Consider the following 72,089-nt stretch of genomic DNA (forward strand, 5'->3'; position numbering starts at 1 on the left):
AAAGGACATTCTTAAAACCAACAGTATCAAAAAGCATCCACTAGACCGTTACGTTTTTTTTCTGATCAAAGTAAAAGTCTAGTTCAGGTAATTAATATTTACCCAGTTAACATTAGTGAAAAACCAAACATTCAAGCATATTAAATAATTAAGAACAAAGCAACAGAGAACAGTTGGCTTTAAAAACACAAAACAATGAAGTTCATATTGGTTTGGTGGGAAGAACACAGGCTTTAACTCCAAAGAGAACTGGTATAACTTCTGACTATACTACATACTAGCTATGAAAGCTGAACCAAGTTCATCAGCCTTTTCAGCTTCACCTTCTCAGTTATAAATTGTAGATGGTCAATTTCAGGTTTTGTGTATATGTGAGAATCAAATGAGTGATGTAGTTCCTGTTACATTGCTTGGTAGATGAGAGTCTCCCAGATACTATACAAATAAAAATATATAAATTGTATAATATTTCAAGTAAAACATGAAAAGAATACTCTTAGTACTTCATTGATTTCTCATGCACTCCCCAAATCCATTTTAGTACTCAAAATCTTAGTTTTGAACTATAGCATTTCGATTCTGTCATCCCAGCATCCCACATCCAAGATACTGCTGCAGTCAGGATACAGAACAAAGAATCTGACCCTCTGCCCCTTGGATAGATTTAACAAAGGTTTGTTTTTACTCAGGTGGTTAAATTCAGTATTTGACTTTTTTTGGCCAGAAATATGACTGACTCCTGCATTTCTTGCATATGTGGAATCTAACTCTGTATTCAGGCCTGAGGGAGGTGTACTATATCACTTTACAGGTTGAAGAAGATGAGAAGAGTGTCTGGTACTCTCCAGTGAGCCTACTGGCAACAGACCAGTTACCTACTAGGGCCATCTGCAGGCACAGGTGGCACAGGTCCTACTAATTAGCAGGTTTACACAGTCTTTTGGAGAAGGAAATGGCAACCCACTCCAGTACTATTGCCTGGAAAATCCCATGGACAGAGGAGCCTGGTAGGCTATAGTCCACGGGGTTGCAAAGAGTTGGACGTGACTGAGCGACTTCACTTTCACTTTCACTTTTCACATAGTCTTTTAAATTTGTAAATACTAATATAAATAATTTGTGAATTTTTTTTTCTTTCACCTCTTCCTTCTTGTGCATTCCTGTTTCACAGTTAAGGAACAACCTCTTAAATATATTTTAATATTTGTTTATGGAATATGGTAAATAATACGGTTACCTTATATAAATAACTTAGTTTTTTTAACTTTATTTCTTAATTTTTTAACATTTAACAATGCTAACTGTTTTAACATGAAGGTTGCATTTGTATTTCATGGGTGGTAACCAATTTACATAGGCATTTTACCTCAGAAATCTAAAGAACTGTAAATACCAGAAATTGTTCCTGTAAACTGGGCATATATGCTCTAGGTTCTTGAATTTATGAGAAATCTTCTGTTGCTAGTGAAGTTATTTGAATATCCCACCATCGGGTGAGCTTCCCTGATGGCTCAGGTGGCAAAGAATCTTCCTGCAATACAGGAGACATGGGTTCAATCCCTGGGTCAGGAGGATCCCGTGGAGAAGGAAATGGCAATCCACTCCAGTATTCTTCCCTGGAAAATTCATGGACAGAGGAGCCTGGTGGGCCACAGTCCATGGAGTCCCAAAGAACTGACATGATTGAGTGACTCACACTTCCATGGGGTGAAGAAGACGACTCACATTTCTTTATGGAAAAGTCAGTGCCTTGATCAGCTGAAGAGATTACTTAAGACATACATTTGTGTTTTTTTAAGCTGAAAACTTCATACTCAATGTTTTTAAGAAGTCTTCAAGATCATGCTTCTCTTTCTTTGTCAAATGCCAGGTGGAAAATATTTGAGAGAGGTGAGTAATCATGAGTTGACTCAATAGAGTCTGCTTTGAAACAACACAAAGGAAATTTTACATAAAAAAAAAAGTGTGTGTGTAAGCTTTGATTTTTTGGAAGCACACAACACTGACAATATTTTAAAGTTCTAAAAGTTGTCCAATTTAATACAAAATATCATGGGATTCTATAGGCAAGAATACTGGAGAGGGTTGCCATTTCCTTCACCAGGGGATTTTCCTGACCCAGGGATCGAACCCAGGTCTCCTGCATTGCAGGCAGATGCTTTAACCTCTGAGCCACCAGGGAAGCCACTACAAAATATCTAGTCTCCTGAATATTTCTAAGCAACTTCCGAAAGCAACTTTATTTGATGTTTACTGAATTTGATTATCTGTCTTCCAGTCTTCAAAGGCTGGAAGCCATTTGTCATACAGGCTGAGCCCATTCTTAGGAAATCACAAACCTGCCAGATATTCCAAAACTTTGCATTCCCTCTCCCAAGACTCTGATATGAAGCTGTGTGTTCTCAGCCTTTCTCTTGCTACTTCTGAAGAATTCAGGGAATTCAGCCACCAAAGGGAGCAGCAAACAGACCCACAAACTAATTATAGGTGTAAGTCAATGGAGCTTGCATCATTAATAAAAGCACCATGATCCCCCTCAGGATTTTTCTCAAATCTTCCTTAATTACTGCAGGATGACATATACATAAGAAAAAAGGGCCTCTTTTCAAGTAGAGACAACTTGGATTTTCCACTTTCTTGGGCAACTGCTGTCTCCTCCCTTATTTTCAGTTCAGTTGCTCAGTCATGTCTGACTCTTTGCGACCCCATGGACTGCAGCACGCCAGGCCTCCTTGTCCATCACCCACTCCTGGAGTTTACTCAAGCTCCTGTCCATTGAGTCGGTGATGCCATCCAACCGTCTCATCCTCTGTCATCCCCTTCTCCTCCTGCCTTCAATCTTTCCCAGCATCAGGGTCTTTTCAAATGGGTCGGCTCTTTGCACCAGGTGGCCAAAGTATTGGAGTCTCAGCTTCAGCATCAGTCTTTCCAATGAACACCCAGGACTGATCTCCTTTAGGATGGACTGGTTGGAACTCCTTGCAGTCCAAGGGACTCTCAAGAGTCTTCTCCAACACCACAGTTCAAAAGCATCAATTCTCCGGTGCTCAGCTTTCTTCACAGTCCAACTCTCACATCCGTACATGACCACTGGAAAAACCACAGCCTTGACTAGACAGCCCTTTGTTGGCAAAGTAATGTCTCTGCTTTTTAGTATGCTGTCTAGGTTGGTCATAACTTTTCTTCCAAGGAGTAAGTGTCTTTTAATTTCATGGCTGCAGTCACCATCCACACTGATTTTGGAGCCTAAAAAAATAAAGTCAGCCACTGTTTCCACTGTTTCCTCATCTATTTCCCATGAAGTGATGGGACCAGATACCATGATCTTAGTTTTCTGAATGTTGAGCTTTAAGCCAACTTTTTCACTCTCGTTTTTCACTTTCATCAAGAGGCTCTTTAGTTCCTCTTCACTTTCTGCCATAAGGGTGGTGTCATCTGCATATCTGAGGTTACAAATATTTTTCCCAACAATCTTCATTCCAGCTTGTGGATCTTGATTCCACCCTTATTTTGGTGAGTTTTATTTATTCAAAATTTCAAGGAGTTGACTCTATTTTGTATTATAGAATCATCAGGCCTAGATTAGCAGTATTTAGAAGAGTGTTCAATATGCTTCTACTCTCCATGTCAAATTGGTTTGAAAACTGTAATTTGACATCTCAAATTTTTTATTGATGCTGCTGCTGCTGCTAAGTTGCTTCAGTCGTGTCCGACTCTGTGCGATCCCATAGATGGCAGCCCACCAGGCTCCCCCATCCCTGGGATTCTCCAGGCAAGAACACTGGAGTGGGTTGCCATTTCCTTCTCCAATGCATGAAAGTGAAAAGTGAAAGTGAAGTCGCTCAGTCATGCCCAACTCTTAGCGACCCCATGGACTGTGGCCCACCAGGCTCCTCCATCCATGGAATTTTCCAGGCAAGAGTGCTGGAGTGGGGTGCCATTTTTCCTATTTTATGCAATACAACTGATGGTATTTACTCATATATATCACCTGGAAAAAAATGCTCAGAAAAAAAAAATTAAATGTACTGTCTAAATCAGTTCTTCACAAAAAAAAAAAAAAAAAAAAGCAATAACACATTGAGAATATATTTTAGAAAACTGTGTCTCCTCTAAATTTCCATGTGTAGAAGTAGAAATTCTAGACTTTCCAAATGTTTAATAATCCATTTTATTGTAATAGTTTTTGATTTTACATGGTACTAAAAAGTTTATTTTTTCTGGAGCATTCCTCAGAAATAAGAATTATATATATTGCTAAAGAATATTTCCTTAGAAATATCTTAGGAATAATTCCTTAGCAATAGTGATTCTTTGATAAAAACCCTCTGATAAGCTCTTGCTGCTGCTGCTGCTGCTGCTAATTCGCTTCAGTCGTGTCCGACTCTGTGCGACCCCATAGATGGCAGCCCACTAGGCTCCTCTGTCCCTGGGATTCTCCAGGCAAGAATACTGGAGTGGGATTGCCATTTCCTTCTCCAATGCATGAAAGTGAAAAGTGAAAGTGAAGTCGCTCAGTCATGCCCGACTCTTAGTGACCCCATGGACTGCAGCCTACCAGGCTCCTCCATCCATGGAATTTTCCAGGCAAGAGTACTGGAGTGGGGTGCCATTGCCTTCTCAGCTGATAAGCTCTTGATATCTCATAAATGTTAATATTCTTTATTTATACAATTTTATATTGAAATTAATCAGTTGTAATAGGTTTTACATCTACAGGTTAATTCAGGGTCTCCAATATGTTTGGATTTTAGAATTTACAATGCATTCAAATTTAGTTAACCCATTAGATACTGTTCAAAACTCAGTCCTCAAATCCAGTCACAAAAACAAGATTATTTTACAGAAAGCCTTTGTTAAAAAGAAACCCAGAGAAGAACAGAGATTGGCTTTTGGCTCATGCTACTTTAAGGGAGAGGCTTCTCTGTCAGTTTCTAGCCCACATGGGGTAGAAATTAAGGATCTGGCAGGTGATGGTTCACCTGTTCCTCCTTGCTGGTTCAGTAGATTGATAACAGGTAAATATCCAAGTGTTGCAACTTCCACTGGGATGCTTCCTTGCTATCCATTCTAATTCATATTTGTTATAGTAAAAGATACAGTTTACTAGCACAAAACAGTACTTTTTTCAAAGGCAGAGTCACCACATTGATTTCCCAACTCAAAGAAAAAAAAAAAAAAATTTCATCAGGAGAAAGAAGAGACACACAACCGACTGACTGCGAAAAGGAAAAGGTCAAGGAATTTTCTAGCTCATAGATCTTTTCAAGATTCCTTTCCTTATTAAAGTTTTATAATATTTTCCTTGTGCATTTGTTTCAAAAAAGAGAATTAAAAAATTTTTTTTTCAGTTTGAATGTGTGTGTCTTTGTGTTTCTCTGTGTTTAAAGTTTTCTTCATACAAACCAATGACTTTTCTTCTCGGATAGAAATTAGAAGATTTTTTTAAACCTATTTTGTAGAGTCATTTTTATTCCCATAAGTGCTTTATACAGGAAAGATGCTTTTAAATAAATTTCATTTACGAACCTCCCAAGGGCGAATATACAAGCTTACCTTCTGTATTTGCTATAGAACTGTAGCTGAAGCTAGAATTCTTCTCTCTCTTGCCCTCTAGTGCAGCTTGTCAATATAACATTGCTTATCCCTCATGCCTCCTTCAGAGTTTACCTATTTGATGCAACTGCTGTGTCTTTCGGTGGTGCTTTTCTATTCCGCCCACAGCATCCAAGGGCCCGAGAGATAATGAGATGAGATTGTGAGGCAGGGAGATGGCACTGTGTAAAGGCACTGAGGGTTCAGGCGAGTAGACAATGCTGCTTAAAGACAGTTTGTGCCACTCTCTGTTTCTAATACTAATGCCTAGGGGAACATAAGAAAAGCACACAAAGTAAGAAATGTCTGTCTGGGTCCACTTTAGGGATGAAGCGAGTGAAAGAGCATATGCTCACAGAGAAACAGGACCTTCCACATGTCCCATTCACGCCCACGACAGACACATTTTAACTGCCAAATGCTATTTTTTTTTCTTGTGAGTTTAAAAAGCCATGTTGTTATAAATATGAATATCTTGGAAAGTGTTGAATTTGAATAAAGGTAAGTAAATACATGATTTTCACAGAATTATCTTTCTTTGATTTTCATGTCTATTATCTCTGTCCTCTTATATTTAATATCTGTCATCTCTGGGGCATTGCTGAACCATGTGCACATTCAGTGACAACATGAAGATACTTTTTATCTTCCTTAAAAGGAAGAAAAAAAAAACCCTACCATCAATTTAGATGGCATTAGGTCCTTGTCTCATCTGTGTCCCAACCTAATCAATCATTTATAATGCCCTTGACTACATCCCAAATTGAACTGATATGAATAAAATACATGAGATTATATAACGAATAATATAAACTCAGAACTAATGCTAGCAAAGAAAGTTGTGCTACGCTAAAGTAATTATGCTTTTAGTCATCCACTGCAGCATTGATTCTCCATAATCCCTCTCATTTCCTGAAAATAGCTAAGTCAAAAGGTGGTACGGCACACAGACCACAGAATAACTAATTCAGGTCAATGGGAGCTTCAGTTCTTAACTACTTGGCCAATTTGATCAGGAGGCAATTATCATCCACTAGACGCTTATCTGTCTTAAAACCTGGAAAATCTTGAGATATTTCTACTATGTTACATTAAGGGCAGAGGTAATTTCTTTCAGTATAAGACCAAGGTAAATAAAATGGAAAGGAAACTGAGGCCATTTGGTATAGTTATATCATAACTTAAATTCTTGGAGTCTGAAGCAGTTAACTTAAATTACAACTTGCATATCTTCCAGAGAGTGGTTTGACTTAAATCATCTAAGCCAAGGTTTCTCAATCTAAGCATTATTGAAAATTTGAGCCAAATACTTCCTTGTTATGGAAGACTATTGTTTTGTCCTGTGAGATGTTCAGCAAAATCTCTGAGAAGGGGGTGACAGAGGATGAGATGGTTGAATGGCATCACTGACTCAATGGACATGAGTTTGAGCAAACTCCAGGAAATAGTGAAGGACAGGGAAGCCTGGCTTGCTGCAGTCCATGGGGTCACAAAGAGTCAGACGTGACTGAGCGACCCTACATAGTAAATTCCAATAGCACCGTCACTCATCTTGTGACAACCACAAATGTCTCCAGATATTGACAAATGTCTCTGAGGGGTGGTGGGCATAGCAAACCTCACCCCATTCTCATTTGAGAACCACTATCTAGGCCAGTCGGAGAAGGCAATGGCACCCCACTCCAGTACTCTTGCCTGGAAAATCCCATGGATGGAGAAGCCTGGTAGGCTCCAGTCCATGGGGTCGCTAAAAGTCGGGCACGACTGAGCGACTTCACTTTCACTTTTCACTTTCATGCATTGGAGAAGGAAATGGCAACCCACTCCAGTGTTCTTGCCTGGAGAATCCCAGGGACGGGGGAGCCTGGTGGGCTGCCGTCTATGGGGTCGCACAGAGTTGGACATGACTGAAGCAACTTAGCAGCAGCAGCAGCATCTAGGCCATCTAGGCCAGTATTTTCATTTATATTAATTACAAGAAATATTCTAACAGTAATAAGGGAGGCAGCATCTTGAATAAACACAGTAGTGAATAATAATAGCTCTTATTATCTCTAATCCTTTATGCAATCTAATGTGGAGTTTCATGCCATTTTATAGATAAGCAATCAAGTGTATGAGACAGCATTCCAATATCATATGACAACTGGAAAAGACAAGACTTGAATCCAGGTCAGATAGATTGCAAAGCCAGTATTTTTCCACTGCTACTTTTTAATACTTGATGTTTGTCAATCCCCTAGTACCAAACATTATGATTATCTCCAACTCTAAATGTACCTGGTATTCTCACTTTATTTTTGGGGAAAATGCACACAAGCATATAAGCAATTCCAAATGACTTATACAAAGTCATATATAATACGTAACACTTTATCCTGATTATATCCAAATATATCACCAATTACCCAAAGATATGAGGTATAACATTAGTCTGGAGGGATACAGTGGGTCTGGAAGATCCCCTGGAAAAGAAAATGGCAATCCACTCCAGTATTTCTGCTTGGGAAATCCCGTGGACAGAGGAGTCTGGCAGGCTACAGTCCATAAGTTCGCAAGGGTTGGAATGACTCAGTGACTAAACAATACCAGTGGTGTCTATTTAACTGATCCCATTACTGCACTAATATCCAAACTCTCAGAAGCTAATGTAGGACATACTTACTCTGCAAATAAAATGACCAGTGTAAGAGGCTTAAAATAAAACATGATCCCAACAGTTTTATGTAAAAATATTCCATCACCTCAGCTTCATGACCCAGAATTGGTGATGTAAATAATTTACAATAATATAAGTGAGATATCACCTGGTGTGTGTAGACTACAGATAAATTTAGGTTCAAAAATGAGTGTCAAAACCTATAATGAGTTGCAGAGGAAAAAGGTTATTGTAACTAGGGAAAAGCATATTCGATTTCTGACTCCTCTTTCCTATGACTCTTCACTAGTCCCAATAAATAAAAATATTTGAAGTATTTGATTGATACTAACAAACAGAAAAAAGCAAGCTTTTTAAGAGTCAGCTTTTTTTTTTTTTAGTTGTTGGAATTACATACAATAATATATAGGTAAGCAGTATATGGGCTTACCTGGTAGGTCAGCTGGTAAAGAATCTGCCTATAATGCAGGAGACCTGATTCAATTCCTGGGTCAGAAAGTTCCCCTGGAGAAGGGATATGCTACCCACTCCAGTATTCTTGGGCTTCACTAGTGGCTCAGATGGTAAAGAATCTGCCTGCAATACGGGAGACCTGGGTTCGATCCTTGGGTTGGGAAGATCCCCTGAAGGAAGGCATGTCCATCCACTCCAGTATTCTTGCCTGGAGAATCCCCATGGACAAAGAGGCTTGGTGGGCTACAGTCCATGGGGTTGCAAAGAGTCAGACGTGACTGGATGACTAAGCACAGCACAGGACAGAACAGAAGAAGCAGTACAGGCACATTTGTTCATTGTTTTTTATTATGTTTGTTATAAAGAATTCAAAGTATAGAATATCACCTCTATGTACCACTCACCTTATGTGTCAGTCCAAACACACAATTATATATATTATTCTTTCATTAATTTATGTATTCAAACATTTACTGGGCATCAGCTATGAGTTATGAAACATATTAAGTGATCAGACTGCAAAGAAAACTAAGACAATTTATCACTTACAAGGAGACTACAGTATTCATTCAAGACTTTGTATTTTTCAAAAGCTTTCATCGTATAATTGCTCTAGTCCTTAGAGCAAAAGTGAGAAAGGGATGGGATGAGTTACTGTTCAGAGATATACGGTAATGAGCATTCTTCCTATCACATTAGCCTCTATTTCCACTGTATAAAGGAAACAGTTTTATTTGCCTACTGAACCAGAAATAAAGATCTGCTTCTAGAGACTACCTGATATCAACAGGGACACAAATGAGACAAGGACCAAATGTCACTATCATTAATACTATGAGTTTATTCTTTTTTTCTAAGTGTGATAAAACTATCTTCACATTTCCAATGAGCAACTATCCATCTGCATTGACCTGAAGATTTCAAACTATAAATATACAGGGATGAAGATAGCAAACATGAAATCAAAGAAAAACATAAGACCCATTACTCACCTGAGCTTTAGAGATTCTGCCTGCTATATAAATGATTCTACTTTTTCAAAATGTAGAGGCATAAAGTGGCATGCACTTTAAAACCACACACACACACACACGCCCCTTTAATGCAAAGGAATTTGTTGATGCTCATTCCTATACTGTATATTATTCAAATCAATGGCAGAACAAGTGGAGAAAAGGCAGAGTAATTGTTTCTAAACGCCATGTTTTATATATTCAGAACTAGCTCATGTGAAATTAGAAGCATACTTATATATATATACACACATATAGATTTCTCACTGAAAGAAACCTTAGCAAGTATTTAGTCTTATTGTTCTGAATAATTTTATCCATGTGGACATGTATTCAAAAGAACTGCTCAAAGGAAATCCTCCATGAAACACAAATAAAAAAACAATATCAAAATTGCTCTGAGAATAGTGTCCCGCTGTTCTATATTCTCCTTCCTTCATCCTTACCCTATCTATAGTAGGGGTTCTGCAGAACCCCTAATCTTCAAGGGAACACAGTTTGAGTATCACTGATTCTAGTTCTGATCTCTCAGTTTAAAAGGGAAAACACAATGATGCTCAGAAAAGTGGTGAAACGCCCAAGATCATTCATTAGCTACACTCAGACCACATACCAAAGTGTGTTGACCATCATCATTGAAGGACCAGCATCAGCATAATGCTGACATTATTTACTTTGTTGCAAACCTAACTCTGGGCTTCCCTCATGGCTCAGCTGGTAAAGAATCAGCCTGCAATGCGGGAGACCTGGGTTTGATCCCTGCGTTGGGAAGATCTCCTGAAGAAGGTAAAGGCTCCCCACTTCAGTATTCTGGCCTGAGGAATTCTATGGGGTGTATAGTCCATGGGGTCGCAAAGAGTCAGACACGACTGAGCGACTTTCACTTTCAAACCTACTCTTGGGGATTATGTGCCTATCAGATCACTCACCAGAATGTTTTATATCTCACCAGGGACCAAATGAGAATGGTCAAAATCATGAGAATCTTCTATTCTCCTTTATATCCAATTCCAAGTGTCTCCCGGGTCTAGAACTGGTTTCACAATTGTTTCTTAAAAGTGTAAGTACTCAGTAATGGAACCAGAGATAGTATTGATATCAGAAAGGTCTCAGAACATGGTTGCTTTCCCTTGCATTATATCATCTCTTGTGTGGACTACTATTTGTCTTATTATTTTAGGATTGGTTCATATAACTGACACAAATATTAAAGTTACTCTCTCACCAGTGAGGATAAATCACTCCAGAGGAATAAACATCTATATATAGCTAGGGAAAAGAATACAAAATACAAAAAGACACACAAAGTACACAAAGCTAGCCAGCTAAGATACAACAACACCTATTCCATGATTTTGATATATTTGTTTTAACCTTTTCCAAACATAATGTAACTTGCTTATTGTTTAGGTTGTTCTGTTTGGTTCTAAGCAAACCTCCAAAACTAGAATTGATGTGTAGGAAATGAATATGAAGTTCAAGCTACTCCCTAAAGCATTTTCTTAGGGCAAGAGAAAAAATGCTAGGAGTTCACATCCTTGCATAGCATAAAATGTTCACTTTACAAATTGTCAATAACATCAAACCAAGTTATAAAGTGAGTAAAAACTCAATCCTTTTTACTACTACAGGATATTCTGAGTTGCTGCCATTGTGCAAAAAAGAAGAAAGCTCCGTGACTCTGTGTGTGTGTCCCATCTGAAGCTTACATATTTTTCCTTTTAATTAAAACTGTCTTCTGAAGGTTTATTAAATTGCATCAGCAGTTAGACATACATTTTCTTTCCCAACGTTAATGTTAAGCAAAGTGCTTTAAAGCCCTCTAAAAGAATAATTTCCCATTACAGCCAGCACATCAAACTCTGACCAAATTCCAAATAAGCCAGGAAATACAGCCATTTTAGACAAAACAGTAAAGTAAGGAGAAAAACAATTGTTCCTTTGCACCCAAGAGGGAAGACAAAATGAGAGAGTATGAGAGAGTGAGAGGAGAAGAGAGAAAGGAAAGGAGGATTGAAGGGGGAGGGAGGGGGGAAAAAAAGGCAATTAAGCTAATGCAAGTTGGGTGTCACAAGGTTATAGATATTTCAAGAGCTGAGCAATTTACCGTCTGGAAAAGGAGAAGAGCTCTTGCATAAAACGTCCCCCAGTTCAGATTTATTATGCTTTTAGTTGTGTTATATGTGATACAATTAGCAGGAGGTGCCAATAAGGCGTTCTCTCAAGGACGTGGTCATCCCGTGCCATCTGTTATTAATTGCATTGTCCTTTCTACATCCAGCTAGAGGGGAAAAAGTTCTCTGAGAAACACCTGCAAATTCTCTCTGCAAACGACTAGAATTTAAAAATAGTTAAAGAAAAAAGGATAGGTCAGATCTCCTAAATCTGCCCACCTTGAAATGAAAAAGAAAAATATATAATGAATCCTGATGCAACCGAATTCTGTTACTGGGACTGTTCCTCTGTTCATTGTATTCTGCTACACTGATAGCTTTGTAGGCAACATAACACACTACACAAATGAAAATGAATAATTAGAACGTTCTCCTAGAAATATAGCAATCCTTTGCACAGCTTAGTGAAGATTCAGTTTGTATATACAAAATCAGAAAACAAAGCTAATGAAAATTGACTGGAAGGTTTCTTTTAGATTTTGGCATTTGGGGTGATTCATATCAATCTTAAGAATCCAGTTCTGAAAATTAATACTCTTATAAATACACAAATACTTTCTCAATTTGGCATCTATTTTCATAGATATAATTTCAAAATGTGAATAATTAAAGAATGCTGTTAAAACACAAATATCTATTAAAACAATTTAAACTAATTTCAGAAACACTAACTTACTTTTAACCATCTGTGCTGCCTGTTCTGTTCTCTGATTTCCACTCGACTTGAATCTCTGAAGCAGGCAACTGCTACAGCCAGTCTTGTTCGAACAGGAATGGATACTCCCGATGCTACAGGGGAGAAGCTCTAATGCACTTCACAGGAATGTTTTAAAACTCCTTTATGACCAATAATTCAAAATACTTTTAACAACAGCATTGAAATTCTTTTGAAGAGCTGAGCTAAGGAAGTACTTTGAAAGAAATTAATGTTATTTGACTGATACCTTCCTGGTTAAAGAACAAAAATGTTATGTAGCCTAACTACCTACAGTTTGCTTGACAGTTAAATTACCTACTTCATCTTATGCATCTAGCTGTATCAAATTCAACTAAATTCAATTTACTATAACTTGGCAAGGGAAAATAAAATCTTCCTCAATAGAGTATCATAAGTTATGGCTAATTCAAGAATATATATATATAAAGGAAAGCATTTTCTTCACACAAGGTTTCAAATACTAAATTAGGAAAGTGTTCTATGCCTGTAACATATTGTTATTGTTTTAATATTGTTATATTAAAAACTTGCAGAAGAATTAATTTCATGTATCAAAAAAATCAACTAGTATAAGATTATTTTGAAATGTGGTTACGATTGATTCATTTTATTGAAAGAGGTAATTCTCTTGCACCAGCATCCTTAGAAACTGCTCACTTTGTGTCCTAAGCATACTTTTCTGTTTGAGCCTATTGATTGTTGGTTGAGCCTCTAATTTGTTGGTTCCTTTGAGATATGCTTTGCTTTGTCCTCACTTAAAAAAAAAATCCACTTTCTGCTGTAATTCCCATCATGTATTTCATTTTTTAAATTTAAAGCATGTAATTTTATGGTTATATTACTAAATTAATTCAAAGATCTAGAATAACCATCTTCCAATGAATATGAGAGATGTAAAATTTCCCATTCTCTTAACCTGCACCCTAGATATATTTAATTGAACTGCATATGACCAACCTTCTTTATATTGTTATTGTCTTTCTTTCAAAAAAAAAAAAAAGAGTGTATCCATTCCTTACCATTATTCTTTTAAAAGATATCAAAATAAAATATTGCATGCATGAATAAATTGCTTGAGTCAGTAACTACATTAATACTGTCTAAACAGCGATTTTTATTGACAAGAATCCTGCAGCTATCAATCAAAATATCAAACCACTGAAAATCCTTTCCTTTTCTTCACTTTCAAGCTTATATTCTGTTGCTATTTCATGCTACTTTTAATTGACAACAGAGCCAAGCAAGTAACTTTAGGGTCCCAGAAGTGAATTAGTATAGACTGAGCATGATTCTTTCCTAGGGGGAAGATTCACATTAGAGCAATGATCTGATAAATTCTTCCCTTAAGAATCTAGCCTTTGGGTTCTTAGTCACCAAGGTATCAGATCTTAGAATGTCCACTGAATAGATCATCTGAAAAAGATGTGTTTTAGTCAGCAAAGCTTAACATGAGATAATAGCATGCCATGTCAAAAATACTAATGCAATCTTAAATGGGACATACTCAGAAAGGTGGAAAAAACCTTTGACAGAATGCAAATTCAATATCCTTGCACTAGCAATTCATGTGTGAACCAGAGAAGTATATGATATGTATTAATTTACATGGCCATAACAACACTCTCATCGTAATTGAGACTTAAATGAAATAATATATTTAAAGCCCCAACTCTGGATTGATATCCTGTTTAGTATATAGGAGTCTAATCAACTACTGAAATTCTAATACTTAGGGGATTTCTTTTCAACTGCCAGTAAATCCCTAAGGTTTTAACCATATCTTTCAGGAATACAAAGATTTTTAGCATGGTGAACAAAAAAGAAAAAAAGGCAGAAAATAGAGCAACAAAGTAGAGAGGTGAAAGCTCAATTTTTTTTCTGTCAGAGAAGTCCAAGGTTTGAGATCTCTCTCTCAGTGACTATAGTAATACAGAAGTAAAAATCACTCAATCATATCCGACTCTTTGTGACTCCATGGACTATACAGTCCATGGAATTCTCCAGGCTGGAATACTGGAGTGGGTAGCCTTTACCTTCTCCTGGGGATCTTCCCAACCCAGGGATCAAAGCCAGGTCTCCTGCATTGCAGGCAGATTCTTTACCAGCTGAGCCACAAGGGAAGCCCTTGGTGACTATATCCAAACCTTAACACTGGTTATATGATTGGCTGAACCCCAGTTTCTAAGTAGATGATGGTAATGAAATCTGTCTTCTGAGTGTTCTTGACAAAAAGAGAATCATTGACAGCCTTACTATAGCATATAACAAATGATAAATCCTTGTTAGCTGAGGTGATAATAATGTGTGTGTGTGTGTGTGTGTTAGTCACTCAGTCATGTCCAACTCTTTGTGATCCCAAGGACTGGAGTCTACCTGGCTCCTCTGTCCACAGAATTCTCCAGGAAAGAATATTGGAGTGGGTTGCCATTTCCTACTCCAATAATGTAAGATAATAATGTAAGAGCAGTCATTAATAATTCTATTCGGCACAACTCAAACCTTTCTGGAATTTCTATTTTGTCCTGCCCAAAATACATACAGGGATACATCATATTGAAATGGCTGAATAATGAGTTCTTGAGAAAATCAAGTCAATTGAGAACAAATGAATGTTTTACCCAGAAAGTAGTCTGTTTAAGACTCTTAATATACCTGAAAGCTAATGTTTAGTGTTACTGTACAACAGAGACTGTAGACCAGTTCTGTGAAGCATCAGCGCTTAATACTAAAAAGCAAAAGCTAAACCTAGTCACATTTTTTATTTTAAGGAAAATATATTGCAATAAGACAATATAAAATCCATCTGTACAAGTAAAGAACTGCCTGATTAGGTGAGAGTATACTAATTAACTTCTAATTCTAAATTTCTAAAATTTCCTTGAATCTTACCTTTTATATTGCTATGGACAGTGTAGTCATTTGCTAATTCATTGAGCATATGCTAAGAAAGGGCCTGATGTTAGATGTGTGTCATGTTAGAAAATATTAATAATTCTATTAACATTAAACAATATTTATTGTGCACTTACTATCAGGTATGTCTCAATGTGTTACATGAATTACTTCCCTAATTATCACAATATTCCTATTACTATGCCCATTATAAAGCATTCTAGGTATTTTTGCCATCAGCATCTTTACTGTAGACATCTTTGTCACAAGGTTTCTGCCACAAATATTTTTGTCATATGATTAATTGACTGTAAGGCAATTTTGCTATGAAATGTAAAATAATTGATTGGCAGTCTGATTTCAACTGGTTGAAATGAGTTAGCATTTTCTCCAGTAGCAATATTATAGATAGCTTTATTGATCTGACAGATAACAATGATTTGCCCCAAGAGTTAGTTCCTCATTCTGAAACACACCACACTGGAGGAGGAAGAGGTCTCCATGGTCTTGAAGGCACACAGTAGAGCTCACATTTCCTATAGAACTTTGGAATATCTGTTAATGACCATGTGACAATATGGCAACAATGTAGAGGCTTTCATGATGCAATACAAAGTTCAGTTACAAGATGAACCTCAGTACTTGGAAACTGATACCTCTCTTAACAAAGGAAGTAATTTTAGCAAGATAGAAAAAGTGCAATGCTGAATGAGAAAAAGAATCAACAAGCAAAAATAAAAACACAAAGATATAAGATGCTATGAATGAAAGACTTGGAAGAAAAGTACTTAGGTACAACTCATGAAATAAAATCAGTTACTTGCACAGTACTGCCATGAATCTGTAACACTTTAAAAGTATTCAAATATTTTGTGTTTCATAATATAGCTTTGAGTTATTTAATTTATATGTTTAATTATATCTTTCTAATGTGTCTTTCACTTTTTAAAAAATTTATTTTTAATTGGAGGATAACTGCTTTACAATGTTGTGTTGGCTTCTGTCCTACAGACACATAAATCAGCCACAGGTATACATATGTCCCCTCCTTTGTGAACCTACTTTCCACCAATTTTCTTTTTTTTTTTTAAATCAGAGAATTTCCCTAAGGTTGATCAATTATGTGGTAAAAATGTTTGTGGCAAAGATTTCTATGGCAAAGACACTTCCAATGAAAACACTGAACATAATATTAAAGATGCAGACTCTTAGGCACAAAAAGGTTAAGTAGCACCTCACCCAAGCTAGGTGATCCCAGACTGGGATATTTTATTGGAAAAAAAAGAAGACCCTTGTCTCAAAGTTAATGTATAGTAACCTGAACAGAAAATACCAGTTCTCCTAGCCTCAACCTACACTTAATATGGAATCCTCATAATTAATTTCAATGTTCTTCTAATTTAGTTTCACTTTTCCCCATAGATGTTCACTAAAGAAATACTTTTGGTGTTAAGTAATCTCTTAATGCACAAAACCACATTGTTAAAAAATCTTTTTTGAAAACAGTTTTCTAAGACTGTGTTAAAGTTCCATTTTCTTTACTGCATGAAATGTCATGATCCCATGGACACAATGGCTTCAGACACTTCATTACAAACATCATCAAGGAAACAAAGTACATAATATAGTTAAGACCCTCAAAGGTTTTTGAAAATTTTTCCTGAATTTTCAAGATTTTGGTGACTTTATACTTGGTTTTTCAGTTGAAGCACAATGGAAATAGAGGATTTTGATTGAGCTTTTATTTGAAATGCTGAAAACTCTCAGTATCCTTTGCTTTTCCAGTTAAGTCACTTTCTGAATCTTTGGGCCTCTTTTGTCATATTAATAGTAAGTAGGTTATAAAACTTTCATTTCTCCCTTCATATAAACTGTATGCAAACTTAACTTTTTACTTCTTCCATACAAGTTAACTGTTGAAGCCAACTATAAAAAGGGAATAAAATAATCTCTATGTCTGAATAGCATCAAAAACTTTATGAAATTTTCTCAATTCTCAGGATTCAATTCATAAAAATTTTAGACAGTTTTAGAACAAATCTGTATATTTTAACCTTTTCCTCCAAAAATTAAAAAAAAAAGAAAAAAACTTGAAAAAAAGATATGCTTCTGTCCCAGATGAAAAGATCAATTAAGGACAAGGTAAGGACTAAGAGAGGAGAAGAAAAAGAGATCAATCAGTCCATTAACATAGAAGGAGCAAGTGCAATAATGTACCACGGTGAACGTGCCATGAGGGAACAGAGGGGAAGACCTCTCTGTTAACACAAAATAGAGCAAGCAGCTTGACAACAGAAATACACTGAGATGAACAGAAATGAAACAGATCATGTCCCTATCCTAACCTTAACCATACACAAAACCCTAATCATAATTCCTTATACAATAACCCCTCATTCTAACCCCGACAGAAATGCCAGCTTCCTGAATTGGAACACTGATTTCCCAAACAGATGTCAGACATTAGCCACTGGCCTTAGCTGCCATCAATATTAATCAGCTAATCTTAACATTAGCAAAACATATGCATCTTAAGGCTGAACCTGTGCTGCTATCATGCGCAAGAAAATTATTAGCAGATTTAAATAATTAGGATGATGTCAGCACACATATTGTCAATTACAATAAACTTTAAAAAGAAAACACAGATGTCTTTCCTTGTTTTATTAAGGACATTATTGTCACTTAGAGTTTAAATGCTTGAATTTACCAAAGACAGGGTAATGACATATGTAACATTTCTTTCCCTCAATCAGTAAGGCTACCTTCTTAAGTTATTAATCATCTATCATAATCAAGGTTTTAAATTACTAATTTGCTAATGGTGATTATTTATGTATTGATTTCCAAGATTGTAGCCAGTATACATACATTGGGATAAAATTTTCTAGATCGTTTATGCATAAATTGGGATTTTCTACCTTTTTTTAGTAGTTGGACAACTACATAAAAATTGTTATAAACTTTAAAGTAAAATATTATTTTCTAAAGTGAAATTTTATGTTACATCGAAATTTTTTTCTTAATTATGATGTAAAAAAAAGGGCCAAAATTCTGCTTTTTGTCTGGTTTAGTATGTTTGAGTCTACAACTCAGGGATTTATCAAACCCATTAAATTTTGTGCTTTTTCATCTCTTCATACACCACCACATTTATCTCCATGGACAATTAAGCATTACCAAGCACTTTTGTGGTTATTGCTTTAAGGGCAACAACAATCAAAGCAAATTATTTCCTCTCAAGATGCACCATGCATCAGATCCTGGTGCAATTCTCAGACACACCCCTCAGGAACTGGGCTCAAGAAACGGCCTTTGTTATCTGGAAGTTCAAAATGTCATGAAATCACAAACAGTTACACTCATTCAACAGCAAATATGTACCAAATGCCTACTGGGTGCTAGATACTGTGCTGGGCTCTGGAGACACACTGTTTATTAGGACAAAGCTGCTCCCTTTACAAGACAGTCTGTGTACAGAGTAGAGATTAAGCCACAAATACAGCCCGGATATCTCCCATTCTAAATCTATCTCTATGAGGAATAATACAAGAAAAAGCAGATATAGAAGGAATGTGAAGAAAGCTTGTATACTGGGAAGTAAAAATAAAGAAAGGGGGTAATAGGTCAAAATTAAAAAAAAAAAAAAGAAGATAGTGGTAAATTAGTGTATATTCATGAATCTATTCCAGACATGGAGTCTGCTGCTCAAATTAAAGCAAGGTCTTGGAATAAAATGAAGGTCAAGTTATAAGAGAAAGGACAGACTGAGGAGGCTTTGGGGTTCTCTGCCACAATGAAGTTTTGGGCCTCCTATGGTTTTCACTTATGCTAAAAATGCAGCCTCAATTACCAGAGTGATAATTGAGAATTGGTTTTATCCATAAGCATTGCAAGAGTCATTAAGAATGGTCATAGTCACAGGATGGTAGCAATACTAATTTTGGTCCCAGGTATATAGCAAAAGCTAATGGACTATCTCTAGAGTATGTCACCTACATCTGTGTACCTAAGTTGAATTTTTAGAAATGAAATAGATAAACTTCATTACTGTGGCTTCAGTACTGCTTTATTCTGTTTCCTTTATCAGGAATTTGATTTCAAACTGGAGTTCAAAGAAGGTTAAAAAAAAAAAAAAAAAAGGATCAATGGGATATTCCAGGCAATAAGAAAACATAGGTTTATATAACAGTGTTCCAATTTATTACAAATATACCAATAAATTTTCTACTCCTGAGGTATTTTCACTTGCAACATGTATAATATTTATACATATTTATTTACTCTTACTCCCAAACTGGTAACATTTCCTGCAGGAAAATACTTAGAATATTTGTCTTGTATAATTGTTTTGATGTATCAAGGGTATAATAATAAGTACATACCTATAAGGGCAGATTTTCTAAGTCATGCTGGGTTATATGGACATTAGTTAAAAGACCTAAATCAAATTAGAATTCAGAAGTTCTTCTTACAAAAATAGTGACTAAAGTAATCTTACCATTTTTCTGAGAAGCGCACATTCATCATGCCAATGTTGTCATAAAAGTGCCCGACTAAGGATGCTGAGAAATTCTAATCCTACAAGAAAGACAAAAAGAATATCCAAACCTGTTTCTGAATTCTTTATGAAGTATTTCATAATCATCTGTCTATGTTTTTCAAGAATTCAAGTATACAAACCTACTTGACAGTAGATTTGTTCAAATAAAAGATGGCTAACTATCTTCTACCAGTGCATACAGAGGGTGACTTCTTAATTCACCACTACATATTTAAGAGACACAGAAATAAAAATACAGTTGACTTTCCAAATCTTCAGGATAGAGAAAAATAATTACCTCAAAATACTTAACAGTGGTACAGAAATGTGATCTAGATACCCTAGAAGTGGATAAAGAAGTGTTCTTTGGAAAGACTTATGTATTGACATAAACAGCCTGCCAAATCTGGTAAATCAATTTTGAGTAAGGCTAATGGCTTCCCTGGTGGCTCAGAGGTTAAAGCGTCTGCCTGCAATGTGGGAGACCTGGGTTCGATCCCTGGGTCGGGAAGATCCCCTGGAGAAGGAAAAGGCAACCCATTCCAGTATTCTTGCCTGGAGAATCCCATGGACGGAGGAGCCCAGCGGGCTATGGTCCATGGGTTTGCAAAGAGTCGGACACGCCTGAGCAACTTCACTTTAATGAAACTGAAGTCGGTAAGTAACAACTGTCCATTTGTCTGTGCACCCTGCCAGATCAACAGAAAAGTCTGCCATGTTTCTCTCTGTACCTCTGCGATTTCTATCTTTTAGATTAGAAACATAAGAGCTGTTAGACATCTAAATACTTCATGAGTATTTCATTTTGAAGGATTCATTCATTCATCAGTTCAGTTCAGTCATTCAGTCGTGTCTAACTCTTTGCGACCCCATGAATCACAGCATGCCAGGCCTCCCTGTCCATCACCAACTCCCGGAGTTTACCCAAACTCATGTGCATCGAGTCGGTGATGCCATCCAGCCATCTCATCCTCTGTCATCCCCTTCTCCTCCTGCCCCCAATCCCTCCCAGCATCAGGGTCTTTTCCAATGAGTCAACTCTTCACATCAGGTGGCCAAAGTATTGGAGTCTCAGCTTTAGCATCATTCCTTCCAAAGAAATCCCAGGGCTGATCTCCTTTAGGATGGACTGGTTGGAACTCCTTGCAGTCCAAGGGACTCTCAAGAGTCTTCTCCAACACCACATCTCAAAAGCATCAATTCTTCAGTGCTCAGCTTTCTTCACAGTCCAACTCTCACATCCATACATGACCACAGGAAAAACCATAGCCTTGACTAGACAGACCTTTGTTGGCAAAGTAATGTCTCTGCTTTTGAATATGCTGTCTAGGTTGGTCATAACTTTCCTTCCAAGGAGTGTCTTTTAATTTCATGGCTGCAATCACCATCTGCAGTGATTTTGGAGCCCCCCAAAATAAAGTCTGACACTGTTTCCACTGTTTCCCCATCTATTTCCCATGAAGTGATGGGACCAGATGCCATGATCCTAGTTTTCTGAATGTTGAGTTTTAAGCCAACTTTTTCACTCTCTTCTTTCACTTTCATCAAGAGGCTTTTTAGTTACTCTTCACTTTAAAAACATATTTAATAAGTGCTAACTATATGCCTGGCACTGTGCTAAACCATAGGTGATGAAGACAGCCACACATCCTCCCTTCTTTGACATTACACTGTACTTAACAGAATCAACAAATTATACTTCTAGTAAAACATGGCTAAATGTCTACCTGAATTTATCTCATCACTTGTCCAAGGTTTCACCAAAGTGATGGTAAATGATTATAAACCTGAAGACAGAAAATGAGAATAGAAAGCGACAGACAGTCTAGTTCACTTGTTGGACAGCAGGAAGCAAGTGGAGAAGTGATAACTGGCTTTTTAAAAGCACAAGACAAAATTATATCAGTGCCTATGGAGCAAGGAAATCCATGGGCCCACCTCTTCTCTTTGTGGAAATGAGCCGGAGCCTCCAAATTCATGGTCATTGGTCCTGTAAAGGCAGATTTCAGGAGCAGGGCCGAAGACAGAGAGAAAATGTATAGCTACATTTTGAATTGCAGAATGCTAGTTTCTTTTTCCCTAACCTATCAGAATCCTGGCAGCCAGTTGTTAATTCCCTCTCCCTAATACCTGATCAGGTTCACCAAAGCAACACACACCCAGGAGGAAGACTGAAAATTTGACAAGAAATGAATGGCACATGGGAAATAAGAAAAACAGACTTACAGAGAATTTCAGTTTCCTCAATAAAAAGGATGACGCAACAGCTTGTCATTCTACCAAAAAGCTCCACTGTCACAAAGACCCATTTCATCTAAACAAAACTTCCATCAGTAAAATGCTCAACTTGAAAGCAAATATCCCCAAATAAACAAAGCACACAGAATTTTAAAAATCCATAACATGAAGAATAAAAGTTTATAGATAGATCCTCACTGCTCTCAGAAGAAGCGATGAAAATGAAGCCACAATATAAAAACATGGTGATTTATAAGACACATTCAAATAAGAAGGAATACTGGAAAATTTAAAGACAAAACTGTCTTTAAATTAAAAAGTGGTGGCAAGTTTAGAAGATAAAGTCAAGAAAATGCTCCAGAATTAAAAATAAAATATATGAGAAAAAAAATAAGTAAACCAACTGAAAAAGTATAACATTCAAATGACAGGATTTCCAAAAAGAACAAATAAAATAGAATGAGGTCATTACACAAGACAAAAAAATAATAATGCAGAAAGTTCCTGGAAATAAAGAATTTGGATCTCCAGAATAAAAAGGCCCTTTCATGAACTTAATACATGAGAAAAGATTCCTAAAAATGTCCATCATTGCAAAATTTCAAGGACTTGAGTTTAAAGAGAAGTTTTTAAAATGTCCCATGTGCTGTGCTGTGCTTAGTCACGCAGTCATGTCTGACTCTTTGTGACCCCATGGACTGTTGCCCACCAGGCTCCTCTGTCCATGGGGATTGTCCAGGCAAGAATACAGGAGTGGGTTGACATGCCCTCCTTCAGGGGATCTTCCCAACCCAGGGATTGAACCAAGGTCTCCCACATTGCAAGTGTATTCTTTACTGGCTGAGCCACCAGGGAAAGGGGGAAAATTGTATGCTCTCAAACAAATGAACATTCTGAGGAAAAACAATTTTTAACCTAAACTTTCTCTTATGTTTCAACTATTTTCACAATAATGTCCCATTACAAGCTTTGCCATAATTCAGCAGCTTATAGAAACAAGTATTTTTCACCTATGATTTTAAAGAAACTGGGAATCAGAAACTAGCAATCTATGTTTTAACAATATCTCCAAGTGATTCTGAGACACACTAAAGATTGAGGAAACACTATGCTAGAAGATGCGCTTTGGAAAACATACAGAAGAGGCAGAATTTAGAAAGGGAAGAATACAAGATAGGAGAGAGGAGAGAGATGCACAAATACCATCTTGACATCAGACCTAGACTCCAACCAACACCTACTGAAAACACTTGTGCAGAAATATATCTAGGAAGAGGAAATCTGGTAGAGTGACCGACTGATACGTTTAGAGTAAAATGTGTGCGTACATGCCAAGTCGCTTCAGTCATGTCCAATTCTTTGTGCCCCTATGGACTGTAGCCCAACAGGCTCCTCTGTCCACGGGATTCTCCTGGCAAGAATGCTGGAGTGGGTTGCCATGTCCTCCTCCAGGGGATCTTCCCACCAAGGGATCAAACCCACATCTACTGTGGCTCCTACATTGCAGGTGGGTACTTTACTACTGAGCCACCAAGGGAAGCCCTTAGAGGAAAATACTCATTTATATATAGAAAACTAATATAAAGAACCAATTACTAACTACAGTGTGTAAGGGATGAAGGGAGTAATGGGACATAAAAGGTCTTCAAAGCATACCACATAATTTGGAAGTGAACTGTATTTACAGTTATAACAATGAGAATAGATTCTGTTTATCTACTAATAAATTTAGAGATATTGAGATCAAAAAGACGAGAGATGATAAAGTAGAGATGTGAGTGTGGGTTGAAAGCTAAATCTTCATCTATGGTAACAGGAAATCAATAGTTACTAAAATTAGTAAATAGAGTGATTGAAATATAATCCCATTATTTAGAAATATGTAAGTAAATTCTACCAAAAAAAAAAGAGATGGAAAAGTGATATATTCTGGGGAATAACGAGTAACTCTAGAAGATAAAAAGATAAAATGCTGATGACTGACCTTTTTTGACATAAAACCATGTAATATAATTTCAATTAAAAAATAAGTACTTGTATGGCTTTGTCAAAATTTGAAATTAATTTAAAATGATAACCAATGAATTATATGTACAAAATAAATTCAGCACACTATGAGATTGAAGAAAATTCCAATCAGGGTTGGGTTCCAAACTTTACAGTGGTCCCAAACACTCTCATATTCCATACATATGCTATGCTATGCTATGCTAAGTCACTTCTGTCGTGTCCGACTCTGTGCGACCCCATAGATGGCAGCCCATCCAGCTCCCCCATCTCTGGGATTCTCCAGGAAAGAACACTGGAATTCCGTACATAACCCATCAGCAATTCCTACTGACTTAAAGTTCAAAGTATATCCAGAAGTTAACCATTTCTTCACTGTGGCCATCCACCCACAGATCTCACCCAGATTTTTTTCAATACACTTGGAACTAATAACCCTAAGTCTCTTAACTCTGTTTTGCAAGTTCTCTCCTCCCAGGCACACTTCTGCCTCTTCTACTGTCTCTCCCCCATGTGCCCTTCTGAGAACAGAAAAGGCAGAGGGCTCATGTGGCTTTATTCACCCTCTTTGGGGTTCACTCTCTGGGCCGTTCTGCTTGCCATTCTCCCTTTTCTTCCTGATCCCACTCTCCCCTTAGAACCCACTTTCCAGAAACGTTTCTATGATCTATTTTTTCTGTCAGTGCTCGTAGAACTCAAAAATATGAGTCAAAATCCTGCTTTTGCCTGAATGGGTAAATGTTTGGAAGTCTTATATTCTTTCTTAGCTAGATTATCCCAAAGTATACACTCAGTGAGGGTGCAAAAGGGAGTTCATTTGAACACAGGGCAAGCCGATTTAACAGCGTAAATAGCATCCATATTTTTGTCTCCATTGTTCTGATTCCTTTGTCCACCTCTGTTCCAAACATGTGTGATGAATTATCACTGCTAAACCTCAATAGATATTAATTGTGATGCTCACCAGTTAAACTACCATGTTGTCTGTATTCTAAATAAAGCAGAGCCAAAAGAAGTAACAACTGAAAACAATATCCAAAAAACCTCATAAAGGTAGAACTTTTATTTAAGAGGTTATTTTATGTGGTAATTTTCTTCTGTTCAATAAATATAGGTTTTGAAACATTATATAGTTTATCCACTTTATGCTTTGCTAAGGAATGGAGGTAAAATTTAATTATAATTAATTTATAGATACTAATAAATAACACTAGCTAAATAACCATTTAATTCCCAAAACACAAGTATAGTAGAAAATGTAAAGCAAGAAGGAATCTGATGCCTGACTCTGAAGTGTTTACAACTTACTGATGATAATAATAGCAATTTATTAAAATTCAACAATATACCAGACTGTTTTAAATGACAGAAATTATGTTATTTTGTGAAGTTCTCACAATCAAATGTATAATTACCATGAAAAACCTACCTCAAAAAATATCAATTTTGGAGTTTGATAACTGTTTGAAACTCTAAAGTAGCTAATAGTAAATTTCAAGACTATAATATTCAGGAAAGAATAAGAGAAGAGGTGAAGACATTGAATCAAAAATGACAGAGATATAATGCGAAGACATAGAGAGAAATTATGCAGAAAAAAAGTAAACCAACTGCAAGAGAAATCTTTTGCCTTCAGGGCATTTTTTATCTAGTCAGTCCGTAGCTATGTCCTGTGTAAAAAATTTGGGGAAAAAAAGAGGAGAGAAAAATAGGAAGAGCCCATAGGAGATTTCCAGATAATGTAAAAGAAACTATCTTTAAATCACCACATTGCAAACATAGTATAATAACTGCTTTAAAATATGATTGGCAAACGATATAAAACCATCTCACGAACCATTATTAGAGGAGGCAAGGGCTGGAAAACCTTCTCATATTTTTCAAAATGATATGAACAAAGAGATTTGGCAGTTACCATCCCCAAGCAAGTGGCCTAACATCACCACCACCACCCATGTTGAGTCTAACATGATTTACTGCTAAGAAACAACCAGAACTATAAAATAGTTTTGCAATAATCTTACAGAGGAAAAAAAATCTAATTAGAAAACAAAAACAGACGAAAAAACAAAATCAGAATATTTCACAAGTCAGTTAGCCCCGACTCCTCAAAATAGTAAAGATCATGAAAAACATAAAAAAGGCAAGAAGAACCTTCTTGATTAAAAGACACTAAAGAGACATAACAATCTGAAGCAATATGTAAACCTTTACTGGACTCTGGATTAGAAGAAAAAAGGCAGTTATAAATTAGTTCAACTTTTCTTTAGGTTTAAAACTTAAAGACTGGGGAACTAATTTACTTTAAATTAGTTGAAAAAGTTTCAAATTTACTGATAACAATTATTAAAAATTAGGTTAGTTATTAAAAATCAACCTAAATTTTTCTAAAGACAGAGTTGAAAAAGTCTATGAGAATCCCAGCAATTCTACATTGAACACTTTGGCTTGCAGTGTCAAACCACAGTAGGAGTTAGAAGAAAATGAAGTGTTAACACACTCTGAAGGTAAGTCATTCAAATTTCTGAAAGCAATTTGGGGCATATATTTGATTTACTGACTTTGAAATTCACAAGATTACAAAGAAGTATATTCACTACGCTGTGAAGATCTAACTCAGGATTTCAGGTGACATTTTACCTTTCTTACCCTCAAGAAACTTCAGTTTAGGTAAGACTATCTACTGTACATCCAACTGTTTCTCTACTTCAGCAGTCCCCAACCTTTTTGCCACCAGGGACTTGTTTTGCAGAAGACAATTGTTCCACAGATAGGGGTAGGGGGATAGTTTTGGGTTATTCAGGCACATCACATTCATTGTGTACTTTATTACTATTATTACATCAGCTCCACCTCAGATCATCAGACATTAGATCCTGGAGGCTGGGGACTCCAGCTACAGTCTGTATCTTCCCTAAAGGCGATGAGGTAACTGTGCCATAGTTAAAAAGTTCATTCCTGGAGCAAGAGATTCTGTCTATGATACTTTAAATTATGACACATTTAAGAGATTTTGACAATGACTTTAATTCTGAGTAGACAGAATTAGACAAACCAATTATTTTTAATATTGAATATTCAAGATTATAAAACAAGTACAAAGAATTTTAGAAGCAAAAAATAAAATAACCTGTGTATCTATTTAAGGACCATGCCAACCCCCTCACCTCAACAATCTTGCCCTTTTTCAACACTGCCTGTGACCAGGCCCCACCTTGGCTTTAGTCTTAAACATTCAGAGCTGTCATGCCCGTTTATTTCTTTGGTGTAATATTCTGAATGGCATTTCTAGCCTCAGCAGTTAGTGGGCCAACAAAGACCCAAGTTAACTCCCTAGACATTGATATCCTATGTCCATTTCCTTACTGCTCCCATACTCCCTTATTCTTTACTACAATCTGGCTTCTATTTCCTGCTTTCTTAAAATTTTCTTTATGTTCAAAAATATCCTCAACCTGCCAAAAAGAATAGGTATTCTTATCTTACTACACTTCCCAAATTGCCTATTCTACTTTGACCACATACTTTTTGAAATAAGCACCTGTGGCATCACATTCTTTGATGATGAAAATAGTTCAAATCTCTGCCACAATTGGCTGGAAATGAAGAGACAATCAAAAAGCCCAGTTTACATGATTAGAATTTTACAGGACATGCTAAGCAAATTAAGACAATTATTTCCCCCCTCTTATTGCTTAAGGACATTGCATAACTATAGTTATGACTAATCAACAAGTTACATTTGAGATGATAGGATTTCTGTCTGGAGCAGATTTTAGAAGTACTGGAGGAATAATCTAATTACTTGGAAATCATGGACTCTGATAAAAGTACACCATGGCTGTATATTGTCAGCCTGTTTATTTAACTTATATGCAGAGTACATATGTGAAATGCTAGGCTGGATGAAGCACAAGCTGGAATCAAGACTATCAGGAGAAATGTCAATAACTTCACATATGCAGATAATGTAACCCTTATGGCAGAAAGCAAAGAGGAACTAAAGAGCCTCTTAATGAAAATGAAAGAGGAGAGTGAAAAAGCTGGCATAAAACCCAACATTCAAAAAGCTAAGATCATGGCATCCAGTCCCATCACTTCATGGCAAATAGATGGGAAACAATGGAAACAGTGACAGACTTTACTTTCTTGGGCTCCAAAATCACTGCAGATGATGCCTATAGCCATAAAATTAAAAGACGCTGGCTCCTTGGAAGAAAAGCTACGACAGACCTAGGCAGCATATTAAAAAGCAGAGACGAGTGACTGATGCACTGAACTACAGATTAGGACACTAGCCAAAGGGGCTTCTCTATGTGCCTGACGTGCTGAACAACAGAGAGGACTCCAGGCAAGGGAGTCCTCTAAGTGCCTGAACGGGTGAAGCTACAGAGAAAGACTGGCCAAAGAGGCCTTCTGATGGCCAGCTATAAGATGCTCAAAAACAGACTCTGAGAGGGCCATAACTCCTGCACTGGAGGCAGTCCGTGTCCCTACCGACTTGGCGCTGCCAGGGTCCCCACAAGTCAAGCATCTGCACCACCTTCTTGCTCAACTCTCACTGCAGCAGAGCTACCACAGCCAAAAAAAAATGTCTTGTGTCCATGCATGCAGAGTCACTTTGATACTTTCCAACTCTTTGTGACCCTGTAGACTGTGGCCTGCCAGGCTTCTTTGTCAGACAAGGGCTCTCCAGGCAAGAATACTTGAGCATATTGGCCAATACTGGTTGCCATATCCTTCTAGAGAACTATATTTCTTGCTTCCCTAGCCACCAACCCCCCTGAGTACCTGGTGCTGCCAGAACCCCTGTGACCCAAGCAGCTGCACCACCTCCACACCTGGCCCTCACAGAAGCAAACCCAAGGCCTTCAGGGCAGCCCCAGGAGCTAAACCCCAGTGGAAGACCCACATGTAGAGGTGGAAATACAACCACAATTGAAACACAGGGGCATATGTGGCTAAGGAAGAAGACCCTAAACTTTCCCACCAGCTGTATAAGCTTCAGATTAAATCCACACAATCAACTAAGAAGACTCTGTGTCTATGAAATATATAAAAGGCCACTGAGAGCTCCCACAAAAGAAAATGCACTAGCTCTGATAGCTGCAGATGTTGGAAGCAAGAACATCCAGGAGTAGGACAATATTATAATCTGACCTACCCCAACAGCAGGTCCAGAGATCAGCACAGTGTTGGAGGGCATCCTAAGGAGAGGTCAAGCCCTGAGCCTTTGGAGTAGGAGCACTAATTCCAAGACCCTAGAAACCAAAGAACTAACCCTAGGGAGTATCAAATAGTGAGAACTCACAGAAAGGAAACCACTTGAATACAAGAGCCTGCATCACCCAACCACCAGCAGCACCCTGTGCAGGATGCCTCATCTAAACAGCAAATAAAACAAACAGACAAACCCAATCATCAGCAGACAGGATTATCACCTCACTCAGCCATGCCCAACAGAGGAAAAACAAACAAAAACTCAACACAAATCTCATACTATACAAAGCTCACACAAACCAGTGGACCAACCTTAAGAGGGCAAAAAAAAAAAAAAAAAGGAAGAAAGAATTCAACCTTCTTCAAGGAAAGAATTCAACTGTCCTTGAAGCCTTGGAAAAGAGACCTCAAACAGAGTAACTTAAAAAGAAAATAATCAAGAGGCAGAGAAATACTACACAAATAAAGGAAAAAACTAGAAACACAGAAGTCCAAATAAATGAAGAGGAAATAGACAAATTACTTGAAAAAGAATTCAGAATAAGGGTAGTAAAGATAATCAAAAACCTTGAAAACAAAATGGAGAAAATGCAAGAATCAATTAACAAAGACCTAGAAGAATTAAAGAATAAACATACAGAAATAAACAACACAATTACTGAAATTAAAAATACTCTAGAAGGAATCAATAGCAGAATATCTGAAGCAGAAGAATGAATCAGTGAGCTAGAAGATAAAATGGTGGAAATAACTTCTGAAGAGCAGAATAAAGTAAAAAGAATGAAAAGAGCTGAGGACAGTCTCAGAGACCTCTGGGACCATATGAAACATACCAACATTCAAATTATAGGGGTCCCAGAAGAAGAGAAAAAGAAAGGGTATGAGAAAATTTTTAAAGAGATTATAGTTGAAAATTTCCCCAACATGGAAAAGGAAATAGTCAATCAAGTCCAAGAGGCACAAAGAATCCCATACAGGATAACTCAAGGGGAAACACATCAAGACACATACTAATCAAACTAACAAAGACTAAACACAAAGAAAGAATATTAAAAGCAGCAAGGGAGAAACAACAAGTAACATAAACCAGAAACCCCATGTGCTTAACAGCTGATTGTTCAGCAGAAACTCTGCAGGCCAGAAGGGAATGGCAAGATATATTTAAAGTACTGAGAAGGAAAAAATTTACAACCAAGATTACTGTAGCCAGCAAGCATCTTATTCAAAATTGATGGAGAAATAAAAAGCTTTCAGACAAACAAAAGTTAAGAGAATTCAGTACCACCAAACAAGCTTTACAACAAATGTTAAACAGACTTACATAGTCAAGAAATACAAGAGAAGAAAAAAGATCTACAAAATCAAGCCCCCAAAATTAAGAAAATGGCAATAGGAACATATATATCAATAATTACTTTAAATGTAAATGGATTAAAGCTCCAACCAAAAGACACAGACTGGCTGAATGGATCCAAAAACAAGACCCATATATATGCTGTCTACAAGAAACCCACTTCAGACCTCAAGACACATATAGGCTAAAAGTGAGAGGATGGAAGAATACATTCCATGCAAATGGGAAGCAAAAGAAATCTGGAGTAGCAATCCTCATTTCAGACAAAATAGATCTTAAAGATTACAAGAGATAAGGAAGGACACTACATAATGATCAAGGGATCAATCCAAGAGGAAGACATAACAATTTTAAATATCTATGCATCCAACATGGGATACATACATACATACATACGTATCTATGTATGCTCAATACATAAGACAAACACTAACAGATATAAAAGGAGATATTGTCAGTAACACAATAATAATAGTATGAGACTTTAACACCCCACACACACCAATGGACAGATCTTCAAAACAAAAAAAAATTAATAAGGAAACACAAGTCTTAAATGATACACTAGATGAGATGTATCTCATTGATATCTTCAGGACATTCCATTCAAATGCAGAAAAATACACCTTCTTCTCAAGTGCACATAGAACATTCTCCAAGATAGACCACATCTTGGGTCACAAATCAAACCTCAGTAAATTTAAGAAAACTGAAATCATATCAAGCATCTTCTCTGACCACAATGCTATGAGACTAGATATCAATTACAAGAAAAAACTGTAAGAAACACAAACACATGGAGATTAAACAACATGTTTCTAAATAACCAAGAGGTTACTGAAGAAATCAAATGGGAAATCAAAAAATGTCTAGAAACAAATGACAATGAAAACATGACAACTCAAAACCCATGGGATGCAGCAAAAGCAGTCCTAAGAGGGAAGTTTATAGCAATACAATCCTACCTCAAGAAATAAGAAAAACATCAATAGACAACCTAACTCTACACCTAAAACAACTGGAAAAAGAAGAAGAAGAAGAAGAACAACAACAACAACAACAACAAAACAAAATTGGTAGAAGGAAAGAAATCATAAAGATCTGAGCAGAAATAAATGAAAAAGAAATGAAAGAACCAATAGTAAAGATTAATAAAACTAAAAGCTGGCTCTTTGAGAAGAAAAACAAAATTGACAAACCTTAGCCAGATTAATTAAGAAAAAAAGAGAGAAGAATCAAATAAAAAAATTAGAAATGAAAAAGGAGAGGTTACAACAGACAAGGTAAAAATACAAAGGATTATAAGAGACTATAATGAATAATTATATGGCAATAAAATGGATAACCTGGAAGAAATGGACAGATTCTTAGAAAAGTTCAATCTCCCAAGACCGAATCAGGAAAAATAGAAATTATGAACAACCCAATTACAAGCACTGAAACTGAAGCTGTGATCAAAAATCCTTGCCCGCCCATAAAAAAGCTCAGGACCAGACGGCTCCACAGGAGAATTCTATCAAACATTTAGAGTAGAGCTATGCCTATCCTAAAACTCTTTCAAAAAATTTCAGAGGAAGGAACACTTCTAAACTCATTCTACAAGGCCACCATCTCCCTGATACCAAAACCAGACAAAGATAACACATAATATAGAAAACTACAGGCCAATATCACTGATAAACATAGATGCAAAAATCCTCAACAAAATTTTAGCTAACAGAATTCAGCAAAACATCAAAAAGCTCATATAACATGATCAAGGTGGGATGCAAGGATTCTTCAATATATGCAAATCAATCAAGGTGATACACCATATTAATACATTGAAAGATAAAAGCCAGATGATCATCTCAATAGATTCAGAAAAAGCCTTTGACAAAATTCAGCACACATTTATGATTAAAACTCTTTAAAAAGGGGGCACAGAAGGAACTTACCTCAACATAGTGAAGGCCATATATAATAAGCCTACAGCAAACATCATTCTCAATGGTGAAAAACTGAAAGCATGCCCCCTAAGATCAGGAACAAGACAAGGCTGTTCACTTTTGCCATTATTATTCAACATAGGTCTGGAAATCCAAGCTACAGCAATCAGAGAAGAAGAAATAAAAGGAATCCAAATCGGAAAAGAAGAAGTAAAGCTCTCACTATTTGTGGATGACATGATACTATACATAGAAAACCCTAAAGATAGAATCAGAAAATTACTGGAGCTAATCAGTGAATTTAGCAAAGGTGCAGGATACAAAATTAATACACAGAAATCACTTGCACTTCCATGTATTTCATAGCTGCATTTCTCTAACAATGAAAAATCAGAGAGAGAAATTAATGAATCAATCCCATTCACCATTGGAACAAGAAGAATTAAATATCTGGGAATAAACCTAACTAAGGAGACAAAAGAACTATACACAGAAAATTATAAGACACTAATGAAAGAAATTAAAGATGACATAAACAGATGGAGAGATATTCCATGTTCTTGGGTAGGAAGAATCAATATTGTGAAAATAACTATACTACCAAGCACAATCTACAGATTCAATGTGATCTCTATCAAATTACCAATGGCAATTTTCACAGAACTAGAACAAAAAATTTCACAATTCATATGGAAACACGAAAGACCCTGAATAGCCAAAGCAGTCTTGAGAAAGAAGAATGAAGCTGGAGGAATCAACCTTCCTGACTTCAGATTATACTACAAAGCTACAGTCATCAAGACATTATGTTACTGGCACAAAAACAGAAATATAGACAAATGGAACAAGATAGAAAATGCAGAAATAAACCCATGCAACTCTGGGTACCTTATATTTGACAAAGGAGGCAAGAATGTACAATGGGGCAAAGACAGTCTCTTCAGTGAATGGTGCTGGGAAAACTGGATAGCTACATGTAGAAGAATGAATTAGAACACTTCCTAATACCATACACAAAGATAAACTCAAAATGGTTTAAAGACCTAAATCTAAGACCAGAAACTATAAAACTCTTAGAGGAAAACATAGGCAGAATACTTGATGACATAAATCAAAGCAAGATCCTCTATGACCCACCTCCAAGAGCAATGGAAATAAAAACAAAAGTAAACAAGTGGGACCTGATTAAACTTAAAAAGCTTTTGCACAGCAAAGGAAACTAACTATAAGCAAGGTGAAAAGACAACCCTCAGAATGGGAGAACATAATAGCAAATGAAACAACTGACAAAGGATTAATTTCCAAAATATACAAACAGCTGGTACAACTCAATACAGGAATACCAATACCAATCAAAAAGTGGGAAAAAGACCTAAACAGACATTTCTCCAAAGAAGACATACAGATGGCTAACAAACACATGAAAAGATGCTCAACATCACTCATTATTAGAGAAATACAAATCAAAACTACAATGAGTTATCACCTCACACCGGTCAGAATAACCATCATCAAAAGTCTCCAAACAATAAATGCTGGAGAGTGTGTGGAGAAAAGGGAACACTCTTGCACTGTTTGTGGGAATGTAAATTCACATAGCCACTATGGAAGATGGTACGGAGATTCCTTAAAAAACTAGGAATAATACCACCATATGACCCAGCAATCCCACTCCTAAGCATATACCCTGAAAAAGACACATGTATCCCATTGTTCATTGCAGCACTATTTACAATAGCTAGAACATGGAAGGAACCTAGATGTCCATCAACAGATGAATGGATAAAGAAGTTGTGATACACAATGTACACAATGGGATATTACTCAGCCATAAAAAGGAATGCATTTGAGTCAGTTCTAATGAGGTGGATGAATCTAAAACCTATTATACAGAGTGAAGTGAGTCAGAAAGAGCAAGATAATTACCATATTCTAATGCATATATACGGAATCTAGAAAAATGGTTCTGAAAAATTTATTTACAGGGCACCAATGGAGAAGGAAATGGCAACCCACTCCAGTGTTCTTGCCTGGAGAATCTCAGGGACGGGGGAGCCTGGTGGGCTGCCGTCTATCGGGTCACACAGAGTCAGACACTACTGAAGTGACTTAGCAGCAGCAATGGAGAAACAGACACAGAGAATAGACATATGGAGGTGTGGAAAAAGGAGGAGAGGGTGGAAAGAGTAACATGGAAACTTACATTACCATATGTAAAATAGATAGCCAACAGGAATTTGCTGTATGGCTCAGGAAACTCAAAAGGGGGCTCTGTATCAGCCTATAGGAGTGGGATGGGGAGGGAGATGTGAGGAAGGTTCAAAAGGGAGGGGATATATGTATACCTACAGCTGATTCATGTTGAGATTTGACTGAAAACAGCAAAATTCTGTAAAGTAATTATCCTTCAATAAAAAACAAATAAAACAAGCAGAGACATCACTTTGCCAACAACAGTCCATCTAGTCAAAACTATGGTTTTTGCAATAGTCACATATGGATGTGAGAGTTGGACTATAAAGAAAGCTGAGCGCTGAAGAATTGATGCTTCTGAACTGTGGTGTTGGGGAAGACTCTTGAGAGTCCCTTGAATTGGAAGGAGGTCCAACCAGTCCATCCTAAAGGAAATCAATTGTGAATATTCATTGGAAGAACTGATGCTGAAGCTGAAGCTCCAATACTTTGACCACCTTAGGAGAAGAACTGAGTCATTGGAGAAGACCCTACGCTGGGAAAGACTGAAGGAAGGAGGAGATGGGGACGACAGACATAAGATGGTTGGATGCATCACTGACTCAATGGGCATGAGTTTGAGCAAGCTCCAGGAGTTGGTGTCCCGAAGTCTTTGGATATGACTGAGTGACTGAACTGAACTGAGAAGTCATCCTGTGATATCAAATTTGGATGTAAATTCTGGGAGTCAGTCACATATACCTCCTTTTGTGAATGAAGTGAATGTATGTATGCCTTAGTCATGTTAGGCAGGACAACTTTCGAACTGAGGGGTTCATATTATTTATTTCAGCTAAAGCATGGTATGTTTGAATTAGTACAATCATTGTGAAAATCAGGTTTATTAACTTGGTTTAAAAAGACAGTTTTTTATCAACTGCTTAAGTTGGATAAACCCACACTTTTTGACCTACCAATTCTAGCCCCCCAAATATAGTACCTGAGAAAAACATATATATGTGTATATCAAGAAACAGAATAAAAATGTTCTTAGCAGCACTATTAGTGTTAGTTCCAAAAGTCAAACAACATAATGTCTATCAATATTAAAATAATATAGTACACTCATACAATGGAATATTATAATAAAATGAATAAATTGTAATGAATTAAAATAATATGTATTAATATAAAAAATATTGTTGTGTAGAAGAAACCAAACCAAGAAAAAATATATATATATATATATTATGTTTCCATTTATATATTCTTCAAACTAGACCTTTCTAGGCAAGAGTACTAGAGTGGGGTGCCATCGCCTTCTCCCCAAACTGGACAAAACTATAATAAATAGAGTTTGTGGTGTACACACTTTGGTGGTAAAACTTGGAGGGAAAGCAAATAACTTACTGGCACAAAAGTGAGGATAGAGAGTGCCTTCTAGTCAGCCAAAGAGGTAGGAAGAGGCACAGTGGAGGCTTCTGGACGCTAAAGATGTTTTATTTCCTGTTCTAGAGTTTATCTGATTGTTCATTTAGTGACAACTTATTAAATGTGACATTACGTTTCTATAAATGTGTTATATTTCACAACCCAAGAAAAACTTTAAAACATGGTTTTAAATGGTTCCATTTACTCTTTTCCCCTTTTTTCATAGAAAGATTTAAAAGAGTTGACTAAATATAAGATTTATTCATGATTCATAATGTACATACCTGAAGAACTCTATTTTAATTAAAAAAAAAAAAGCCAATGGAATACATCTTTGGTTACTTCTATATAGTTATTTGAAATCTCAACAGTTATTTCTATATTCCAAAGGAAAGTGAAAGTGATGTCGCTCAGTCGTGTCCGAAGCCTACAAGCTTCCTCCATCCATGGGATTTTCCAGGCAAGAATACTGGAGTCGGTTGCCATTTCCTTCTCCAGGAGGTCTTCCTGACCCAGGGATTGAACCCGGATCCCCCACATTGTAGGCAGACACTTTACCGTCTGAGCCACCAGGGAAGTTGAAAGGCAGACATTTTCAAAATTTCCAAATATATTCACTATTTATAGAATGTGCTATTTTAGTTATTTCTAGACTTTTCAAAGTATTTTAACCATGTTTTAAAAGATGTAATAGGTTTGCAACAAATTTTTTTTAATCAAAATATAAGCAGCCTCACAAATAAATGCAAACTTGGGGAAAGTATAGCTTGTAATTGAAGAACATGAATTTATTATATTTTTAAAATTTAGGTTCTTTATTTAAGTCAACTGATATGAGACTGAAATACTTTTAACAGACTAAATTGAATCATTTGGTATATATGTAAGAAATTATATATGTAGAAACTGTACCCTTTGGATAAATATTCCTCTAAAAGTATGAAATTTCACATTGATCTTTAGCTAAATTATGAGTAGGCAAATGCCTATATGAAATATGAATTACTGGCATTCAAATTAATACTTGGACTCATCAAGGAATGTATTCCTCATCACCACAGAATTTAGTTATACTACAGTGAACAGTATGGAGTGTCCTTTAAAATAAATTAGGAATAAAATTACCATATGACCCAACAATCCCACTACTAGGCTTATACTTTGAGAAAATCTTAATTGAAAAAGATACACGTAACCAAATGTTCACAACAGCACTCTTTACAGTAGCTAGGACATGGAAGCAACCCAGATGCCCAATTATAGATGAATGGATAAAGAAGATGTATTACATATTTACAATTGAATATTACTCGGTCATAAAATAGAATGAACTTGAGTCACTTCTAGTGAGGTGGATGAACCTAGAGCCTGTTATACATAGTGAAGCAAGTCATAAAGAGCAAAACAAATATCATATATTAATATATGCATATATATGGAATCTAGAAAAATGGTATTGATGAATCTATTTGCAGGGAAGGAACAGAGAGTCAGATATTGAGAATGGACTTGTGAACACAGTGGACGAAGAAGAGAGTGGATGAGTGGAGAAAGTAGCATCGATACACACACACACACACACACACACACACACACACACACGACCATGTGTAAAATAGAAAGCTGGTGAGAAGTTGCTATATAACACAGGGAGCCCAGCCTGGTGTTTTTTAATGACCTAGAGGAGTGGGGTAGGAGGAAGGGAGGGAGGCTTAAAAGGGAGGTGCTGCTGCTGCTGCTGCTAAGTCACTTCAGTCGTGTCCGACTCTGTGTGACCCCATAGACGGCAGCCCACCAGGCTCCCCCATCCCTGGGATTCTCTAGGCAAGAACACTGGAGTGGGTTGCCATTTCCTTCTCCAATGCATGAAAGTGAAGAGTGAAAGTGAAGTCGTTCAGTCGTGTCCGACTCTTAGTGACCCCATGGACTGAAGCCTACCAGGCTCCTCAGTCCATGGGATTTTCCAGGCAAGAGTACTGGAGTGGGGTGCCATTGTCTTCTCCAAAAGGGAGGTGATATATGTATAATTATGACTGATTTGCATTATACAGCAGAAACCAACACAACCTTGCAAAGCAATTTTCCCCCAGTATTTAAAAAAATAAAGCCCGAAAAAAACCACAATGTACAACAATGCTTTACTTTGAGATAGTAAATGCAGTCAGCAAGCAATTAACCAGTAAGAATTCATGGGTAATAAGGGTAATAACCATCTGTGTCTAAATAAGCACAACACTTGAGTAACTATATATGTACACATACACATGCACACACATATATATTTGGGTAACCATAAATAAGCAAATTGTAAGCTGGAGTTAGTTAAAAAAAAAAAAAAAGCTTGTCTTTTTAAAGTTGATATCCCTCACTAGAAGTAATTCAATAAAAATTAACTTTTTCTTATTGCATTAGGAAGAAAACCTCCAACAAAGTGATGAATATTTTCTTGACTAGAATTATTATTCTTGGTAATGAGCAGTGTTCTGTGAAAATGAGGATTTAATATGTAACTGATTATTTAAAAAATTAAGCCAATTACCAAACACAATTTTCCTTGTTAAACATTAATTAAATTCTGTAGTATTTTTAAAAATGTAATAAAGAAAAAATGAATTAAAAGAAAAGGTCAATTTAACCTATTAATCAAAATAGAATTTATCATTTTATATAGATATAGTTTTATCAGAAAAGTGATACACAGGATAAATTACTTATGTATTATTTTAAGGGCTAATTCCCTATTTTAAGTTTTAGTCATATTTTATACAACAGAGAAACTGATGGTTTAGTTGACATACAACTAAATATTACATGGAGTAAAACAGCAAGGTGATTAGTGAAGACTGGAGGAACATGAATACTAAATCAAAATTGTACACTCAGGTTAGCGAAAAATATGACATAATTATAAAGGTCAAAGATACGTTTTTGGAATAAAGTGTATAAATATAGCCATACACAAACATGTACATAATACAAATACAGATATACATTCCCAGGTGATGCTAGTGGTAAAGAACCCACCTGCCAATGCAGGAGACATAAGAGATACAGGTTTGATCCCTGGGTCAGGAAGATCCCCTGGAGGAGGGCACAACAACCCACTCCAGTATTTTGCCTGGAGAATCCCATGGACAGAGGAGCCTGGCAGGCTACAGTCCATAGGGTCACAAAGAGTCGGACATGACTGAAGCAACTTAGAATGCACATACACAAATTCACATATATGCACCCAGAAATTAGTTTATGAAAAATATTTTAAAAATCTATGATCAGAATCAGTGGTTCCCAGTTCTAACCATTAGAAACAATTCGGGAGTTAAACAGCGTGGGTCTGATAAAACATACCAATTCACCAGGCCCTCCTCGAGGAGGAGGAAGGAAGACCCCATCTCACATATTCAAATTCACAGGATAAAGATTATGACTGAGTCAATGGATCAGCTGCTCATCTCTAGTCCATTAAACTGGAGCCTAGGGTAGCCTAACTCTTGGTTGCCCACCTAGCAGAAGTAGCCGGAGAGAGGATATGAATAATGCAGATATCTTCTGTCTGCTACATCGTCAAAAAAGAAAAATCATGTTACCTACATGTGAGAAAATCAAACAAACAAAAGCAAACATAAAGAGAAACACATATTTGATTATAGATAGCACAAATAAACTAGAAGAATAAACCTTTGCATTGTGCCTACTTCTGAAGTAATTAGACAGATGACCTTAAAGCAACACCTAGATGTACCTCAGTTATTTTGTGTAGAAAACAGATCTCCAGAGAGATGGCTAAGGTGATCACCCCCTGAAAATTCCACTGATTTTATAATCCTATGGCAGAGAATGATGAAAATGTTCACAAACTGATGACTTTTGAAAAGAAGGAAACTGAAACTCTCTGTATATAAAAGTACAAGATAAACTATGTTCTATCAACTTGCTTTTCTATACCATACCTGTTGTACAACGGGATTAAAAGGACAATATTTTGGAAATATATACATTTCATTTTTTAACTCAATGATATAACTATTCCCCAGCAGTTTTAATAGTATATTTCTGTTTCTCAGTTTTAATTTATAGTAGTGAGTTGTTTCTCAGCAGATTTGAATCCCTTTCAATATTAGTAGCTTTTACGGTCAGATGAATGACAATTATTTTGTTCTGAGACCAAATTAATATGGAAAAATGGCTGATTTCAGTAAAATAAGAAACAAATTAATCTATCAAAAATTGGGTTGATTCAATACACAATGGAAATGTTATGGAGAATATTATCTTAGATGTTAATAAAGTGAAAGTGAAGTGAAAGTGAAGTCACTCAGTCATGTCCGACTCTTTGCGACCCCATGGACTGTAGCCTACCAGGCTCCTCTGTCCATGGGATTTTCCTGGCAAGAGTACTGGAGTGGGTTGCCATTTCCTTCTCCAGGGGATCTTTCCAACCCAAGGATCGAACCCAGGTCTCCTGCATTGCAAGCAGACGCTTTACCATCTAAGCCACCAGGGAAGTCTGGTGGCTTCCCTAGATGTTAATAAGCGATATTCAAATACTATGCAATACTTTGCTAATTAGAACTTTAAGAACAGGAATTAAAGTGTGATAAGATCTACCTATAATTGGCATAAAAAAACATTAAGAGTAAGTGAAGGAATGGCTGGTAACTTTTGAGTCAATTAAGATTAAATATTTACATCTCACTGAATGCTAACATTTTGGAATACTAAATGTTTGCTTACTATATAATAAAGAGTGCATTTATAAGAGAATAACTTGTAAGTTAACTTTTGAAACAATAACTAAGTGATAGAGGTAAGAGAGGTAGAGGTAGCATACTGCAAAGATCATACTCTTAATTTCCTGAATGTGATTATTGAATACAAGAAACATTATAATTAATTTTGAATTTATTGCAGATATCAATATGGAAGCAGAAATGGGGATGAGTCAATTATGAGAGACAAATGGTTTCTTTTTTTTTTCAAGGATTTTACTCTTTGAAAGTTTGGACCATGTTATTATTTTCCATTCATAATGTTTATATTTTAAAGAAACACAAAAGCAATTAAAATTTAAAATCTCCATCTGTATTTCATATAATCATTAGTAATCATTTATATGTGTAAATTAGGTAACCTTTCTGCTACAGTTAGAGGAAAAATATAGATTTTGGTATTCAAATGTAATTAAGATTAAGACTGAAAATTGTTGATATAAATCTTACCAAAAGAATTAAAACATTAGGCCAATTTGCACTATAGAAATTCTGAGGTAACTACATATGGAATATGAACTGGAAAACAACTTCTAAAAAGAACCTGATTAAATGTTATTTCTGGGTTAATCAATGGAGTATATTTAGGAGCAAAGTGCTTATTGAGTGAAAAGACAGAAAATATATAGTCAACTATTCTCTTTTATTTACCAACAATCTCTAAAACCCCCCTGCCAGCCTGTGGCTTACCTGGTAGCTGTTCTTTGTAGAAGTTTGCCCCATCAACAAGCTATGGTCAAGACATGACAAAACAGGTTAATCTATAGAGGAATTCAGCAGAGCCGGTAAATAACTTGCATGTGCAAAGTGCTGGCTTCCCCACCACAAGGAATACCCCATTTTATCTCTATCCTGTATTATTCACTCAGTCATGTCCAACTCTTTGAGTCCCCTGGACTGTCCTGCCAGGCTCCTCTGTCCATGGAATTCTCCAGGCAAGAATACTGGAATGGGTAGCCATTCCCTTATCTAGGAGTTCTTCCTGACTCAGGGATCAAACACCAAGACTTCTGAGTGCAAGCAGATTCTTTACCAACTGAGCCACCAGGGAAGCCTATATTATCAAATATTATCTTCTAAAAGATTTAAATCTAAAAGCTACCTGGATTCTTATGCTTGGTATTAGATTTCTCTGTTTCCATATGGAAATACCATTATCCTAAACATAATTCATTAAAAAAGATTAACTTTTCCCTGTGGTTCTGCAGTGCCAACATTGTAACCAAATGTCCAAAAAAAACCTGGCTTTATTTCTGGACTTTCATTTATTTTGATCTATCTTCCAATTCTCATAATATCAGTGTCTTAATGTAGAAATACCAGTATTTTAATACCTGATAGAGCAAGTCCTTCCTATCTATTCTTCAAATGTCTTTGTTATTTTGGGAATTTTTATATCTACATAAATTTTATAGCCAATCTGTACTCCAACAAAAGAAGTTATGATTTGGACTGGGATAATTTAAACTTTTGCAATACTGAATCCTCCAACTCATGAACTAGATTTTCCTCCATTTTTTTTTTTTTTTTTTGGTTGACCCCTTTTTTTACTTTCTCTCAACACTATTTTTACAGTTTTCTATATACAGGTCTTTGGAGAAGGCAATGGCACCCCACTCCAGTACTCTTGCCTGGAAAATCCCATGGATGGAGGAGCCTGGTAGGCTGTAGTCCATGGGGTCGCTAAGAGTCGAAAACGACTGAGCAATTTCACTTTCACTTTTCACTTTCGTGCATCGGAGAAGGAAATGGCAACCCACTCCAGTGTTCTTGCCTGGAGAATCCCAAGGACAGGGGAGCCTGGTGGGCTTCCATCTATGAGGTCGCACAGAATCAGACACGACTGAAGCGACTTAGCAGCAGCATATACAGGTCTTACACATGTTCCAATACATTTCACATTATTTATGCTATTAAAATGTATCCTTTTATTTCATTTTCCAGATTCTCATTGCTGCTATGTGAAAATACACTTGTTAAACTCATTTGTTAATTCTAATTGTTTATATTTAGATTCTTTGGGATTTTCTATGTACACAGTTATATTAAATGTAAATAAGCACAATTTTATAGTTTCCTTCTCAATATCTATATTTTATTTCTTTTTTTCATCATAATATTCTATAGTGACTTCCAAAATAATGTTGACTAGAAGGGAAAATAGTGAAAAGAAAAGCTTCTAAATTTCTTCTTTATCTTGTTATCAGCTTAAGGTCTTTGGAGATACATTTTCTTTTATTCCTAGTGAACTAAGAGTTTCATTTTAATGAATTTAAATTCTATTCAAAGCTTTCTTTCCCTGTGTCTACTGAGATCATGTTATTTTTCTAATTTATTCTATTAATGTGGTGAATTCCAATCTCATTTGGAATTTTTGTTTCAAAATTTGTGATTGATCTGCACTTAAAATGCTATCAAATTTGTCAAATTTATGCTTGTTTCATGAAACAAGTTGGAAGACATTTCAGTTTTTAGCAAAATTTACTCATTTGAGACTCAAAGGTGTGTGTATTAAAGTGTATAAAGAAAGAAAATTATTTCATTAGTAATTATTCAGATTTTCTACCTCTTTTAGCTTTAGCAGTTTTAGTTTATTAAGAATTTTCTTATTTCTTCACCATTTTCCAATAATGTTCATAAAGTTGTTCATAATATTCTCTTGTTACCATTTTAGAATCTCCAGATAGGTAGTAATGATTTCATCTTACATTTTGGCTATTTGTGTTTTTTTGTGTGTGTGTGTGTATATATATTTCCAGTTTTATTGTATCAGGTCAGATCAGTCTCTCAGTCGTGTCCAACTCTTTGTGACCCCATGAATTGCAGCACGCCAGGCCTCCCTGTCCATCACCAACTCCCAGAGTTCACCCAGACTCACATCCATTGAGTCAGTGATGCCATCCAGCCATCTAATGTAACCACATCCATTTTTTTTTTTTTTTTAACTGAAGTATACTTGTGAAGTGAAGTCACTCAGTCGTGTCCAACACTTTGCGACCCCATGGACTGTGGCCTACCAGGCTCCTCTCATGGGATTTTCCAGGCAAGAGTACTGCAGTGGGTTGCCATTTCCTTCTCCAGAGGATCTTCCCCACCCGGGGATTGAACCCGGGTCCCTCACACTGTAGGCAGACGCTTTACTGTCTGAGCCACCAGGGAAGTCTTAAGTATAGTTTATATACAGTATTATTTAAGCTACAGGTATATAATTTCTAAACGTTATACTTCATTTATGAAATTAAGTGAAGTGAAAGTCAGTTGTGTCTGACTTTTTGCAATTGCCATGAACTATACTGTCCATGGAATTCTCCAGGCCAGAATACTGGAGTGGGTAGCCCTTCCCTTTTCCAGCGGATCGTCCCAACCAAGGGATTGAACCAAGATCTCCCATATTGAAGGCAGATTCTGTACCAGCTGACACACCAGGGAAGCCCCTTCCATTTATAATTATTGTAAAAACTGGCTATATTCCTTTTGTTATACAATATATATCCTTCAAGTTTATTTTATATGTAATAGTTCGTTCCTCTTAATTCCCTCTTTCTATACTGCCTCTCCTACTTCCCTCTCCCTACTGGTAACTACTAGTTTGTTCTCTGTATCCTTGAGGCTGTTTCTTATTTGGCTATATATACTAGTTTGTTGTATTTTTATATTGGTGCCATATAATATTTGCCTTTCTCTAAATTATTTCACTTAGCAAAATACCCTCTAAGTCCATCCATGTTCTTGCAAATGGCAAATTTTTTTTTCTCTTTTTTTGGTCTGAGTAGTATTCTATACCACATTATACCACAGTATATATATACCACATCTCCTTTAGCCATTCATCTGCTGACAGACAGGTTGCTTCCATAACTTGGCAATTGTAAATAATGCTACTATGATTTTGGGGTCATATGGGGTGCATGTTTAAGTAGTTCTGGGAACACTGAACCACTATATGTAAAAGAAGACAATTAGAACATTCTCGAATACCAAAAACAAAAAGTAACTCAAAATGGATTAAAGACCTAAATGTAAGGCAGGAAACCATAAAACTCCTAGAGGAAAACATAGAACACTTCAACATAAATCAGAACAGATTTTTTTTTGGATCTGTCTCTTAAAGCAAAGGGAAAAAAAAAAAAAAGTAAAACTGGGATCTAATCAAACTTAAAAGCTTTTGCACAGCAAAAGAAGTAATCAACAGAACCTATTGAATGGGAGAAGATATTTGCAAATGATAAGATTGATAGAGGTTTTGTTGTTCAGTCACTCAGTCATGTCCAAACATTTGCAACCCCATGGACTTCAGTGGTTAATGTCTAAAATATATGAACAACTCATACAATTCAACACCAAAACAACAACTTTATTTTAAAATGGGCAGAAAATCTGAACAGAAATTTTTGCAAAAAGGACATACAGATGCCCAACAAGCACATAAAAAGAAGTTCCTTGATATCACTAACCATCAGGGAAATGAAAATAAAACCACAAGGAAACATCACCTCACCCCTGTAAGAATGGTTATCATCAAAATGATCTCAAATAACAAATGTTGATGAGGATGTGGAGAAAAGGGAACTTTCGTACACAGTTGGTAGGAATGCAAGTTGGTGCAGTGACTATTGAACACAGTACGACAGTTCCTCAAAAACCTAAAAATAGAACTACGATATGTCCCAACAATTCCCCTCCTGGGTATACTCTCTCTCCTTTTTCTTAATTTATCTTGCCAAGGGTTTACTATTCTATTGTATTTTTTAAAATATTCTAATTTGCTAATCCTCTCCACTGTTTATTATATCATTCTTTTAATTTCTACCTTTTCTTTGTCATGTCCTCCATTTGACTTTATTTTTTTTTTCTTTTCATTTTTTAACTTTACAATATTGTATTGGTTTTGCCATATATCAAAATGAATCCTCCACAGGTATACATGTGTTCCCCATCCTGAACCCTCCTCCTTCCTCCCTCCCCATACCATCCCTCTGGGTCATCCCAGTGCACCAGCCCCAAGCATCCAGTATTGTGCATCGAACCTGGACTGGTGACTCATTTCATATATACTATTCTACATGTTTCAATACCATTCTCCCAAATCATCCCACCCTCTCCCTCTCCCACAGAGTCCAAAAGACTGGTCTATACATCAGTGTCTCTTTTGCTGTTTCGTATACAGGATTATTGTTACCATCTTCCTAAATTCCATATATATGCGTTAGTATACTGTATTGGTGTTTTTCTTTCTGGCTTACTTCACTCTGTATAATAGGCTCCAGTTTCATCCACCTCATTAGATATACTATAGTTTACTATTCATTTTCTAGATGCCTTAAGATACCTAGTTACAGATTTTTCAGCCTTTTTTCCCTTAATATATACACGTAAGTCTATAAAAGATCCTCTAAGCATGACTTTTCTGTCATTATACAAGTTTTGATTTCTAGTATTTTTATCATCCTTTAGTACAACATATCTTTCAATTTCTATTGAGATTCATTATTTGAACTATGGGTCATGAAGCTTTGGGTTTATAAAATATAATGGTTTCAAGAGAATCTGAAAACTTTCAAACATTATTTCTGCAAATATAAGTTTTGCATCCTTCCTTTTCTCCTCTTCTTTTGACACTCCAATTAAACATACACAGAGACACATCCAGACAAATAGATAAATATGAGAACTTTATACTATATTCTCTATTTGTCATATATATATTTTATTTGTCATCTTTTTGAACTTTTGACTTCATTTTGAATAATTCATTTATTCTTGTATCATCTATACCTCTTCATTGATAAGTTCATTTTTTTCTAAATGCTATTAACTGTATTTAACTACTGTCTATCAAGGAAAGACGGAGAAGGCAATGGCACCCCACTCCAGTACTCTTGCCTGGAAAATCCTATGGACGGAGGAGCCTGGTAGGCTGCAGTCCATGGGGTCGCTAAAGTCGGACATGACTGAGCAACTTCACTTTCACTTTTCACCTTCATGCATCGGAGAAGGAAATGGCAACCCACTCCAGTATACTTGCCTGGAGAATCCCAGGGACGGGGGAGCCTGGTGGGCTGCCATCTATGGGGTCGCACAGAGTCGGACACGACTTAAGCGACTTAGCAGCAGCAGCAGCAGCATCAAGGAAAGAAGTGCTTTCAGACTCTCAAAAAGCATGACCTCTTGCCAAAATAGGAATACATTACTAGGACAAACTCCATGTTCATTTCCCTAGACTTCTGTCTTCTTAACACCTTAGTTCTCAAATTCTTCATACATGGTTAGATTTGTGATATCAGATGTACTTCATATATTGTCCTGACTTTCCAGCTACACTCTGCAAGAGGTATCCTCTGAATTTTCAGAAACAGAAAGAAACCATTTTTAAAGGGTCCTTATATGCCAGGCTGAGGAAATTAAAGTTAATCCTATAGGTACTGGTAGGCTGCAGTCCATGGGGTCGTGAAGAGTCAGGCATGACTGAGTGACTTCACTTTCACTTTTCACTTTCATGCATTGGAGAAGGAAATGGCATCCCACTCCAGTGTTCTTGCCTGGAGAATCCCAGGCACAGGGGAGCCTGGTGGGCTGCTGTCTGTGGGGTTGCACAGAGTCAGACATGACTGAAATGACTTAGTAGTAGTAGTCATAGTAGTAGTAGTAGTTGTAGTAGTATAGGTACTGAGTAGCCAAAATATGGCCTGTAATTTTCTAGATAAAATATGTATACAAAATGATTTCAGAAAAGGACTAGGACAGCAACTGTATTTTAACATTATCAACAATAATGGTTTAAGTGGTAAGTGTAAAGGACAGATCAAAATCAACACTCCAGAAGGAGATCCTATAGATTGTGGATATAGATGAAGTGAAATTTAACAAATTTTGAATTTTTGTGACCAAGAGAATGAGAAATCAAGGTGAATCACTAATAAATGTGTGGGGCACTGATATTTTAATGTTTATTAAAAATATTTTAATATATTATGTTTCTAAGACTACTGTAAATGTCTCTGTAGCTATGTCAGCAAGCAATTGAAAAATAGAATTTAGAACTGGGTTCTCAGATCCAAAAATTATTACCTTAGACACAAGAGTTAAAACCATAGAAATGAGAATCTAGTTTTAGCTCCAGCTATGCCTCTGAACCTGGAGAAGGCAATGGCACCCCACTCCAGTACTCTTGCCTGGAAAATCCCATGGACAAAGGAGCCTGGTAGGCTGCGGTACATGAGGTCGCTAAGAGTTGGACATGACTGAGCGACTTCATTTTCACTTTTAACTTTTATGCTTTGGAGAAGGAAATGGCAACCCACTCCAGTGTTCTTGCCTGGAGAATCCCAAGGACAGGGGAGCCTGGTGGGCTGTTGTCTATGGGGTCGCACAGAGTCAGACGCGACTGAAGCGACTTAGCAGCACCATGCCTCTGAACCACCATAGAACAAGTTTTCCACAATAATTAAGTCCATGATAAAAGTGGGTTCCATTACTCTAATTCTTATTAACTCACCTATAAAGCAGAATTTGTGACTTTAATCCACAAGTAATATGCTTTCCTTAGTATATCAGAGCCAATAAAAATCAATATTACTATTGTACAAATCATAAGCAATAGGAAACATTTCTATTTCAAATCATGTAATTCTGTGTTGTGTTGTGAGACTATGTAGATTTGGCATCATAGATCCTATCGTGCCTTATAATCTCTTTTCCATCTACATTTGGCTTTATAGCTTAACCACAGCATATATCAAATAACAGATTTCTCTCTCCTTCAAAGAGCTCCTGTCTCTTTTCCACAGAAAGGTAGCTACTATTTCAACAAAATTCTATTTTTAAATGAAGGACTGACTTTCACAGTGGTTAAGGGACTTGGTCAATGTCCTTAACTGATGAAAATTTCAGCCCCTTGCCTTGTAAGTTTATGTATTTTCTATAGTATCAGTATAACAGGGGGTGAGGTGATAGTAAATATTAATCAAATAATTAAGATTTCTTGGGAACTTTGTACATCTTATTTATTTCATCTTTTAAAGATGCTAAAATGAAGTAGCCATGATTAACATTTTTTATCTCTAGAAAGTTCATTGGAAGGACTGATGTTGAAGCTGAAACTCCAATACTTTGGCTACCTGATGCAAAGAGCTGACTCATTTGAAAAGACCCTGATGCTGAGAAAGATTGAGGGCAGGAGGAGAAGGGGACGACAGAGGATGAGATGGTTGGATGGTGTCACCGACTCAATGGGCATGAGTTTGGGTAAATTCTGGGAGTTGGTGATGGACAGGGAGGCCTGGTGTGCTGCGGTTCATGGGGTCGCAAAGAGTCGGACAAGACTTAGTGACTGAGTTGAACTGATCTCTAGAAAAAAAAATAAAAATAAAAACTTTAGAAACTTTACCAAAAGGAATGAAGTAACATGCTTAAATCTATAATATTATGATAGGAGAAGAATTAGAATTCAAATCATGATTTAAATGATTAGAAAGCCCAAGCTCTTCTAATGATTTATGTTCACAAAAACAAACTGACAGGGACTCCTCTGGTGGCCCAGTGCTTAAGACCCCTTGCTTCCCAGTGCAGGGGCATGAGTTCAATCCCTGGTCAGAGAACTAAGATCCCACATGCCATACGGCATGGCCGAAAATTTAAATTGATCTTTAAATAAAAATTAGACAACAAAAAAATGAAATAAAAAACACAAACTGATAAAAACACTTAAAGAAAATTAAAGAGTTTACAAATTTCAAAACTAAAATTGTGAGATAAAATTTTAAAAACTGAATATGCTATTTATATGTATTAATTTTTTAGTTTCATGCACATATATGGTTTATATCACATATATTTTATATATAGTGGCACACAGTATACTCCATAGTAACATACATATCACTGAATCGGTTGAGTAGTACTACTTTGAGTAGTTCAAAGAGCAAATATAAAAATGTCACCATATGGTACTGGCACAAAGACAGAAATATAGATCAATGGACAAAATAGAAAGCCCAGAGATAAACCCACGCACCTATGGACACCTTATCTTTGACAGAGGAGGCGAGAATATACAATGGAGAAAAGACAATCTCTTTAACAAGTGGTGCTGGGAAAACTGGTCAACCACTTGTAAAAGAATGAAACTAGAACACTTTCTAACACCATACACAAAAATAAACTCAAAATGGATTAAAGATCTAAACGTAAGACCAGAAACTATAAAACTCCTAGAGGAGAACATAGGCAAAACACTCTCCGACATACATCACAGCAGGATCCTCTATGACCCACCTCTCAGAATATTGGAAATAAAAGCAAAAATAAACAAATAGGACCTAATTAAAATTAAAAGCTTCTGCACAACAAAGGAAACTATTAGCAAGGTGAAAAGGCAGCCTTCAGAATGGGAGAAAATAATAGCAAATGAAGCAATTGACAAACAACTAATCTCAAAAATATACAAGCAATTCCTACAGCTCAATTCCAGAAAAATAAATGACCCAATCAAAAAATAAGCCAAAGAACTAAATAGACATTTCTCCAAAGAAGACATACAGATGGCTAACAAACACATGAAAAGATGCTCAACATCACTCATTATCAGAGAAATGCAAATCAAAACCACAATGAGGTACCATTTCACACAGTCAGAATGGCTGCGATCCAAAAGTCTACAAGCAATAAATGCTGGAGAGGGTGTGGAGAAAAGGGAACCCTCTTACACTGTTGGTGGGAATGCAAACTAGTACAGCCACTATGGAGAACAGTGTGGAGATTCCTTAAAAAACTGGAAATAGAACTGCCATATGACCCAGCAATCCCACTGCTGGGCATAAACACCAAGGAAACCAGAAGTGAAAGTAAATGCAGCACTGTTTATAATAGCCAGGACATGGAAGCAACCTAGATGTCCATCAGCAGATGAATGGATAAGAAAGCAGTGGTACATATACACAATGGAGTATTACTCAGCCATTAAAAAGAATACATTTGAATCAGTTCTAATGAGGTGGATGAAACTGGAGCCTATTATACAGAGTGAAGTAAGCCAGAAAGAAAAAAACTAATACAGTATACTAACACATATATATGGAATTTAGAAAGATGGCAACAATAACCCTGTATGCGAGACAGTAAAAGAGACACAGATGTATAGAACAGTCTTTTGGACTCTATGGAAAAGGGAAGGGGGGATGATTTTTGAGAATGGCATTGAAACATGGATAATATCATATAAGAAACAAATCGCCAGTCCAGGTTCGATACAGGCTACAGGAAGCTTGGAGCTGGTGCACTGGGATGACCCAGAGGGGTGGTATGGGGAGGGAGGTGGGAGGGGGGTTCAGGATTGGGAACACATGTACACCCGTGGCAGATTCATGTTGATGTATGGCAAAACCAATACAATATTGTAAAAAATAAATAAATAAAAAATGAAGCACTCCCCCCAAAAATGTCACCATAAAAAGTACCATTTATTAACTAGAAAACCATGAAGGTTCATTCAAAATTTGATCAACTTTAACTAGCAACTACTGAAAGATGTTCTTTGTTCTGGACAATCCACTAAGCAATGGAGAAATAAAAATGAGTAAGAATTTACATGTAGGCAGAGAAAGAGGCCTTTAGGCAATGGGATAAGTATGACTTAAAGTGCTCTGGGAGCACAGAAGTACTGGGAGGAACAAAAGCTTCAGAAAGGAGATAAGATTTGAACAGCACTTTAAAGCCGCCAATGGGTTTATCATATGGAGGGACTAGAGCAGTGGTCATCACAATGGAGGAGACTACACGAGCAAAGGTGGGCATGCCTGCATGAGCACAGCACGCTTGGGGGCGAGGGGCTGTCCTCAAAGCGCAGGCCCATAAAATGCATAAAAGCAACACTTGCAGGACTTACCTTACTGCCTACTTTAAACTGTAGGTTGAAACATACATGGTAACTAAAAACAATGGAAGTAACCTTAAAAGAGCAGGAGGGAAACATGGATCTACTTTAGCTAAGCTGTATATCTCACTTACTTCAACCTTCTTAAACATAAATTTCAAATTCAACCTTTACCCATATACTCAAGAAGAGGCAAGAATGGAGAAATCAATCACTTCCTCTAATTTTTTTATTTCATCTCATTTTCATGCTAGAATTAGCAGATTAGTGTTCATGATTCTTCAATTCTCTTTCCTTCCTGACATTTGATAGCAACTTACCATTCCTGTTCAAAAGGTGGTGAGCAGTTAAGACTTCTCATCTGTTTACTTCTGACCCCCAACTCTGACTCTGAATTGCACAAGTATACCAGGTCAACAAACTTTCTCCAGCCTGCATTCTCACAGATCTGAAATGGTTTGGAGGCCTGTGTTTCTCTTTCCTTTATCCTCTTTGGGTTTAATTTGGAGGATAAATCACAGTTTCTCATACCTTATGGCAGTGTGTCATAATAAAATATTTCATACCTGATGACCTTTGAGCATTTCTTATTCAAGATTCATGAAAGCTTAGCATGAGATATGTCTAATGATCTCTGTGTAAACACACTGAAAGCTCCCTCCTACAAAGACACAGGCAGGTGGAAGACATATTTTCGACTCTCTGTCTTCAATCTGAGTGTCACTGGCAGTGGCTGACAGGTCTCATTTGCTAAATAAAGTACAATGTGTCAATTTGAAATAAATGTAAATTATCACCTTTCTTCCTTGTTAATTAACATCTGATTAATGCAATGCAGGCAGTTGTTGCAAGTATAGTAAGAGAATGGCTTTTGTTACAAAAACAAAACAAAACCCCTCAAATATAAATCATGGTCTGCCTCATCCATTGAACTTTGGGTTAGAAAGGTTATTTGGAATGATTTGTTCAGTTCGAACCTGGGCAGATGTTCACATCTCAGGCTCTTGATAAATGAATCCCAACAAGTGAATAGTAAAAGGTACTGATACTTTAGAGGTAAGAGATAGCAGTGGACGGACCTAGACTCATGATAAATCATGAAGGAATAAATTCTAGGCTCTGTTTCATGAATATCCAAGAAAACTAACTCAACAACTATGCATGTTACTTAAGGAACAATTTTGTAGGCTAAAAGATGAACTTTCACATGGACCTCCCTCTTCTAGAGATTTAAGAAATGATGTATGGGTACAAGTAAAGGTTTACAGGATAAAAAGAGTGATGGAGATAATTTAGAAGGCATATCATAAAATGACAAAACTTAATTCATTATAACCTAGAACTTCATTTGGTTAGTTGAGCAATTCCAGTTGAGCTATTGCAAATCCTGAAAGATGATGCTGTGAAAGTGCCGCACTCAATATGTCAGCAAATTTGGAAAACTCAGCAGTGGCCACAGGACTGGAAAACGCCAGATTTCCTTCCAATCCCAAAGAAAGGCAATGCCAAAGAATGGTCAAACTACCGCACAATTGCACACATTTCACACGCTAGTAAAGTAATGCTCAAAATTCTCCAAGCCAGGCTTCAGCAATGCGTGAACCATGAACTTCCAGATGTTCAAGCTGGTTTTCGAAAAGGCAGAGGAACCAGAGATCAAATTGCCAACATCCGCTGGATCATCAAAAAAGCAAGGGAGTTCCAGAAAAGCATCTATTTCTGCTTTATTGACTATGCCAAAGCCTTTGACTGTGTGGATCACAATAAACTGTGGAAAATTCTGAGAGAGATGGGAATACCAGACCACCTGACCTGCCTCTTGAGAAACCTATATGCAGGTCAGGAAGCAACAGTTAGAACTGGACATGGAACAACATACTGGTTCCAAATAGGAAAAGGAGGACATCAAGGCTGTATATTGTCACCCTGCTTATTTAACTTCTAGGCAGAGTACATCATGAGAAACGCTGGGCTAGAAGAAGTACAAGCTGGAATCAAGATTGACGGGAGAAGTATCAATAACCTCAGATATGCAGATAACACCACCCTTATGGCAGAAAGTGAAGAGGAACTCAAAAGCCTCTTGATGAAAGTGCAAGAGGAGAGTGAAAAGTTGGCTTAAAGCTCAACACTCAGAAAACTAAGATCTTGGCATCTGGTCCCATCACTTCATGGGAAATAGATGGGGAAACAGTGGAAACAGTGTCAAGCCTTAATTTGGGGGTCTCCAAAATCACTGAAGATGGTGACTGCAGCCATGAAATTAAAAGACGCTTACTCCTTGGAAGGAAAGTTATGACAAACCTACATAGTATATTGAAAAGCAGAGACATTACTTTGCCAACAAAGGTCCGTCTAGTCAAGGCTATGATTTTTCCAGTGGTCATGTATGGCTGTGAGAGTTGGACTGTGAAGAAAGCTGAGCGTTGAAGAATTGACTCTTTTGAACTGTGGTGTTGGAGGAGACTCTTGAGAGTCCCTTGGACTGCAAGGAGATCCAACAGTCCATTCTCAAGGAGATCAGCCCTGGGTGTTCTTTGGAAGGAATGATGCTAAAGCTGAAACTCCAGTACTTTGGCCACCTCATGCGAAGAGTTGACTCATTGGAAAAGACTCTGATGCTGGGAGGGATTGGGGGCAGGAGGAAAAGGGGACGACAGAGGATGAGATGGCTGGATGGCATCACCAACTCAATGGACGAGAGTTTGAGTGAACTCCGGGAGTTGGTGATGGACAGGGAGGCCTGGCGTGCTGCAGTTCATGGGGTCACAAAGAGCTGGACACGACTGAGCGACTGAACTGAACTGAACTGAAAGTAGCTACCAATACTTAAAGAATCTGTTAAGTAATGGAATTTTTAGAATTAAAAGGAATATGGATATTATCACACGTAGTTGAGATTATAAGAGGTAAAGTTATTTTCATAAAGAACACAGTTATTTAATGGCACAGTCAGGTATAGAATACAAGCTTTCAGACTCTCAAGTACAGTGTTCTAATTTATTTCTAATTTTTCTTCCCCTTCTTTTATAAACATTCTTCATATATGTTGATTTCCTAAAATAATACTTTTGAAAAACTGGAAATTTTCTAACCTTTCACAAAAATATCTTCTTTTAAATACATGAGTCCACTTTTTTAAACATGGTGTTTTAAATGCAATAATTAACTGATTCTTTCATTTGTCAATATTTTTGAAGGGATAAAAATGTGAATTTTGACACCACAAAACTATTAAGTATTTCTAACAATATTTGGTTGCTATTTTTTCTGTGTATATTTCATATAAATTCTAGGAATTATGCTCATATAATTTTGAAAGTGGCAAAGACAGGTTTTAAGATTCAGATCTTAACAGTAACAAGATTTGGTTGCTGTTTTTTCTGTGTATATTTCATATAAATTTTGGGAATTACATAATTTTGAAAGTGGCAAAGACAGGTTTTAAGATTCAAATCTGTTTGAATTCAAAGATGATAAAACAAATGGTCTTACTACAACTAGAATGGATCATACTTTTGCAATGTCTGAATAAGAATTGTATTCATTTATTTATTCAACATATAGGGCTCTAACAACCAGACAATAAAAAGGGCCTAAAGTTCTAGAAAACAATCAGTTGCAAAATTAGACAGTATGCAAAGTGTAAATACTTTTACTCTCTAAAACAATATCAAATACACCCTTGTCTGCTTTCCTTAAGGCAGTCAGAAGTAGTGAACACAAAAGACAGTTGTCATCTGTTCCACAAAGAGATATGTATATGATGATGGTAACCCTGTAATGAGCCCTCCATTTAATCTGATTGCCTCTTATTAAGTGTGTGGATATAAGATGAAAAAAAAAAATCACAGATTCATAATCTTCTAAACTTAAAGCTGATTCTCTTTCTATAATGGCACTAGACTCAATAAGTAAGAAAGTTGATAAAGTTAGTGAAGTGTCTACTAATAATGATGTTTGGAAGTGGTAGACATTTCAGTCAGTAATCCTAAAAACCTATAACTTCACAGGCATAAGTACCAGAGAATGTTTTGAATGACCCAGCAATGTATAGTCAACAAATCCATCCTATGCCTATTCTTACAAATCATTTAGAAAATATCATGGTGCTCTGGAAAGTGTACAATCTATAAGATAAGAGACACTGATGAAGTACTAATGTTGTAGTCATGCATTCTGGGAAACAAACTCACTCAGAAGGACAATGCAGATAGTGGAATGCAGTTTATTACACCGGCGGGCCCAAGGCAGAGTCTCCTCTTAGCCAAGGACCCGGACCAGTTTTTGTGAAAACCTTACATACCCTAAGTGTAGGTGCACAAACCCACCTCCCAAATTCCCTGAAACTAGTCTGAACAAAGGAAAAAGAAAGATACAATCAAAGTTAACCCATGATTCATGTTCCTTAAGAATAGGTAGTTAACAGCGGACAATTATCAATAGGCCCTTGGTCATACCCCAATAAGCATAATAGAATGTATAATTATATTCGGTTACACAGATAATTAGGATATTCTTTTAGGCAACGGAGAGCCCTTGGGCTCTTCCTTCCAGCGGCCTGGTTTTCCAGTTGGTATGTCTTTTCCATAGATGCTGGGCATATAGCTCAAAGTCCACAGTCCAGCCCAAGATGGATTCCTGCTTTCAAGATAGTCTGTTCTGTTTCCTCCTTCAATGACTTAACAATTCATTTCTACCATTCATAAACTGAATCCACAAGAAAATTTCCTAGAGGAAAAACTCATCAGATGAATGCTTAGAACTCTGCATTTATGTTTAATGCTCTAAAATACCTTGCAAGGCTGGTAGTACTATTAAAACTTTAACAACAGTACTAAGGTTCAAATGAAGTTTAACAAATCCAGTTAAGAGAGTTGAGAAGGAAGATACTATGAGTTCAGGGCCTATCTCTTCTACTACGCTTGTCTTTACATAAGAAGGACAATACTATATAACTATATAACTCTGGAGTTTGCTACAGGACTACATTAAATTTTTTTTTAATTGGAGCATAAATTGTTTTACAATGTTGCACTGGTTTCTGCCAGGTAACAATATGAATCATCCAGGACTACATTTTTCAAAATGCAAATGACAAGTGTTAACATCTTTCTCCTCTTCCTCAATCCATACTCAAATCCACTCATCTTAAAAATATGTACACTGCAATAAAATCTGATATAACAAGTAAACAGTTGTTTCTTCCCTGAGGACAGAATGTGTGGATTGAAAAATTAAGTAAGAGAATATAATGCTAGAAATTATCAAGATACTAAGGCAAAAGGAGAAAAATAAATGTTTCACAGTAGCCAAGATTCTTAATATGGTTGAAAAATTCTGTATTGAGGATCTAAACACAGGAGACTGAGACAGAGTCTCTTGAATGAAGAACAATAAAAGTAGGTTGTTTATCTAACATGCTGGGCTTTTCTTCGATTATCTAATTCAGATTTTTAACTTATCATTATGCCTTAAGCCTAGGTAGTTAACAGTGGACAACCATCAATAGTTGGTCATACCCCAATAAGCATAATAGAATGTATGATTCTATTTGGTTACATAGATAATTAGGGTATTCTTTTTTTTTTTTTTAATTTTTTTTTTTAATTTTTTATTTCAGGTATACACGTGCTCCCCATCCTGAACCCTCCTCCCTCCCCCCTCCCCATACCATCCCCCTGGGAGAATGGCATTGAAACATGTGAAATGTCATGTATAAAACGAGATGCCAGTCCAGGTTCAGTGCACGATGCTGGATGCTTGGGGCTGGTGCGCTGGGACGGCCCAGGGGGAGGGTATTCTTTTAGGCAATGGAGAGCCCTGATTTTTTTTTAATAAAAAACCAATAGAGATTTATTATGCCCCATATATGTGATAAACATTTTTTAAAGAGGAAGAAGATATGTCTCCCTGCTAAAAAGTCCATATTAGAAGCCAAAAGTAAGTCAAAATGAATCTGTAAGAAGATAATGAGCCCAATTCTGGCTATTAAGAAATAATTTATATTGGATATGGACTTCTACTGACTGTAAAAAAGAACACAACATCAGACACAACTGTTTTTAGGCACTGAACATCAAACAGAATGATGACCTTGGAGACAGAAAAAAAAAAGTGAACATTCATCAAATTTTTCTAACAGGAAGTACCTTCTCTACAAAAGATTGGAGGTGGAGCCTATGAAGAATTCCATCTTGTTAAGCTAAGGAGAAAGTTATTGAATCTGCTGGAATATGTAAGTGAAAGACAAGAAAAAGTTGGCAGAGATAAGGAGCGTGGAAAACTTTTAGGGTTAATGATATGTCATTTGTCCATGTTTGGGTTGCAAATGTGTAAGTGAAAACACTATGAAAACTATCAAAGGGACATTCTTTCAGTGACAGAAACTGGAAAAAGATTCTTGAAGTCTCACCATGCTGGGAGATATTGAAACCCCAGTTTTGCAAGAATAAAGTGATCCCTATGAGCCCTTTATGCATTCAATGCCATCAGAACCTGGAATTGATGAGCCCTTTGTGCATTCAAGGACATCAGACCACGTCCTAAAGTAAGGGACACACTAGCACTAAAGACAAAAAAAAAAATATACTCATTCTCATATAGAGTAAAACCAAACCTACCCGAATAAAAACAAAAAAACAAAAAAACAGGGGCAGGAGGAGGGAACCTCATAAGATGTTAATATCTTTTCAGAATCAAATTCACAAGTTTCTAAATGAAGGTGACATAATTCATACTACCTACATCAAACCATTAACAACAACCATTATATAATAAGTAGTCATATGTGAAGCAGCAGAGAAAAGAAAGCCAAAGTCAAAAATGAAAGCTATCAATAAAGAAAAAGCATAGAAAAGAAATCTGGAACACTTAATATAAATCTGTTCAAGGATGTAAAGGAAACTCATTATTCACAACTGATTCTTTTAATATATTTTATGCTTATATGTTTATTAATAACTGTAGTCTGGGACAGCCAATGCCAGCAGGTTTGCATTGTAAGAAAAATAGTGGTTAATTCTTCAGGCTGAAATAAAATAAAATCCATATAAACATGTAAACACTGAGAAAAGTAAAGGGATATTTATTCTCTTAGTTAATTAAAACTAAAATATCAACAACATATTCTGAAATGTATAACATGTACAATAACATAGCAGTAGAGAATCAGCCTGCCAATGCGAGAGACATGGGTTTGATCCTTGGGTTAGGAAAATCCCCTGGAGAAGGAAGTGGCAACCCACTCCAGTATTCTTGCCTGGAGAATTCAATGTACAGAGGGACCTGGTGGGCTACAGTCCACGGGGTCTCAAAGAGTCGGACACGACTTAGCAACCAAAACAACAATAACAGAAAAGGAGAAGTGGCTAATGAAATTAAACTGTTGTATAATTCTTAAATCTTACAAGTATTGCAATGCAAATTGTAAGTAGAATGTGATAAATTAAGTTGCATATTATGCTGCTGAGTCAACAGACACACAGACACACTACAGAGTTGTAAATTTTAAAAAGAGCAGAATAATTAAAACTGAGTACTAAAAATATAAGAGTATTCCATTAATCTGAAAGAGGGTGGAGAGACATAGGATATGTAGAAAGTAATAGCCTGACGGTTGATATAATCACAAAAATATCAATAATTATTGCATATTTTAAATTGCCCAAATTCTCAGTGAAAGCTAAATTATAAGATTAAAAAGTGATACCTAGTTTTATGCTGACTACAAGAGAAGTATAAAGACAACCATAGCTTGAATTAAAGGGATGGAAAACTTATGCCCTGCAGACATGAAATATAAGATCTGGAGAGACTATAGTAATAGTAGACAAGGTAGGCATTTCAAGAGATGGAGAAGGAAATGTTATAATGCTGAAAGGGTAAATATTTCTGGAAGACATGAAAATAACAAATGTGCACGCAGCATAAATAAAGTTTCAAAATAAATGAAGTAAAACCTGACAGAATTAAATGGAGAAATAGACAAATCTTTAATCACAATAAGAGTTTTTAGCAATTCTCTCTCAGTAATTGATAGGAAAATGAGACAAAAGTACAGAAAGGATGTGTAAGATTTGAATAATAATGCCAATTAATTTGAACTAAAGAAATTAACAGGACAACATCCTCAATAACTTCCAAATACATATTAGATGATGCTGTTAAAGTGCTGCACTCAAATAAGCCAGCAAATATGGAAAATTCAGCAGTAGACACAGGACTAAAAAAGGTCAGTTTTCATTCCAATCCCAAGGAAGGGAAATGCCAACCAATGTTCAAACTACTGCACAATTGTACTCATTTCACATGCTAGCAAAGTAATGTTCAAAATTCTCCAAGCCAAACTTCAACAGTATGTGAAATTAAAACTTCCAGATGTTCAAGCTGGATTTAGGAAAGGCAGAGGAACCAGAGATCAAATTGCCAACATTTGATGGATCATAGAAAAAGCAAGAGAATTCCAGAAAAACGTCTACTTCTGCTTCATTGACTACTCAAAAGTCTTGATTGTGTGGATCACAACAAACTGGAAATTCTTAGAGATGGGAATACCAGACCACCTTACCTGCTTCCTGAGAAACCTGTACGCAAGTCAAGAAGCAACAGTTAGAACCAGACAAGGAACAGTGACTGACTCCAAATTGGGAAAGGAGCACATCAAGGCTATATACTGTCACCCTGCTTATTTAACTTATATGCAGAGTACCTCACGTGAAATGCCAGGCTGGATAAAGCACAAACTGGAATCAAACTTGTCAGGAGAGATATCAATAACCTCAGATATGCAGAAGATATCACAATTATGGCAAGGGTGTTATCAGCCAAGAGAAATTAAAGAGCGTGTTGATGAAGGTGAAAGAGGAGAGTGAAAAAGCTGGCTTAAAACTCAACATTCAAAAAATGAAGATCATGGCATCCAGTTCCATCACTTCATGACAAATAGGTGGGGAAACAATGGAAACAGTGACAGACTTTATTTTCTTGGAGAAAGGATTCATTTAAACAAATCATGCTGGAACATCAAAATAAATACATGGAGAAAAATGTACTTTGACCTCTACCAAACACCAAAATTTGAGATCAGGAAAAAAAAACAGAGCTAAATTTTGATTTTTTACAAGAAAACTAGAATAGTTTAATGACCATCAAGTAGGCAAATATTTCTTTTTTTTTATTTTTTATTTTTTGAATGTCTATTTTATTTATTTTTATTTTTTTTAATTTAATTTTATTTTATTTTTAAACTTTACATAATTGTATTAGTTTTGCCAAATATCAAAATGAATCCATCACAGGTATACATGTTCTCCCCATCCTGAACCCTCCTCCCTCCTGCCTCCCCATACCATCCCTCTGGGTCGTCCCAGTGCACTAGCCCCAAGCATCCAGTATTGTGCATTGAACCCGGACTGGCATCTCGTTTCATACATGATATTTTACATGTTTCAATGCCTTTCTCCCAAATCTTCCCACCCTCTCCCTCTCCCACAGAGTCCATAAGACTGTTCCATACATCAGTGTCTCTTTTGCTATCTCATACACAGGGTTATTGTTATCATCTTTCTAAATTCCATATATATGCGTTAGTATACTGTATTGGTGTTTTTCCTTCTGGCTTACTTCACTCTGTATAATAGGCTCCAGTTTCATCCACCTCATTAGAACTGATTCAAATGAATTCTTTTTAATGGCTGAGTAATACTCCATTGTGTATATGTACCACTGCTTTCTTATCCATTCATCTGCTGATGGACATCTAGGTTGCTTCCATGTCTTGGCTATTATAAACAGTGCTGCGATGAACATTGGGGTACACGTGTCTCTTTCCTTCTGGTTTCCTCAGTGTGTATGCCCAGCAGTGGGATTGCTGGATCATAAGGCAGTTCTATTTCCAGTTTTTTAAGGAATCTCCACACTGTTCTCCATAGTGGATGTACTAGTTTGCATTCCCACCAACAGTGTAAGAGGGTTCCCTTTCCTCCACACCCTCTCCAACATTTTTTATTTGTAGACTTTTGGATCGCAGCCATTCTGACTGGTGTGAAATGGTACCTCATAGTGGTCTTGATTTGCATTTCTCTGATACTGAGTGATGTTGAGCATCTTTTCATGTGTTTGTTAGCCATCTGTATGTCTTCTTTGGAGAAATGTCTATTTAGTTCTTTGGCCCATTTTTTGATTGGGTCATTTATTTTTCTGGAGTTGAGCTGGAGGAGTTGCTTGTATATTTTTGAGATTAGTTGTTTGTCAGTTGCTTCATTTGCTATTATTTTCTCCCATTCTGAAGGCTGTCTTTTCACCTTGCTGATAGTTTCCTTTGATGTGCAGAAGCTTTTAAGGTTAATTAGGTCCCATTTGTTTATTTTTGCTTTTATTTCCAATATTCTGGGAGGTTGGTCATAGAGGATCCTGCTGTGATGTATGTCGGAGAGTGTTTTGCCTATGTTCTCCTCTAGGAGTTTTATAGTTTCTGGTCTTACGTTTAGATCTTTAGTCCATTTTGAGTTTATTTTTGTGTATGGTGTTAGAAAGTGTTCTAGTTTCATTCTTTTACAAGTGGTTGACCAGTTTTCCCAGCACCACTTGTTAAAGAGATTGTCTTTAATCCATTGTATATTCTTGCCTCCTTTGTCAAAGATAAGGTGTCCATATGTGCATGGATTTATCTCTGGGCTTTCTATTTTGTTCCATTGATCTATATTTCTGTCTTTGTGCCAGTACCATACTGTCTTGATGACTGTGGCTTTGTAGTAGAGCCTGAAGTCAGGTAGGTTGATTCCTCCAGTTCCATTCTTCTTTCTCAAGATCGCTTTGGCTATTTGAGGTTTTTTGTATTTCCATACAAATTGTGAAATTATTTGTTCTAGCTCTGTGAAGAATACTGTTGGTAGCTTGATAGGGATTGCATTGAATCTATAAATTACTTTGGGTAGTATACTCATTTTCACTATATTGATTCTTCCAATCCATGAACATGGTATATTTCTCCATCTATTAGTGTCCTCTTTGATTTCTTTCACCAGTGTTTTATAGTGGTGGGCACAAGGGTGCCCACTTACACCATTTACTATTCAACATAGTTTTGGAAGTTTGGGCCACAGCAATCAGAGCAGAAAAAGAAATAAAAGGAATCCAAATTGGAAAAGAAGAAGTAAAACTCTCACTGTTTGCAGATGAAATGATCCTCTACATAGAAAACCCTAAAGACTCCACCAGAAAATTACTAGAACTAATCAATGACTATAGTAAAGTTGCAGGATATAAAATCAACACACAGAAATCCCTTGCATTCCTATACACTAATAATGAGAAAACAGAAAGAGAAATGAAGGAATCAATTCCATTCACCATTGCAATGGAAAGAATAAAATACTTAGGAATATATCCACCTAAAGAAACTAAAGACCTATATATAGAAAACAAATATTTCTTAATAGGGTGACAAAATGTATCTGAAAATGATTAATTGTATTTCATCAATATTAAAAACATTATCAAAATATGATCATTTAGAAAGTAGAGAAGGGGTACAGACCCAGAGGAAATACTTAAGATGTGTACATCTGACAAAGGGTTTTTCTGGATTATATAAAAATAAATCTTACAAGTCAATAATGAAAAGACAACTCAGTAAGAAAACAGATTAATAGGAATAACAGAAGAAGCAAACAGATGATGTATATATCTTCACAAAAGAAAATATAGAAATGAATGAATATAAGAAAAGACATTCAGCAATATTAGTCCCAGGGAAATGCAAAATAAAACCAGAATGAGATTCCCCTTCACACTAGCAAGGCTAACATTCCAAAGATTGTCAACACCAATGCTAGAGTTGCTAAAGATCTGGAGGAAATAGCATATATCCAGGATGAGATATAAAATTATACAAAAACTTTTGACAACAGTTTATAGGTGTTGTCATGCACCTAACACAACCCAGCAATTTTCTTTCCTGATATTTATCCAAGAGAAATAAAAACATGTGTCCACAAAAACACATATCCAAAAATACATAACTGCTACAATCTAGAAATAATCCAAAAGTCTACCAATAGAATGGAGACTCAGCATTTAATAATATATTCACACAAATATTGTGCTGTGCTTAGTCACTCAGTCATGTCTGACTCTTTGTGACCCCATGGACTATAGCCCACTAGACTACTACTGCTGCTGCTGCTAAGTCACTTCAGTCATGTCCGACTCTGTTCGACCCCATAGACGGCTGTCCACCAGGCTCCCCCATCCCTGGGATTCTCCAGGCAAGAACACCGGAGTGGGTTACCATTTCCTTCTCCAATGCATGAAAGTGAAAAGTGAAAGTGAAGTCGCTCAGTCGTGTCCGACTCTTAGCAACCCTATGGACTGCAGCCTACCAGGCTCCTCCACCCATGGGATTTTCCAGGCAAGAGTACTGGAGTGGGGTGCCATTGCCTTCACTCAGACCAAAAAAATGAACTACTGAGATATGCAACAATATGTACGAATTTCAAAACCATGCTTAGCAAAAGAAACCAGATAAAAAAAAAAAAAAAGTCTGTAAGCCCTGATTTTGTTCAGATGAAGTTCAGTAACAGGCAAAACTAACCTATGATGATGCGAATCAGACCAGTGGCTGTCTCGGCATTCGGGTGAGGTACTAATTAGAAAGGACACAAAGGCACTTTCTAAAGAAATGAACATATTCTATATCTTGAATGAGGTACAGCTACGTTTGTGTAGAGATGCATATTTAAGAAATAAACACTTAAGATCTGATATTTTTTTCCACCTCTGTGTTCCATGATAACATTTTGGTAGCTTGAAATTGGATGTGATGGACTTATACATGGAAATCAGGAAATTCCACAAATCAAGGTTTATTTTTCAACAAACCACTGCCAAAATCCCTTCCTTTCAAAGTGATTCATGATATAACAAATAAAAGTCTTAGACTATTGGTATCCAGCTATTCTGTGGACTGAGCCAGAGAAATCCTACCTGCGGCAAGTGAGAGAAGAGAAATAAAGGAGATACTCAAAGAAAACCAAAGATGCTGAATCAAATATCCAACAGATCAGAAGAAGGATAGCACCACTGATAGAAAGAGGATGAACAGGGAATTCCAGTTCAATGACTTTGGCTAGCTGCTATACTTCTAAACTCACTGAACTACCTCTGAAGAGGTAGTAAAAGGTAAATTTCAAAAGAAGTAAAAAATGCTGGCAGTATAAAGTTATCAAATGCCATTATCAAAATAGCAAAGAAGCTAATTTTATTTTGGTCATTTCCTTCACAGCACCTACCATTTCCTAACATAATATCATGTATTTGCTCATTTTATAGCTGTCACCTCATTATAATGAAGGCCAAATCTTTGTCAGACCTTTCAGTATAATAACGCCAGCACCTAGACCATCTAACATGCTGTAGGTGTGTGTGTGCATGCTAAGTCACTTCAGTCATGTCTAACTCTTTTGCAATCCCAAGGACTGTAAGCCACCAGCCTCCTCTGTCCATAGGATTCTCCAGACAAGAATACTGGAAGGTTGCCATGGCATCTTCCCGACCCAGGGATCGAACTCATGTCTCTTACATCTCCTGCATTGGCAGATGGGTTCTTTGCCACTAGCACCAACTAGAAGCCCAACACACTGTAGATAGACAATAAATATTAGAGGAATAAATAAATAAACAAAAAGAAACAGATTTCTATGGAAGATGGGGTTAATGTTCTATTTTCCAGTAGGTCAGTAACTATAGAAAGAAGAAATCTAGTCATTGATAAGGGACTCCTGCTGACTTTGAGATGTAGGCAGGATAAGTCTGGCACAAATGTATAGAATGCAGCAGACTCTGGGTTTGACTTTTTAGGGGTAACAGAGTATAGACACATAAATCTTCAGTAAAGGTAGTAGTTATTGCCTAAAAGTAGCTTTAGGCCAACGTTTTAGTTTATTTTTACTTGTCCTTTTATCCCTATGCCACTTGAGCCTAAGTTCATTATTTTATCCAATTAAAGAGAAAACATTACGAGCATATACTGATGTGAGAAAAGAGCTATCAAGTGGTTCATAGAAGGAAAATTTTAACAACAAAGAACAGGATCTAGCAGCACACACATTCACAGAATTACTCATCTTCTGTGAACTCTGGTGAACACAGACCACAACAGAATCACTGATTCTGCAAACTTGAGCTTATGTTAAAAGTCGTAATGGAGGAGCCTGGTGGGCTGCAGTCCATGGGGTCGCTAAGAGTCGGACACGACTAAGCAACTTCACTTTCACTTTTCACTTTCATGCATTGGAAAAGGAAATGGCAACCCACTCCAGTGTTCTTGCCTGGAGAATCCCAGGGACGGGGGAGCCTGGTGGGCTGCCGTCTATGGGGTTGCACAGAGTCGGACACGACTGAAGCGACTTAGCAGCAGCAGCAGCAGCATTTTCATTAGTCTCAAGTGAGGCTATCAACGTTCACTTCAAGCATAACTTCATTTCTTTACAAAGAGAAAAAAAAAAGTGAAGCTTCCAAATTTTCAAGCAATGTGGAAAAAGTTCAGTGTTTCCTATTCCTCACATCCAATGTGATCGCCTTCACAGAAAATCCCTCAATAAAAAGAAGTCTACCCTCCCCCCAAAGATCTCATTGATCACAAGTTATGTTCTTGGTGTAATTTGTTCATTTTCAGTAAAGATGTCAAGTTCTGCCTGAAGGAAAACTGCCTCAAGAAAAAAATTAGAGGAAAAAAAAAAACTTAGAATGGAATCGTTTCATCATGAATAAATAATCTTATATTGAAAACAGCATAACTTTCCTGGGCAATGTACAGATTTTATTTAATAGTACACTTGTGTTTTTCATAAAAACTCAATGGAGATTGGAGAAAAAGTACATCTAAGGTTTCATTCCACCACATGTTCCCACATTTACAATGGTGATAAGTGAAAGGCAATTCAGATCCTATATATCCTTTCCCTTTATCCCATTCAGTAAGACAGGTCAGAATGAATGGACATTACCAACCATCTCTGAGTCAACTTCATAGGAAATTTCACAGATGATAGCTCAATTCAATCCTCACAGTAAGCATCTGAGGTAGTTCATCAGAGATCATGTCAAAATGGTGGTGTCTTTTGATATATTTTTACAAAGGGAGATGGCAGAGACCCAGAAGCCCTGGAACAGAGCTTGGTCCACAAGCAGCTACCCCTGCTACCACTGGAAAAGCATAAACATACTGTCATACCATCAGTAAATAACAAAAAGAATATGCTATTAATAGCTGGACCTTGGATTCCTACTCCAGTATATATACCCTAGCTGATCTAAACTAGTTTCATGTAGGCAGGCATTTTTGCCTAGACTAAATGCAGAGAAAGAACAAGCCAGAAGGAAAGATTCTTTACAATCCTGAGCATATAAATATGCCCCTTGACCTATGAGTTATATCAGACTCCCTTTATCTATATATTAAAACATGAAAAAAATGCAAAGAAAGTCAAAGATGCCCGGGCTTCTATCCAGGAAGAACTGGGTATTTCTCTGGCTCACCTTTTGAACCTCTTAAATATAAGAGCAACAGAGAGGGCAATGGCTGTGCCATTTCTAAGAAACAGAGATTTCTTACATTCAATTTCTTAAAAATAAGAGGCTTGGAAAATTGGCACTCACTTACAAGCTAAATTTTAACTCTTTCCATTAACACAAAGGTATAAATAGTTAGGATTGTTTTCATTTTTATTACAAGCAACACAATCACTGGATTGCTGAAATTAAGAACATGTGTTTGGGCTTCCCTGGTGGCTCAGATGATCAAGAATCTGCCTGCAATGCAGGAACCTAGGTTCAATCCCTAGGTCAAAGAGATCCCTTGGAGAAGGGAATGGCAACCCATTCCAGTATTCTTGCCTGGAGAATTCCATGGACAGAATCTAGTGGGCTGTAGTCCAAAGGGCTGCAAGAATCGGAGATGACTGAGCAACTAACACACACACACCCCACATATTAATTCATTGGAAGGACATTTCAGTATCACATAACACATAGCCAAGACTCAAGAAAAGATGAAATAGGTAGTTTGCCAGTACCCTAGTCCCACACAAGTTGCTCTATAGTTTGACTTTCCCATATCCACACTTTAATATTTTTCCCCAAATACATGGAATTTTTTGTAGCATACCAAATGTTCATTCGGAGAAGGCAATGGCACCCCACTCCAGTACCCTTGCCTGGAAAATCCCATGGACGGAGGAGCCTGGAAGGCTGCAGTCCATGGGGTCGCTGAGGGTCGGACACGACTGAGTGACTTCACTTTCACTTTTCACTTTCATGCACTGGGGAAAGAAATGGCAACCCACTCCAGTGTTCCTGCCTGGAGAATCCCAGGGATGGGGGAGCCTGGTGGGCTGCCATCTACAGGGTCCCACAGAGTCGGACACGACTGAAGCGACTTAGCAAATGTTCATTGTGCACTTCCAGCCATTGCACTAACCCTTGGCTTTTATTTCCCAATTTTTCTTGATTTTCTAATCCATATTCATCTTTCAAGCATCAATATATAGACTATGTTTCTATTTACAAGTCTTCTGTGACATTTCACATCCAATGTCCTTTCTCTTGTCGTATCACCATGTGAATACCTTTATCATATAATGAAAGTGTGAGTCGCTTAGTCACGTCTGACTGTGACCCCATGGACTGTAGCCCACCGGGTTCTTCTGTCCATGGAATTCTCCAGGCAAGAATACTGGAGTGGGTAGCCATTCTCTTCTCCAGGGGATCTTCCCGGCCCATAGACTAAGCCCGGTCTCCGTCATTAGAGGCAGATTCTTTACCATCTGAGCCACCAGGGAAGCCCACATAATAACAAACACCTACATCAATGACAGTGCAGGTTAACCAATCATATGCCAGTCTCTGTGATAGTTTATTAAATCATTTTATCTCATCTTTGCAGCATATCTGTTTGATGCTGTGAGATGGAAATACTCATTTGATTATTTCTTCCTAACAAAACCTTTCTTATTTATTCCACAAAATTAAAGGCCAGGTAAGTATCACATGTTCAAGCTTTTCATCTACCTTACCCATATTTTCCAAGTACCAGTTCACACCAAAGAACAAACTTCCAAATTCCTATCAGCACTGTCACAAAATGTTGCTTTATAACTCAACTTAAATACATGTGAGAATTAGTTCAACCATCTCAGTGGTGTACACTTTTGTTTCATATTCTCCATCACTCACATGAAAGTAAAAGTGCTTTCCCCTCCACTTTTCATTCCTCCTGCATCCATTTATTTTTTTGATTGGGTTAAGATTAAATTTGCATCAAGATAGTTATTTACGTAATCTAATGCAGCTAGGTATGGACGCCAGAATTAGACCCCACTTCTTGCCCTCACAGGACACATAAGCTTTGACAGGTCATTTTTCTTTACTTAATAAATGCAGAACATCAGACTTTTGTCTATCAGATTGTCATGAAAATGAAAATGTTTGACACATATCAGGACTTCATTAAATACTTAGGATCTAACTCTCCATTGCTAATATTGCCAATAAATATACAGAAAAATCAAACAAAAATTAGCTTGAGGGAGTATACGAGTGTTTCCCTACTTATAATCTATTGTATCACACTTTAAGTATAGTTTCTTTACTTCTGACTTTTAATTAGTTAGCAAAAATGTGATAGAAGTTATTTGTTCATTATTGAGACTCACTAAATATTTTCTTTTAGCCTGGGTAGAATCAAGTGATTCCACTGCTTCCTGGTCATATTAAAATGGAAATTTTAATTTAACCACCCTACTATTTATATTTTTCTGTTCCTTTAGTTTCAGCTCTTCAATACACTGCCTAGACAGACAGTAACTAGTGCATAGTTACAGATGCGGATTTGAAAATTGTACCTGAGTAATACTTAACAAATATAACTTACAAATTTTAGTGGAGTAGATCTGATCATTGAAATCAGTGCTAATTAGGTCATTAACACATATTGTTTAATTACTTGACATTTACCTCTGCAGACAACACATGTCTTCAACACTTAAACTGTCTCTTCCAAATTATCAACCTCCTGAGCTTACTAGGTGTATCTTAAGAAGTAGAGTTACATATTCAAATTTTTCAATTCCTCTCTGAAGTGTCCCAGTATGCCTATTCCATTTTTATGAAATCTCAATTAGCATCTAAGAACATACTTTGAATAATGTTAATTTAGAATGCTCTACTTTCAGAAAGTAATATACTATGCACTGACCAGGAAAAAAGTTTCGTGGTCCAAAAGAAAAAAGTTTCTTTGCTATTTTGTGGACATGTTATGAGCTTCCCTAGTGGCTTTTTACATCAAAACTCCAAAAGTACGGTAGGTTTCAAGTAAAGCTTGATCTATAGTTCAAATTATATCACCAGTACTCATTTTCTCTCAACTCTCCACTGGCCTCAGACTGTCTCCCTGTCTCTACACTATCGACCCTCTGAAGCTACCTCTGGAAAAAAAGAGAAAGAAAGGAAGGGAGGGAGTGAAGAGAAGGGTGAGCAAAGAAGGGGAAAGAAGGGAAGAGAAAGGAGGGGGAATAAAGGGAAATATTAAAGGAAAAGAGAGAAAAAAAAAAAACAAAACACCTTCATTTGTATTTGTGATATCTATGGTACAAACACTCCCAAGAGGGCCATGGCCATTTCAAGCTATTAGTGTGATGTCATTGAATGCAGGTTAGGTTATACAATCAGCTCTCAGGAGGCAGTTAAGAGCCAGGGCCATCTCCTCTCTGTTAGTTGTAGCCCAGTATTCATATTTTTATATCACTAAGTCTTGGGGTGTAAAGTTTCTTCAGGTAGTTTCTGAGAAAAAAGAAAGGCTTTCTCCCCAAAGCCTTACACTAGTTTGCTAGTATCTCATGAACTCTGATTGGTTTATTTACCCGTGACATTTCTGGGGGACTGAAATATATTAATTAGTTGAAGCTAGTCTGGAGCTCACTGCTCTGTGAACCATACCACCCAAATATTTCTCCATTTGGACACAGAAGAGTAAAATCCTCATTCAGAAACAAGGGAATCATTAATTGAAAAAAAAAAAAAAAAGATGGGAAGATAGATGGAAGGAAGAAAACCAAAATAAATAAATAAATAATGCCAACAGGGAACATAAAAGAAAATCCCTTTAGACTAAAACATCAGCACTATACTTGAATGCAAGCTCTATAAATACAGAGGCATTTCTGTCCTCACTTTATTTTTGTTGATACTACTGATAAGTGTTCAATGAACACTTGTTGAATGAAAGTTAAATTGGAGGAACTCCAATATTTTTGACTGTATGAAGGAGAAAAGTTAAAATCTTTATACAAATAACTTGGCTTTTCTCTATTAAAATAGTCCTTGGACTTTGATACATGCAGTTGTATCAATGTCACTAGTTTTCTAAATGGTCCTGTCACTTAGAGTAATTCATATCTTCCTAAATTATTCAGTCGTATTAAATTCTAGCCCTTGAAGGGTTATGCTGAGGTACTAGTGTATTTTTCTCATTTTAACTATGAAAACTGGCCTCATTATCACGCACCAAACAATGCTGTTATCATAAAGGAACCCATTTTAGGATGTTAATAGGTATTTCACTACTGTACCATCCCAACTAATGGAGCATATAGGAGGACTATACAAGATGTTGGAGAATATAAAGATCTGCCAGATAAAGACCCATCTGTGTTCATCCATAGGTACTGCTACAAACATCAGCAGGTCATTGTTGACTAATTTTAGGGCATTTTCTATCTTTTTGAGGAGAACTGAAATATTTTACAAGCAGCAAATAGACAAGCATCTTCTTTTTATTTTCTCTCCATACAGTACTTTTGCAAATATTAAAATAACTAGTCAATTGTTTTCTCCCTAGTGTCCTGTGTATTTTGTGGACTATGCAGAGATTAATAGCAGCCTGCAATAATCTGTTGTCCTTTGTGGGGAAAAAAAAAAAAAAACTATGCTGCTGTTTCTGGAAAGAAATAATTGGTACATAGCTTATAGAGTCAACGTCTGAATTTAATGGAGC

This window comes from Bos javanicus, chromosome 8 (assembly GCF_032452875.1).
Source record: "Bos javanicus breed banteng chromosome 8, ARS-OSU_banteng_1.0, whole genome shotgun sequence".
Lineage (NCBI taxonomy): Eukaryota > Metazoa > Chordata > Mammalia > Artiodactyla > Bovidae > Bos > Bos javanicus.